The 72,089-nt window shown below is 45.6% G+C and overlaps 1 protein-coding gene and 1 long non-coding RNA gene across 3 annotated transcripts; one reads left to right on the top strand and one right to left on the bottom strand.

Moving 5' to 3' along the window:
* Positions 1 to 14,759: 14,759 nt before the first annotated feature.
* On the bottom strand, positions 14,760 to 71,082 carry LOC128783014 (ubiquitin-associated protein 1-like). The gene is made up of 7 exons (XM_053933588.1): positions 71,041 to 71,082; positions 38,043 to 38,167; positions 28,508 to 29,434; positions 19,829 to 19,864; positions 19,214 to 19,411; positions 17,668 to 17,769; positions 14,760 to 15,229 (listed from the first exon to the last, which is right to left on the bottom strand). Exons 1-7 carry the CDS (start codon positions 71,072 to 71,074, stop codon positions 15,089 to 15,091), a joined length of 1,563 nt encoding a protein of 520 aa, XP_053789563.1. The 5' UTR covers positions 71,075 to 71,082; the 3' UTR covers positions 14,760 to 15,088.
* On the top strand, positions 43,295 to 45,456 carry LOC128783016 (uncharacterized). Of its 2 annotated transcripts, none has more exons than XR_008428956.1 (3): positions 43,295 to 43,423; positions 43,537 to 43,706; positions 45,168 to 45,456. It is a non-coding gene; the product is annotated as an uncharacterized LOC128783016 (long non-coding RNA). The 2 variants fall into 2 exon arrangements; XR_008428957.1 differs by lacking the exon at positions 45,168 to 45,456 and adding an exon at positions 44,350 to 44,450.
* Positions 71,083 to 72,089: the final 1,007 nt, after the last annotated feature.

Below are 72,089 nucleotides of genomic sequence, written 5' to 3'. Positions count from 1 at the left end.
AGAGCCACTCTTGAAGGTACAGAATATAATATCCAGCATAAACAGACCATACGATTGGGGATACAAGCATCATAATGCCACCCTAGGACAAATGCTCTGTCCAGGGGGAGGAGCCAAGCATTGCTACCTGGATATAATCTGAGATTTGGAGCACCACAGGTAGCCTTTTCCCACTGGATTCCCAGAGGAAGACCAGGCCCATCTACACCATCACTGGATCTCTAGAGGAAAAACTACACCCTTCTACAAGATCACTGCTTCAGCAGAATCACATCTGTCATTCCAGGAGGACTGCAGCCACCATTTAATTGGACTGCTACCAACACCCTGACCAACAGGGTGTCAGGTAATAATCTGACTCTGTCAGTGTTGTTTTGTATTACTGCATTTTTATTTTATTTTCATTTTCTTCCCTAATAAAGAACTGTTATTCCTACTGCCATATCTTTGCCTGAGATCCCCTTAATTTCAAAATTATAATAATTCAGAGGGAGGGGGTTTACATTTTTCATTTCAGGGGAGGCTCCTGCCTTCCTTAGCAGACACCTGTCTTTTCAACCCAAGACAAACTGAAAAACATAAGTAGCGCCAAGTAAAAAAAATCAGGTACATAAATCAATCTGATCCAAGAACCTGAGTGTTGTAGATGTCGGCGAACCCAATGGGAAGAATGATGATGTCTGACTTAGTTCAGAGGGTGAATGATTTCTTTATTATAATTATGCTATAATACATTAATATACTATATAAAAGAGGATACTGAAAACTACATGCTACTTTCTCTAACTATCATATCTAACTACTAACAGCTTGTGACCCTGTTCGCCACAGTCCAGACACAGGTGGATCCGATTGGCCATCAGGCCCAAACAATCCACCATGATCCAACCAAGCAATCACTCTAGGTAAACAATTCTCCAAACACATTCCACAAGAGAAAAACAAGGAGCATGACGCTGTTGAGCAGGGCGGGAACAGAGAACTCCAGATCAGAAGGCTAAGAAAATGAACTCTCTCTTTATTTCAAATGTACCGCTCTATATATAGACAACATTGAGAAGACTAATTTCAGTGGTCTTAGAGTAAAAACATGTCACACCACTGGTGTGCAGTGAATGACGCACAGTAGCAGAACATATCTATAAACAATGTGAATAACAAGATAGATTAGAGAATTATTTACATTCTTTCCCAACTGTTTCCCAGGCTCTTGCCTGGTTAGAAAACCTTTGTCTTTCTCTCTGACTGAGCTGAGAATACCCACAGCAGCAGAAATAGAAATTGTTTTCTCTTTCGTTTCTCTCAGTGTACCTTTATGAAAAATCCTGAGAGAGAGAGAAATATGCTTGCCACACCTGAGGAAAAGCCCTAAGCCCTCAAGTGTCACTGGGGATGCAGTCATGATCTGTGATTCTGTGATCTCACGAGCTAGCAGCAGGGCAGAGTCCAGCCTCACAGCAGTTATCAGCAGGACCTCCCCACATCAAGGCTGAATTTTGTTCATAACTGGACAGGAGAGAACAATAGTACCCAAGTAACTAACAATGCATAGTGCCCAAAACAACATTCAAGTCTCATTACATTGTGTCATTTGTTACATGTTTCTTCAGAACTGCCTCTCCCCTAAGCCACCAGGTTAATTTTCTCCAAGCTGCTCTATCATTGCCCCTCTTCAATGGAACAGGGCAGGAGAAAATACAACAGAAGTCTCAAGGGAATAAATAAGGACTGTGAGATCACTCAGCAATTACTGTCACAGGCAAAACAGACTTGACTTGAAGAGATTGTTTAATTTATTGCCAATCAAATCAGAGTAGACTAGTGAGAAATAAAAAACAACCCTTAAAACACCCTATCCTTCTTCTCAGGCTCAACTTCACTCTCAAATTCTCTACCTCCTCCCCTCCAATCAGCTCAGGGAGGATGGGGGTTCATCACGTCATCTCTGCTGCTCCTTTCTCCTCAGTCTTCCCCTGCTCCAGCATAGGGTCCCTCTCATGGGAGACAGTCCTCCACAAACTTCTCCACCATGGGTCCTTTCCACAGGGTGTAGTCCTTCAGGAATAGGCTGCTTCATCCTGGGTCCCGCATAGGGTCAAAATCCTGCCAGAAAACCTGCTCCAGTGTGAACTCCTCTCCACAGGGCCACAGGTCCTGCCAGGAGCCAGCTCCAGCTTGGGCTTCCCACAGGGTCTCAGCCTCCTTGGGGCACCTGCTCTGGCATGGGATCTTCCACAGGCTGCAGGGTGGATATCTCCTTCACTGTGGCTGAATGGGGACAACCTGCTTCACCATGGTCTTCACCACAGGCTGCAGCAGGATCTCTGCTCCAGTCCCTAGTAGACCTCTGTTGCGGTGTGCCTTCATGGTTTACCTCCGAACCCTAGTTCCGTCCCGGAAGATGTCCTCCCAGGTGTGTCAATCACTCCTCCTTTCCCCACCCTGACCCCTGCAGACACTGTCTGTCATTCCTGGCATTCCAGAAGTGCGTTGAATGATTGGGCAGATTCAAAAGATGCCCTCCACCCCCAGGGGGGCATTGGGCCATTCAGGTGTCCTTTGTCCCTTGAGACCTCCTCTCCTGTACCTGGTTGGTGGGCTCCATAGCCCTTCCCCCCTCTGCTCCCCCAGGTAAAAGGAAGGGGAACCACGCGGTCCGGGAGTTCTGGTGGAGCTGTGACTGGATTCAGAGACCTGCGGGCCAGAATAAAAGCTCTGGATTAAAACCCTCCATCAGAACAGGCTCCTTTCCTTCACCATAGCCTTAAAGGCTTCTCCGGCAGAGGGAAACCTGAGGAGCGGACCCTCTGCGAGAGTGTGATAAGTTAGAGAAGACTGTTCATCAAGACAGAAAGGAGAAGCCTTGTGTAGATAACAGAAAATCAAAGAAGAAGCCTTGTGTAAGATAACAGAGAACCAAAGGAGAAGCCTTGTGTAGATAACAGAAAACTGCCAGACAGAAACTAACTAGTATGTTGATTACTTAAGCTGGTTGTGTAATTAGAACTTAGGTACATATAACATATAACCTTATATGGAAAAGACCATTACAGGGCCGTGGACTTTCACCAAGGAAGAAGAGAGGAGCTTCCCTCAAACGACCACCAGAGAGTAGAAGACGCCCCCCCTAGCAACAGAGGGCGCAAGCGCAGAGTACACCCAGAGATACCACAGACACGGAAGAAAGAGAGTATAAAAAGACTGCGGGAAGGGGGAAACAGGGTGGGCCGTTTGCGGAGCGGGGACTCCCCGGCTCCACCCAACGCTGTTTGCTTGCCATCGCTTGCTGTAATCAATAAATTTCTGATTGACTCTTGAAAGGCTGAACAAATTATTCGCCTCTATTTATAACAAGAGGAAGCTCCATCCCGCCACCACCTGAGCTCCGGCATGCCTGGACTTTTCTCCATGAGCCCAGCTGCAACATCCGGTTATCCAGAAGTGTCTCTGGGGTGAAACACCACAGTTGCCGCTATTTGGTCCAGCAGCGGGGGCCAGACAAGCCAAGGCACGTCCCGTTCACAATATTTGTAACACCAATATTTTGGCGGCCAACAGTGGAGCTCTTGAAGCCTCACAAGACCACGGAGAGGCTTTAAGGCAGCTTGGCGTCCACTGGCAGAGCTGTGAGGACATAGCTCTCCAGCAGAGACTTTAGGATTTATCCCACAGAAGACTCGTGGACATTCTGCGACTCTGGGAAGCGCTGCTCCTTTTTGGTGAACCAGATCTTCTGAGAGGGAGAATAGGGTAGCTCCTCCTGCCCTGAGGAGCTCTATTCAGGTGAAGAGAAGACCCCGCCGGACCAGGACACCGACCGCACCGAGTTGGGTGAGTATCCCCACTCCATAGGGGGGTGGGAAGCTCAAAAACAGTCCTTGATGAGGGACTTGTTCTTTTTCGCTCTTATTTAGAGCACGGAAAGGCTGCACAGCCCCGCGGAGTCGGGAGCGATAGCCTTCTGTATACCCACAGGCGGCGCCGGCTCAGAGGGAGCAGGGGGGCCCTGCCTGCCCCTCCCCTTCGCAGCGGCGCAGGGCAGCTTTCAGGTTTTCCTGCAGCACTGCGTTGCTGCCTGTTATGAACAGTTTCCAGGTGTTCCCCAGAGACGCGGGCAGGGCCTTCCTAGTTCCCATGGCAACACTAAAAGAAAACTACTAACTCTAGCTAAGTACCGATGTTGAAATGCTAATTAGCTAATTGCTCTGTTTGTTTTCTCTAAACTACCTGGGGACAACCGGCCCCCCACCCCTCCATGCTGCCACTCTGAGACTAACATGCAAATAAAACCCCCTTAGGATCATGGGAGTATTTTTAGGAGGAAAAAAAGAATATAAATCAAAAACTGAACACAGTCGAGGAGTCTAGACAAATGCCCTAGCTGAGGAAGAGGAAAACACATCCCCTGATTGACTTTTAACTGTCGCCATCACCTAAGAAAGAACAGACTATATTAGGCTCTGAGAAGCAGGGCGATAGAGAGACAGAGAGCCCTGGTGCTGCCACCACGGAAGGAGCGGGGACAGCTGTTGTTCGGGACTTCAGCAACAGACTCTGCACACCACGCCTTCTCATCCTCGGGCCACCGGTGTGCCACAAGGAAAGGAGAAAGGACAGCTGCTGCTCGGGATTCCAGTGACCGACTCTGCATGCCGCCTTCCTTCCGGCTGCCTGGGAAAGCTACAACCGCGGGGGCGAGTTCTGCGTCGAGCCCCCTGCCCAGCTGATCTTTTTAATAAAGAGCTGAACATTAATAAAGGCATTAGCCCTGTTCATTTCACTGCCGGTGGCAGTTTTAAAAGCCACACAGGCTGCTGCCGCTGTGCAGGGCTAAAATCTGTGTGTTTTCGCTTCTTAACTGTGGTTTTTGGCTTGGTTTTGGTCGGTGTGAAGTTGTGCTGTGCCTTTTACATCTAAAATGGGGGCTAAGCTAAGCACGGCACAGAAAGGAGTATATTATCAGATTATAGGAATTTTAGTTAGTGGAAATGTAGCCTTTTCTAAGGGAAAATTGAAACAGTTTTGACGGTGGCTTTTTCTACACTTCCCGCAGGTTTCTCCTGAACAAGTCCACAATATCCACTTTTGAGACACGGTGGGGAAGGTCTGGGGACACATCTTCAGCTAAATTTGTGTTTTGGAGTTTGCAAGTTCGATCAGCTTTACTCAAGCAAAGGGAAGTGAAGGAAAAGCCAAATAACAAGGAATATACCTCTGCTCTTCCTAATTCTCCCCACCCCAGTTCTGAACCCTCTACCCCAAAATTCGGTATTTTAAGGGGAGCCGACTCTGCTCATGCCCAGGGAAGCCGGCTCCCTGAGCATCTTAAAGTGCCTGAGTCCCACTGTCCACAAAATCCTGGCCAGACCGTGTGGAATTCTCCCCACCCTGTCTCCCCAGCTCAGAAACCCCGAGCATGTGTTGTGTTAGTTTTTTAGAGAGCAGTGACGACCAAAATGGCTCCCAGTCCACAGAGAGCCAAGAAAATGGAGAATGCCACGTGGCACCGTGCCCTACCTGGTCTCCTTCTTCCCATGAGTCCCCTCAGCATCCCAAAAATCTTTTCTTCCCCCTCACCCCGCCCCCCCCGATCCTCGTGATGCCTTCCCTCCCCCCCACCTTACCTGCCACTCCCTCAGCTCCGCCCCCCTATCCCCCCCAGGGGGCATCTGCCGACGTGATGTCACCAGGCATCCCCGCCCCCCCTTCCCATGGTGTACCCGCCCCCTCCCCAGGTTCCCACGGTGGGGGCACGCCCACTGCTTGTCCCTATAGCCACACCAGTGATCCCAATGCTTCCCATTCAAGAGATAAGGAGCAGGGAACCGCAGACCCAATACAAGGTCCCAATTTCTCACTTGCCCCTGTCACATATCAGCATGCAGGGCAAGGGGGAGGAGCCACAACTGCTAATTGGAAAGCTTTTCCACAACAAATAATGAAAGAGGTCTGCAAAACACACAAAGAGTATGGCCTACATAGCCCATACTTCTGTGGCCTTTTAAAGGCCAAACTGGGTAGGACTGTAGTAGTCCCATAATGCAGCCTAGGGTCCCAGGGGTCCATCCGGCCTCCCGGGCCGTAGGTGTCCCGGATAGCACTGTGCTGATCAGGCTCAGCCTGTCTGGGTCCTTCAGGCTAGCTCCCAGCCACAGGCAACTTAGCGAGCAACTCTGGAGTGATTTCAGCTCTAGTGAATTCAGCTCTTAGTGATTTCACTCTTTGCTCGCAAGTGCCTTGGCAGACACAGGGCTAGAGAGAGGAGAAGTCTGTATGGAGTTCCGCAGCGGTGTCTTTTATTAGCAGCTCCTGGGAAGGTTTCCAGTGACAGCTCTTCTGCCAAACTGGGCAGAGATGGGGGTTGATATAGGGTACCGGGGTGTTGGAAATTGTCCAGTGGCCAGGGTTGAGGAGAATACGACCTATAGCCTTACAGAAAGATAACAAGGGTCCAAGGGCGGAAGAGGGGCTACTTTGGTCCACTCATCATGACTATGCATTTCTTATCTTAGGCGAGTGACTGCCAGAGAGGCCTTGCAGGGCCTCTGCCTGCTACAGTCCCACATGATTTAAAAGGGCTTTTTTGTGCCTCATGACCTCTACAGAATTCAAACTATAGGAATTGGCATGGAAACAACTGCTGAAAGAGGATCTCCCAGACTTGCATGCTGATCCAAACACAGCAAAGGATGCCAATGGAATGTCAATTACCATTGAGCATCTCTCCAGTGAAGGCCAGTAGTCTCTGGCCCCAGTTCAAGCTGCAGTAATCCCTGTGATAGTCCTTGAGCAAGTCAAAGATGTGGCTGAAAAAGCCTTCTTCACCCTTCAACCTGATGGCCCTCTTGAGCCATATAGTAAGATCAAACAGCTACCATCAGAGCCTTTTTTAAAATTTGTGGAAAGGTTAACTAGAGCTATTGAAATCCAAGCTAAGAAAGAGAATACAAGGGAAGAGGTTTTAGAGGAAATGGCATTTGCAAATGCGAATGAGCAGTGTCGAGTCGAACTGCAGTTTTAAGCTTACCTTTAGAACCCCCCCTACACTAAAAGATATGCTTCTAGTTTGTAACAGGAAAGTGCCTCTGATGAGTGTGGCTCAGGACACCAGACCAAAGCTGCTGCCAAGACCACCACAGAGTTGCTGTTGCCACCCCAGCGCCCATTCCATCAGCACAGCGGCACACTGGGCAGCAGTGAAGGCCAGCAATGGTTGACCCCACAAAGCCATGCCTGCTTTGTAAGAACCTTGGGCACTGGGTTAACCAGTGTCCCCTGAAAAAGCAATTTGATGAATTTAAAAATAGCAGGGGAGGAGAACTACAAGCGCTCCCAGGGGGTCAACAACAACAAAAAAACTCAATGGGGAGCGCCGGCCTGCCAGGCGCGCAGACACAAAAAGAGCAGGCCAAGGGAATGAGGGAAGCAAAAAAGACCAAGCGCACAGTAACATCCCAATTTTTCTAAGTGAAGCAGATGCTTCAAAGACCACTTCTGCTGGTCCACCACCTTATGTGACACCAAATAACCTTTGCTATGACTTAGGCAACCCTATTCTAACCACAACTTCTATCAATGAGCCTTTCAGGTTACAGCTGACAGAACCACTCCACCTGAAAGACACTGACTGGCATTTTGTCTCCGTGGACCCACAACAGCAGGGTACTTGGCACCAAATGCAATGTAAGTACATTGTCATTGGGGACACCAAACACACACCACAAGAGATCAAAATTGCTCCAGGAATGATAACATCAGATCCTGAGCAATTTGTTCTCTGGCTGCACTGCTTCCACCCACCCCTGTTTCTTCCCAAAGGACAAATCGTAGCACAAGCTATCCCTGTGCCGAGTCTACCTGAAGGCACCAAAAAGCAAGGGCCTACAGTCGCCCAGGTCCAAGCTATTGGGAAGGACAAACCCAAAATCTGGTGTAATGTCAGAGGGAGGGGGGAGTCAAAACGCATTGAGATGCTCATAGACACGGGTGTGGACTGCACAGTAATCCCAGCACAGGAATGGCCAGCACATTGGCCTTTGCAAAACTTGGCTGGTCACGTTTGAGGTATAGGGGGCATGCAATTGGCAAGACAATCTAGGAGCGTCATCCAAATCGAGGGGCCAAACGGACAATTGGCAAATCTACGTCCGTTTGTGTTAGATTATCCAGAGCCCTTGTTGGGGAGAGACCAAATGGCCCAATGGGGAGTCACAATTGACATTCCAGACTCTCCACAGGATTTGTGGGCAGCGGTCACTGAGAAGCGCCCTACCCAAAAACTGAATTGGAAGACAGATACACCAGTCTGGGTAGAACAGTGGCCGCTCAGTAAACAAAAACTGAAGGTGCTCGAGGAGCTAGTGGAACAACAGCTGAAAAAAGGTCACATTGTGGAGACCACGTCTCCGTGGAACTCTCCAGTGTTTGTCATCCAGATGGCTGACAAAAAGAGATGGCGGCTCCTCCATGACCTCCGACAAACTAATAATGTCATTGAAGATATGGGCTCTCTCCAACCTGGTATGCCATCCCCAGCGATGCTCCCCCAAAATTGGAATTTGGCTGTCATTGGTGTAAAAGATTGTTTTTTCCAAATTCCCCTACACCCTGACGATACACCGCGTTTCACATTCTCGGTCCCCACCATCAGCAGGGAAGCCCCGAGGAAGAGGTACCATTGGAAAGTTCTTCCTCAAGGACTAAAAGCTTTGCCATCGATCTGCCAGTGGTATGTCTCTTCCTTACTGTCCCTGGTGCATGAAGCTGCAGAAAAGGCCATCATCTATCATTATATGGATGATATCCTTGAGTGTGCCCCCAATGATGACTTACTCACCCACGCACTTGACCTAACGATCGATGCATTGATTGTTGCAGGGTTTGCGCTCCAAGAAAAGAAAATTCAAAAGATACCACCTTGGAAGTATTTGGGCTTAGAGATTGGAAAGAGGACCATTGTTCCTCAAAAATTAGAAATCAAAGCGAGGATCGAGACCCTTGTGGATGTCCAGAAGTTGTGTGGGTCTTTAAATTGGGTAAGGCCCTGGCTGGGTCTGACCAGCAAAGACCTTGCCCCTCTTTTCAATTTATTGAAAGGAGGAGAGGACCCAAGTTCTCCTAGGGCTATTACCCCAGAGGCACAGAAAGCTCTAGAAAAAGTTCAGACAGCAATGTCCACAAGACAGGCCAACCGATGTCAGCCTGGCCTGCCATTCAAATTTATCATCTCAGGTAAGTTGCCACAACTCCATGGAATCATTTTCCAGTGGGAGCAGAAACAAACACCTAAGGCAAAAGAAATACCTAAAAAGGGCCAGAACCAGAGGGACCCTCTCTTGATCATAGAGTGGGTTTCCTCAGTCACCAAAGGTCCAAGAGAATGACAAAGCCCTAAGAGCTGGTAGAAGAACTGATCCGGAAAGCTAGGACCCGGATCAGGGAGCTGGCAGGATGTGATTTTGAGTGCATTCACATTCCAATCGGGTTAAAATCGGGCCAAATTACTAAGGCAATGTTGGAACATTTCCTTCAGGAAAATGAGGTGTTGCAGTTTGCTCTGGATTCCTACTCAGGACAAATTTCTATCCATCAGCCTGCCCACAAAATTTTTGAACAAGAAGTTCAATTCAGCCTGAAATTCGGAAGCGTTCAAAGTAGGAGACCTTTCAAAAAGGCTCTGACCGTCTTTATAGATGCGTCCAGGAGATCCCACAAGTCCGTTATGACTTGGAAGGATCCTCAAACTCGGCAGTGGGAGATGGACATTGCTGAGGTGGAAGGTTCACCTCAGGTTGCTGAGTTGGCTGCAGTTATTAGGGCCTTTGAAAAGTTCTTGGAACCATTCAATTTGATTACAGACTCTGCCTACGTGGCAGGAGTAGTATCCAGGGCAGATCAGGCAATACTGCAAGAAGTGTCTAACATTGCACTTTTTGAATTGCTCTCAAAACTTGTAAAGTTAGTCTCTCACCGAGAGCAACCATTTTATGTGATGCATGTCAGGTCACACACCGACTTGCTAGGTTTTATCGCTGAAGGCAGCAGAAGGGCAGATGCTCTTGCTGCGCCTGCAGGGATGGCCCCTCTCCCAAACGTTTTTGAACAGGCAAAAATCAGCCACCAGCTTTTTCACCAAAATGCACCTGGCCTAGTTCGTCAGCTTCACATCACTCGAGAACAGGCCAGAGTGATTGTGACCACATGCCCCAATTGCCAACAACATGCACTCCCTACGATGAGCGCAGGAGCAAACCCAAGGGGGTTGAACAGTTGTGAACTGTGGCAAACAGATGTAACATACATACAATCATTTGGATGGCAGAAATATGTGCATGTCAGTGTAGATACCTTTTCTGGAGCGGTCTATGCCTCTGCCCACACGGAAGAATAATCCTCTGATACCATGAAGCACCTTCTACAGGCTTTCTCTTTCATGGGCATCCCCAAGGAGTTGAAAACTGATAACGGGCTCACTTACAAATCCAAGGAATTCAGGAGTTTCCTGCAGCAATGGGGAGTAGAGCACAAAAAAGGCATCCTCTACTCCCCTACAGGTCAAGCCGTGGTGGAAAGGACTCACCGTGATATCAAAAGAGTCCTGAACCAGCAACATCAGGTCTTGAAAGTGGAACCTCCCCACATCTGGTTGTCCAGAGCACTGTTCACAATTAATTTTCTGAACTGTTCTTTTGACAACCTGAGTCTGCCCATTGTACGCCACTTTGGGGGGAACAGTCAGATGTCAGTGAAAGAAAAGCCTCCAGTCTCAGTAAAGGACCCTGAGACTTGGAAGACAGTGGGACCTTACAAATTAGTTACATGGGGACGTGGATACGCCTGCATGTTCACCCCCTCTGGTTTAAAGTGGGTTCCATCCCAATGGGTAAGGCCCTACATCCCCAAGGTCTCAGGGAAGCCTACAGAAGCGCCCCAGGTTGCTAGTGCTGCCCGGAGGAGGAGACGCCGTGCGTGTTCCCTGGAAGAAATTCCATTTACACCTCCTATCTGGAATAGCTTGTAATATATTTCTATCTTAAGTTTCCGTTTACCGGTTTAGATCCCGCGGTTTGTGTGCAGTCTCGAGACACCATGAGAGACTGAGTCTGCTCCTCGTCCTACTCGCGATCATTCCACCAGCGATCTTCTGGATAGTCCCTCAGTCCAAAGCAAATGTATGGAGCATGGGCAGGCCTTCCCCCCTCGTCTGCTCAGAGGTCCACGCACCTTTGGCAAGCTGAGCCTGTTTACCCCAAATCGAACAAATCTAATGCAATGGCAAATAAAAAATAATACGCATAAATTGGCTGTCCAAAAAAGGGACCTAAGGCAATTAGACACAGACTGTAATTCGGACATTGTTCACTGGTCAAGATTTAAGGCCACTGCAATTACAGTCCTTCTGCCATGGATCTCAGCAGCAAAAAGCATGGGAGAATTAGGCCGATTGGAAGGTTGGGTTGCAAAACAGGCAAATCTCACTTCTACTGCCCTGAGTGACCTCTTATCAGACGAGGAAATTACCAGGCAAGCCACCATTCAAAACAGGGTGGCCATAGACTATCTGCTCCTCCTGCACAACCATCGCTGTGAAGAATTTGAAGGTCTCTGCTGCCTCAACTTGTCATCGAAAGCAGAGAACGTCCATGCCACAATCGACAATATGAAAACCATGGTGAACGGCATCAAGAGAGAAAGACAACTGGCTGAGTGGACTGTTCAAGGACTGGGGACTCTTGGGCTGGTTGGGATCTATTCTGAAAACTGTGGTTTTAGTGCTGTTTATTCTACATATTGTTATTGTACTTGCTAGCATTGTTTTTGGGCTAATAAAGCACATGGTTTACAAGTTAATTTCAAGCTCATCTTCCCCTCCTGAAGTATACCATTTGGAAGCCCCTAGTGCTCCAATGGATGACCTGGAAGCCTCAGTTGAAAATACTGACCATCCTGAAGGAGAGGAACCAACTTACCAACCATGGTTTGGCAAGCATTCTGCCCCCCAAACCCAGTTCTCTTCATTTTAAACAAAACAAGGGTGAGATGTTGCGGTGTGCCTTCATGGTTTACCTCCGAACCCTGGTTCCTCCCCTGAAGATGTCCTCCCAGGTGTGTCAATCATTCCTCCTTTCCCCACCCTGACCCCTGCCAGCACTGTCACTCCTGGCATTCCAGAAGTGCGTGGAGTGATTGGGCAGATTCAAAAGATGCCCTCCATCCCCAGGGGGGCATTGGGCCATTCAGGTGTCCTTTGTCCCTTGAGACCTCCTCTCCTGTACCTGGTTGGTGGGCTCCATAGCCCTTCCCCCCTCCCCTCCCCCAGGTAAAAGAAAGGGGAACCACACGGTCCGGGAGTTCTGGTGGAGCTGTGACTGGATTCAGAGACCTGCGGGCCAGAATAAAAGCTCTGGATTAAAACCCTCCATCAGAACAGGCTCCTATCCTTCACCATAGCCTTAAAGGCTTCTCCGGCAGAGGGAAACCTGAGGAGCGGACCCTCTGCGAAAGGAAGCTCCATCCCGCCACCACCTGAGCTCCGGCATGCCTGGATTTTTCTTCATGCGCCCAGCTGCAACATCCAGCTATCCAGAAGTGTCTCTGGGGTGAAACACCACAGTTGCCACTATTTGGTCCAGCAGCAGGGCCAGACAAGCCAAGGCACGTCCCGTTCTCAATATTAGTAACACCAATAGACCTCCTCCCCCTCCTTCTTTACTGACCTTGGTGTCTGCAGAGTTTGCACAAATATTCTCAACTCTTTTTTGGATGCTCTTCCAGTTTTTTCCCCTTTCCAAATATGCTATCACAGAAGTTATCACCATTCCAAATTGACTCAGCTTTGGACAGCAATGGGCACATCTTGGAACCAGCTGGCATTGGCTCTATGGGACATGAGGTAAGATTTTGGCATCTTCTTACAGAAGCCATGCCTGTAGCCCCTCTTCTACCAAAACCTGGCCATGCAAACTTAATACAGATGTAAATCCAAAAACCTCACTGACAAAGCAAGAGCAGTGTCATCAGGGAAGACACAGAGGGATACATCTTTTTGGAAGGAGACCACCAGCTTTACAGGTATCAGTTTCCATCTTCACCTCTGCTCTCACCTCTACAACAGTCTCCATAAGCAGAGTGGTTACTGTAGTGGGGAGACCAGAAAAACAACACGCATTAACACAACTGAAGAGATGATTTTATTCAGAAGTTTGGTCTAAATAGTTGTTTCTTTGCTGGCAAGACTTCTTGCCTTTTCAAGATTGTCTAGTACCAGACAGATTTGTTTGGATATTAACTGTGAGAAAACTGAAACAAGTAACACAACTGAATGCTCTCAGCAGTGACAGTAAAGCAGTTCAAGTTTTGTTTTCCAGCTTTTCTGATTAATCAGGAACCCCATTTCTTCACTTCCAACTGTCACATTTCTCACCTGGGAAGGAAAGCTGGACAACTGCTTTACCTGTACCCACAGAGGCAGCAGCTGCTGATCCACCAGCTGCTAAATGTCCTTCTTAGATAAGTCTTAATTTCAGTCCCCCTAATAGAAGCTGGTGAAGCTCAATACTATGGGATATGTGCAAGGCAGTTTGTCCTGGTCCTATTCATCATTCATATCTCCACACTTCCTAGATGTGGAGGTACATATTTTCTCAGTATCATTTTGTTTTAAGGAAAGGTAATTAATGTAGTTGAGAACCTCACAGACAACTCCAGGAGTTAACACTGGACCCAAATTACATGTTTTGGTCATATAAAGTTAACAACATAATAGAGACACATGTCATCTCCTTCAGGGTCCTGATGAGCTAAAACCTCCTACTGAAAAACTTAAACTGAGGAAATGAGCCAAATCATTTTTCCCTGTCTAAGTTCTCAATGCTCCCAGCTCCATGCCGTAACACTAGTTTGGATCCCTAGGTGTGGCTTTTGCACCACTGCAGCCGTCTGCCTGAAGACCTCTGGTTGTTCTGCCCAACACACAGTGTGCACGTGTGCCTATAGGAGCAGGCAGAATCCAGCAAGTTGTTCATTTGTTGAAGCCAAAGAGCATGAGAGATGAGAACCATGACACTGGGAGTTATATTGAGGATTTTGTTCGTTTTTCTTTGGCAGAATCAAAATATTTAGTGAATTACTTTAAAGATTCCTCAAGACTGTTGATATTTTAAGTACTTAGAACTTCAACTATCAAAACCAACCCAAAAGCTGATTTCTAGTACTAGATGCTATTATGCAATTCTATAGCAGTGTGAGAAATGGAACTAATACAGTGAGTATATCTCTTTTAAAGTGCTTGAAAAGGAACCTCCTGCATCACACTGAGTATCATTTAAAACAAAAATAGAACTGATTTCCTAGCAGACCATTGTCTTCAATATCCTACAAACCTGGGGGGTTAAGAATACTAATCTCCAGCTCTCTGCCTTCAGGTTCAAAAAACAACATAAGTTGCAGGTCCAGATAGAATTCACAACTTACCTGTTTCAAGGGAATTTACAGATCACTCAGCATTGAACGCTCATGTCTGGCAGAAGTGTTGGATGCATGGGTAAAAAAACCCAAGAGGAATAGGCTCTCTCTTTATGCATAGCAACAGTTTCTGAAACAGTGTTTTACTAAGTTGCAGACTAATTTTCCCCCCAAAAAATAAAACTCCATTGCACTAAAGGTCAAATTTAACCAGTTAATCTGGACTATGATACAATCAAGTAATTCAGTACAAGCAGACACCATGAAAGCAGCTTCAAAGAACCAAAGCATCCTAATTTCAGAGCTAACAATGTTCTGTTCAACTCCAGTGCAAAGGTGAGTGGGAGAAACCACCCCATCTCTACCTATGTACAATTCCAGTAGAGACTGGACAGTGTAAACTCTCTGTGGCCAAACTGGAAACAAGGAAACTTAGGAAAGGACACTTTAAAATTTAATTTAAAAAAGAAAGTTGAGTCTCAGTGGAAAGAGAAATGCTGGAGTGATGCACATGGATGGGCTTGCTCAGACATTCTCCCTTATATGCAAAAAAGCCAAACTCCTTGCTGAGATTAGGTCACCCTGGTCTTGCTCTGTTGCATGATGAGAATCCAGGACTGTGTTTTCAGCTGGCTCCTGCACGGGCCATCAAATCTTCCAAAGCCTTCTGTTGGTCATTGTTATGTAGTAATAAGACCTCCTTAATGTCTTTTAGTTCAAAGCCCATTTCTTTAAATTGACTCATTAGTTGGAGAAGCTCTGTCATCTGAAAGACACAGATAGTCCATTATTTGCAAGAGAAAAGAGCATCGGTGCTCAGTGGAGGTTTAGCACACAGCCAGTCTTCAGTGACTGGGCACCCCATAGAGTGGATTTCTACACCCCAAGTACAGCCCATTCCAATGGTTGGAGAAAGTCTGCTCACACCACAGTTGGCAGAGCTCTGGGTGCAGTAGCCCACAGAGCCTCACCTTCAGTCCCCTGGGTTTGCAGGCCTGCATTTCCAAAATCCTCTTCATCAAAGGGCACCAAAACTCGGTCTGCAGGGGTGTCTCTCCCAGTAGGAAATTTATCAGCCTGGCTTAACAGACTGATTAATGTCACCTTGATCTCCCACATCTACTAACTACTGTTGCATCTGAATTTTTTTAAAGTTACATTGACTTTGGGAACAGCACAGTAGCCCTTGTTATCAAATGGCTATTCAGATCTAGGACAAACTTGTGGGATTAGCACAAATCCTATTGGACACACTGTTTACAATACTACCAACATAAACAACAAATCCTCCCCGAATTTTAAAAAAAATAAAGTAACAAGAAGTGAATGACTGATCAGACTTTTATGAATCCTCTGCAATTTACAGGACCTCTGCTCCGCTTTGGGGGAAGGGATGCCAAATGATGACAAAATCAAACCAAAATCAAATTGGTTGAGATGGACAATCAGGAGATTAGCCGTTTCCAGTTTTGGGGTTAAGCCAGTAGCAAATTCATTTACTGAACTACATCACTGCTCCCATCTTCACACTGTCGTTCTTCTGTTTGCAAGCTCATCACAAAGTCCAAGAAAGGCAAGAAGGCATATATATGACGTCAGTAGTGGCTGACATCATCTACCTGGACTTGTGCAAAGCATTTGACACTGTCCCACATGACATCCTTGTCTCTAAACTGGAGAGATATGGATTTAAAGGGTGCACCACACAGTGCATAAGGAATTGGCTGGACGGTCACACTCAAAGAGTTGCAGTCAAGGGCTCAATGTCCAAGTGGAGACCAGTGATGAGTGGTGTTCTTCAGGGGTTGGTATTGGGACCGGTGCTGTTTAACATCTTTGTTGGTGGCATGGACAGGGATTGAGCACACCCTCAGTAGATGAGACCAAGCTGTGTGGTGCAGTTGACACACTGGAGGGAAGGGATGCCATCCAGAGGGACCTTGACAGGTGGGCCCATACAAACCTCATGAAGTTCAACAAGTCTAAGTGCAAGGTCCTGAACCTGGGTCAGGGCAAACACTGGGATCAATCCAGGCTGGGGGATAAATATATTGAGAGCAGCTCTGCTGAGAAGGACTTGGGGGTGCTAGTATATGAGAGGCTGGACATAACCCAGCAATGTGCACTTGCACCTCAGAAAGCCAAGTGTATCCTGGGTTGCATCAAAAGCAGTGTGAGCAGCAGGTCAAGGGAGGTGATTGTCCCCCTCTGCTCTGGTGAGACTCCATCTGGAGTACTGCATCCAGATCTAGGGTCCCAAGCACAAGAAAGATGTGGACCTGTTGGAATGAGTCCAGAGGAGGCCATGAAAATAATCAGAGGGGTGGAGCATCTCTCCTATGAAGACAGGCTGAGAGAGTTGAGATTGCTCAGCCTTGAAAAGACAAGGCTCTGGGGAGATTTTGTCGCAGCCTTCAAGTACCTAAAGGGGCTACAAGAGAGCTGGAAAAGGATTATTTACAAGGGCATGGAGTGATAGGACAAGGGGGGATGGCTTTCAGCTGAAAGAGGGTAGGTTTGTGCTAGATATTAGGAAGAAATGTTTTACTGTGAAGGTGGTCAGACACTGTAACAGGTTGCCAAGAAAAGTTGGGGCTTTGAGCACCTTCCAGGTGTCCCTACCTATGGGGGAAGGGGGAGTGGTTTGAACTAGATGATCTTTATGGTCCCTTCCAACCCAAACCATTCTATTATTCTGCATCTGGGGGGTTGGGTTGCACCTCTAAAGATTTCATAAAATAACTGGGCACACAACAGACAACCAAACTTTAAAAGATCCTGCTGTCTTCTGAGCTGGCTACTTGCTCCTGTCTCTGCACTTTTGGTGCTTGTAAAACAGCCAAACAATTAAAAAAATTCACAGGCAGGGGAGGCTGGCAGGTTTTGAAAGATAATTTGCTGCTTCTGAAATTAACTGTTTCTGTACCAAGCACCTCACCCACAAGAGAAATCTGGGTTCAAAATATTGCAACCAGAATAAGCAGGGTCTTGAAAAAATCCTGTCTCCATAAAAATGCACGCAAGTGAGAATGATAAAGGAACATGGTATAATTCTAATGCTTTAACACATAGTCATTTTATCACAACAGGAATGCCCTTCAGCAGTCAGTTTTGGAAACAAGGTGGCATTACCACAAAAGCCAGAATTACATCAGCCAGAGGAACTGCACATTCTGTCTATTCCTGCACGCATTGTGTCCTCACCTTCTCCTCTGAACACTGGTACATTTCCAAAGCTGCTTCAACAAGAAGTGGATCAAAGCCCTTCTCACAAAGCTGTCCATGTACAAACAGGTAATCCAAAACCTGTGGGGAATGAAGAAAAGAAACTAAGCTTGCAGAGCAGCATCTGCAGCACATGGCTGAATACCGTCTTTGTACATGCAGAGGGGCTCAGCATGACTTTACCCCAGGCTTCACCAGGGACTCAGATAAAATTCTTCCTAGTAGATCTGAGACAGTCTTTATGCAAGAACTTGTTCAGAGAAAGCAGATGAGCCCTTTTGTCCTCCTGTGTTCTCCCACCAGCTCTGAACATCATTTGCTCTAGTCAGAACAGTCTCACAAGCCAATTTTTAGAAGTTTAACTGTGCTTTTTATACTACAAGTTTTTTAAGATGAAACTGTAGATTCAACAGTCAAGATGTCTCAGCTTTTAGCTTCCTCTCAGCCAGTCACAAGAGCTAATGCAATCTGAAAGCATTCAGCCTTTAAAGATCAACTCAGCATACTAGTGAGTGAGCTGCAAATCCCAGCTCACATGCACAGAAACCACTGCCAAATTTCTTATCTGTCCTCAATTTTGAGAGGTGGGGGAAATGTCTGATAGGTAATGCTAGGTCCACAAAAGAACACAGCTTGCAAATACAGCAGGATTTAAAACCACCATCCTAAGAGGCATTTTATTCATTTGATACTACAGTTCACTCCAGCACACAGCTTAAATCACTCTCAATATGTAGGTAGTGGGCAAGCAGATCAGTTCCGAGAGGAGTCACTGGGACGCTCCTCCCCCCCAGGCAACAGGCACAGTCCTGCCAGGCAATGCTTTGCACACAGTTCACCAAGGGTTTCCCACACAGAAAGTTTGGCCACACTCTTCCTGCTTTAAAATGTTTGAAGAGGATCCAAGACACAGAGCCACACTTCACTCTGCAGCATTTAATGTTCAATGACCTGGTTTTAGCAAGTGCTTGAGGCAACACATGAGGCAGGAAGCAACACAGCACACAAAAGAAAGTTGGTCAGTGGTGTCTTGCAAGAGGCTTTCAGGGATGTTGTAAGCCTGCAGGGGCAAAATCTCTCTACAAGTAGAGACATCAGCATTGCAACCCATGCTCAGAACAAGGGAAGTTGGCTGGTTTTTTGTCACATGGCACTAAGCATGTCATAGAGCCATGCTAAGCTTACTTTGTATGGTTTTGTGGCTTCTGGGAAGGCCCAGTACCTCTCCCAGCTTGACATGGAGCTAAGGGCCCATCCCAAGCTCAATGCAGCTCCTACCCAGCACCCACAGGTGTGGCTGACTCAGTTTCTCATCAGAAACAAGTGTGGACACTCTTTTCTTTGGTTTTGGGAGCCTTTATTACCAGCTGACAACTTCTCTAGTGGTTAACATCACAGCAGTTACAGGCTGCAACCCCTTGCTAGAATAAATATATTCCCCCTATACATTTTGCAAACCTAGGTTTGTTTCTCAGCAGAATCAGTATCCAATCAAGGGTTTCTTCCCCACTGCACAAGCTCTTACCTGGTCTATGTTCTGCCCCTTCTTCTTCATGGCTTTCAGGACGTCCTCAGGCGCATATCCCATGTTGACAACTGCCTCTATGCACTGCCTCTCACTAGCAGAGAGGGCCTGCTGTAGTTCAGAAGTGGGGTCACCTGACTGCTTTGTGCAGCTGATATTATTGGGCACTTTAGACACTGGGAAATTTTGGTGTGTTACCTAAAGGGGAAAATCCAGAGGCTGAGGTGATGATCATTTGCATCCCCTCATCCTGTTTCTGGCTAGTGCAGAACCAGGATACCCCATATAATTAATCCAAGAGGCTTTCTAGACTGCCCTTGGGAAGTTACTCACTGTTCGGATGAATCCAAGCAGTGCACAGTCTGATTCCCACCATACTTTTTTAACCGTCAAAACAGCAACCAACAACTCAGAATCTTTCCAATATATCCTCTCCCACCAGTGGATGAAAACCTTTCAGTGCCCAACTATATGATATAGTCAAACCCTGTACCTCAGCAGAAGCATGCAGATTGCTTCCTTTACCCTCAGTTTACTCATCACCTATGGAATACTACTTCTGGAGATTTTCAGAAACATGATCCAATGCAAGCACACAGGTATTTGGGAACTTACCGTAAGTATTTTTGTTTCCTTGTAGTCTAGGTGCACCTGTTGGACAACACACAAATAAGATGACTATAAACATTATGCACCAGTGAACAGAATTTACTACAGCTGGGGAGGAAGGGTTTTATGGGAGAGATCTGGGAAGAAGTCTACTATACTAGGGAGACTTGTGGTCTGATCAGGTTTCCACATGTGAGATGCAGACATTACACAGTTATGTGAAGTTATAGAATAGACACCATAAGGATAATTTCTTCTTTCAGCACTCTATAAAAACAGATTATATGGCAAGAAGGATGTGTCCTCTCTCATAATAGTTGTAAGCTTTTTTATTCTGTCACTGTGACTTCTGTGTGTTCACAAAGCTCAGTGTAACATGCTGGCTGAATGATAGTGATAATTTAAAAATCATTGCCTAGAGATTTCCCTTAATTTTTTTTTTTTTTTTTTGACCATGAGGAGTAAGAGAAACACATACCTCTTTTCTACTCTCAAAGCACTTCATTTCATACACCTGTGATGGATGCACTCAACCCCCTTAACTAAACCTGCAGTAGTTTGATACAGGCTCCAAAGGAGGTAAAGGTCTGAGCTGTAGTTCTATGAAAAACAAAGGAGCAGAGAGCACTGATGCATATGAGCTTGGAATATGATTGTGCAATTAACACATGAATTGTGTGTGATTTTTCCAAGATGCATTTATCAAGGACCAAAGAAAGTTGTGGGTTTAAGGAGTTTCATGCGTACTTTCCCCATCATATGCAATTTGACAACAAGCCAACCCACTTTATCCCATAAATATGACAAAGTGAGCCACCTTTGAGCTCTCCCTGCTAGGCAGCGTGGCTGCAGGGCAGTCGTCTCCTCTTGAGCTGGGACACCTCTCAAGGTTGCTCCTGGAGGCAAAGACACTTTTTATCAACAACAGATCTTTGGATGAGTCCAATTTGAGTTCTCTCTAAATTGCAACTGGACTGCACACCAGTAACTCTCCCCTTGAGCTGGGATGTCTCTCAGTTTTTGAGATTCTTTACCTGAGGTGGAGATACCCTTTATTTCACAACAGATCCTTGGTAAGTGACTGATAGTATGCTGAATTAATACTAATGAAATCTATGTAGCTAATTCCATTAGACATAAACCATTTTCCAAACCTGATACTAAAATTGGACCTAGTTGCACCTAAGCTCTGTCAGGAGTTTAGAAACCAAGGGGGTCCACTATGAACCTTGTGACTCAACAGGAGGGTCTCTCTTACCCTTTTGCATCTTCGGTCTCTGTGTAAATGATTCTAAATCAATTCTAACTTGATTTTCTTTTGTATGTTTCATCCATGTAGTAAGTAATAGAGTGAACCTTGCCATCAAACTTTGTTAAATCACACTTTTATAAATTCATATTAAAACCACTTTTGCTAATACTTTTGATGGTGATTCTTTAAGTGACCTAAATCACTTATCCATACCACCACCATATATGAGCAAAATGGCACACTGGCTAAAAAGAGCATGCAATTTTTCTACCAGTGCCCAAAACTTGGTCCCATTCTCAGTACACCAACAAGGCTGGATAATGTTCCTTGCTGTACACCTGCTCCATTTCTGCAGAACCAGGCTGCCAGAGGGCAGAACCAACCCTCCACTTTATATTACTTTACCCAAGACAACAGCAGTGCAAAGTCAGAACTCTGCCCTTTTCAATTTATCAATTTCAAAGTCTTCCTGCATTTTAAATCAAATTTTAAAAGACTGCAAGAAATTACTTTGGACCAAGGGCCTATGTTTATTGCCTTTCTTTAATATCTTTTTAAGCCAACATAGATTGCTTGAAAGCTTGTCTACATCTTTCAGAAAAGCCTTCTTTGGGCCCAAACTGAAAAAATCAAACAAACAAACAAAAAACCCAAACAAACAAAAAACCACAACAACAACAACAAAAAAAAACCTATTCATAGAAAAACAATTTTGAGACTATATGTTAGGATTTTGGTAAATTCCATCTATTGGGGGATGGAAGAAAAGTGGGGGGGGGGGGGGGGGAAGACCTTGTTCTGAATTTCTACCCATTTTTATCTCCAGGGTAATAATTTCTCTTCTAGGACACAAAGCCCAAGAAATCACATTTGGTCTGATGGACTGGTTTGTGCAAGAACCTCTCCTCATGGTAGTAGAGAGGTTCAAAGCTCTTCACACACCCCCTTCCTCCAGACACTTTTGCCAAAGCAAAAAGCACTGGAATATGGGATACACTGAAGTGTGGCTCTAGAGTAGCCCTGAAATCAGCTGGTTATCAAACTGAAGGATGATGCTTTGTTATCAATGCTGCATCCAGGAAAACCAAGACTGCTTCTTAGACTAGACATTCAAGAGTCCAGGACCAACTCCTCTTTCTCAACGTATTTGAGCTTAACAACCTGTCTTTGAAGTCAGTGATTTCCAGTGGAGGAGGGAAACAGCTAAAGGAATTTCGGGGGACAAAGCTAGGACTGGTCATTCAGCAGTCATGCCCCCTTACATCTCAAACTTGCATTTCAGTGCCTTTCAAAAAGCAAACATACATTGCTTTCACTATGTACTTGTACACTGTGCCTACTTTTAGGGGCTTTATAGGCCAGGAGCCCTGTCTGCGGCTGGTGTGCCTGCATATATCATGCTACTGCAGCAATATATATTCTGAATGGTCTACCAGGAGCGCTCCATTCTCCAGCAACCAGATTTCTTTAAATGCATCATACTAATCAGGTCTCTGATCAGCTTTGTTTAATTCCAACCTGCTGACTTCACTAATCATTTCTCCCCTCTGCCATTGCTGCAAAAAGCAAACTAGTGAGCTTCAAAAAAAAAAAAAAAAACCAAACAAAACCAAACAACCAAGACAAAAAAAAAAAAAAAAAAAAAAACACCATAAGCACAGTGAGGAGAGGGGACTACCCATAACAGAATCAATGCAGTCTCAGAGAAATCACAAGTTTATTTCCATCCAAAGAAACCTAGATTAAATTCACTGGTAAAGCATAAACTCCAGTGGAAACTCCAAATCCAAAGTTACAATGTCTAGTCTTCTGAGAAAAAAAATTCTATATAAAAACCACTGTGAAATACACTGGGACATATAATTGTTCTGAGGCTTTCTAAAAAGGACAGGCTTATTCTTGTGTAACCTTGAAGGGAGACATGCCCCTTCTGCTCCCAGTCACAGAGATGACTGTGACTTCCTTCTATCATTTTCACATTCTGAGGACTTCTGTTACATTTACTTCAATTACAATTTCAAAATTTTGTTGCATTTACAAATCATGTCCAAGGAAGAACTGGACATGGCACTCAGTGCTCTGGTCTAGTTGACAAGGTGGTGATTGGTGAAAGGTTGGACTCAATGATCTTAAAGGTCTTTTCCAACCTAAATGATTCTGTGATTCAATTTCTTGCAACTCAGCTGTCCTTTTCCAGACACTGGGACCATATTGTGGAAATATGAAACAAGTACATTCTGAAGTCTAGTTCTGTTGGCATACCTATTTCTTGGTTTGCTACTTTCAAAGTAGAAACAGTTTCAAATGAAGATCTTTATTACTTCTCCTAATAAGACTATTTTTGTTTGTTTATCAGTTTGTATCTTTCCTTACAGCATTCTTGAGAATATACCTTCACTCTTACTCTTTAATAAGTTCTAATCCAGCATAGCGATTTGAATAGTCAAGAGTGAAAATATGGTCATCTAGTCGTAAGTGATTTTCATATTAACCCCTAGAGACGTGTCATACTTCAAGTTTTTACCTCTGAGCTACATACGATGATAGTCACCTCTCAAACCTGTGATCTGTAACAGTGAGCAGTTGCTCAGCATGCTGCTGTTTCTGCCAAAGTTTACTGTATTAAATTTGTTCTAGTGATCAATAAACAGCTGTTCTCCTGTGCTGAAAAATACACTAGTTGTCAGAATACTGTAATTCACAATCAATAATGCATTTACTTAAGTCTGAAAAGAGATGAGAGGAGAGCAGAAGTGTCACTTGTTTCAGAGAACATAGTGTCACAAAACCCTGTAGTATGTCAGTAAGGCACAGAACCACTGAAACATCATTTATATTGGACAGAAGCAACCAGATTATTTTAGAGCCAGCTAGAGGATTTGACCATACAGCTTTCACTAGGCTTCATGAGTACTGGTGTTCAGATCTTAGGTTCTTTGGGGGAAAAAAATAACAAGCTTACTGATGTGCTGGTTTTGGCTGGAGTTCTTAGCTTTCTTCACAGTACCTAGTATAAGGTTGTGTGCTGGAAAGACTGTTGATAACATAGAGGGAGTTTTTATTATTATTGTTGAGCAGGGTTTGGACAGTGTCAAGGCCTTTTCTGCTTCTTGTACTACCCTGCCAGTGAGGAGGATGGGGATGGACAAGAAGTTGTGAAGAAGCACAGCTAGGACATCTGACCACAACCAACAAAAGGGATATTCCATACCCTATGACATCATGCTCAGTATATAAAGACAGGAGAAGAAGGAGAAAAGGGGGAGACATTTGGAGTGATGGCATTTATATTCCCAAGTAATTGTTATGTGGCATTTCACAGCTGTAAAATAGCTGAACACCTGCCTGCCCATGGGAAGTAGTGAATTAATTCCTTGTGTTGCTTGGCTTGTGCACACAGCTTTTGCTTTCCCTAGTAAACTGTCTATCTCAACTCACAAGTTTTCTAGCTTTTACCCTTCCAATTCTCCCCACAATCCTGCTGGCAGGGGAATGAGCAAACGGCTGTGTGGGGCTTGGTTACTGGTTGGGGTTAAACCACAGCAGTCCTTTTTGGCACTCAACATGGGGATCAAAGGGTTCAAGATAACAGATTTGATTGGAATGTGCTAGGACAAATTTATAGCTGTTAGTGCTGTTTATTAATTGCCAGGCTCCTGTGCTTGCCATGGGCTTGCTTACCTGACTATATTAGAGTCTAGTGCTCACTAGTGGCTGGTTTTTGATTCCACTGCTTGCTGTAGTGCTGTGTGGCTCATCACCTCACTGTATTGTGCCTGGGAATGTTTAGATAACAGTAATGGTGATGTGCCAGAGCACTGCTGCTGTAATGGACAAGCTAGAACTCCAGTGTGAACTCGAGTTGAAGGGACTGTGACCTATGGATGAGTCCACACAGGAACAGAGGTCCACCTGCAGCCTGTGGAGGAGCCTCACACAGGAGTATGTGGATACCCAAAGGAGACTGTGATCCCGTGAGAAGCCAGCACTGGAGCAGGCTCCTGGCAGAACCTGTGGGGAGAAGAGCCCATACTGGAGCAGGTTTGCTGGCAGGATTTGTGAGCCCATGAGGGACCCACACTGGAGCAGTTTGTGAAGAACTGCAGCTCATGGGAAGGACGCATATTGGAGAAGTTTGTGGAGGACTGTCTCCCATGGGAGGGACCCCATGCTGGAGCAGGGGAAACAAGGATTCCTTGCAGTCCATGGTGAAGACCATGGTGAGGAAGCTGTCCCCCTGCAGCCATGGAGGACTATGATGGGGACTAATAATGGTGGACTCTAGCAGGAAACCCCTTGTTGCAGCCAGGCTGGAAACAAGGGGAGTTCATTGCAATGTTAAACGCTATAACCTGGCCCAAAAGGACCAGGGGTGGAGATATACCTTTAAATTTTTGCTAGACATTATTTGAGTTGTATGTTACAGGAATTGCTATAACGGTGTCATGGTTTAAGCCCAGCTGGAAATTAAACACCATGCAGCCACTCGCCCGAGCCCCCTCTCTCCCATTCGGCCCCAGTGGAATGGGGAAAAGAATCAAAGTAAAACTTGTAAGTTGAGAAAAGAACAGTTTAATTATTGAAAATAAAGCAAAATACAGCAACAATGGCAAATGATGATAATGATGATAAAAAGGGAAAAAACAAGTGATGCAAAATGCAATTACTTAACACCTGCTGACCGATGCCAGACACCCCCCCCCCCGCTTCCTTCCTGAACCCAGATTGGCCGCCTTTCTGGGTAACACCCCACAGTTTATATACTGATCATGACATTCTAAGGTTTGGAATATCCCTTTGGTCAGTTTGAGTTACCTGTCCCAGCTATGCTCCCTCCCAGTTTCTTTTGCAAATCTCCTTACTGGCAGAGCATGAGACAAGGAAAAAAGAAGTCCTTGACTAAGGATAAACATGACTTAGCAATAAACTAAAACACTGCTGTGTTATGAACACCAATCTCATTCTGAATCCAAAACACAGCACTGTAACAGCTACTGAGAAGAAATTAACTCTACTCCAGCTGAAACCAGGACAAACAGGAACCACATGAACCAATGGAGGAGAGAAGCCTTAAAAGCAGCAGTGTACTGACCTGCAGACTAAGGGAATGATATCTCTGTATTATATCAAAGAATGGGAAGGAGTGGGATGGTTAATGAGCTTGTATTGGATAGTGTAGGACCCTGCACATTATGTAAATACTGTGGAATTGTCTTAGGACAGAAATATAAGATGTGGCTGGGGGTGTGTATTCTATTGCCATCTGTTAGAGGTGGGGCAGTTATCTTCTGTTAATTGGACCACCTGTTAAAACCAGGTGGGGCAGTTTTCTTTATCTCTTCCACAACCAATCCTTCCTCCAGAAAATATCTTCTCTTAATGGGCCATTGAGTCTCACTGCATGACTGATAAAATTACATCATCCCATTATAAGATGCTCTGTCCAGGTGGAGCCAAGCATTGCTACCTGGATATAATCTGAGATTTGGAGCACCACAGGTAGCCTTTTCCCACTGGAATCCCAGAGGAAGACGAGGCCCATCTGCACCACCACTGGATCTCCAGAGGAAAACTACACCCTTCTACAAGATCGTGGCTTCAACAGAACCACATCTGTCATTCCAGGAGGACTGCAGCCACCATTTAACTGGACTGCTACCGACACCCTGACCAACAGGGTGTCAGGTCATAATCTGACTCTGTCAGTGTTGTTTTGTATTACTGCATTTTTATTTTATTTTTATTTTCTTCCCTAATAAAGAACTGTTATTCCTACTCCCATATCTGCCTAAGATTGTTGCATCCTGGGTTTTGGGTTCAGATTTGGGGTTCTGGTCTTTGTTAGCTTACCGGTTCCATGTATCCTCGTGCATCCCCCGTGTTATCCCCTCCCACAGAAGTTAGCCCCAGGCTGCCGGCCATTGGGTCTTCTCCCCTGCCACTCCTGTGACCACTCCCCCACCCGGTCCCCGGCAGTTCCATGCTCGTCACCTCATTCTCGCGGTCCCACTGGCCCTGAACCCCCGTGTCCGCCCCCGTCGTGTCCCCATTGGCCGTTGTGGCAACGTCACCGCCACGGCGTCTGTGTTCATTGGGTGGAGAGTTCCCGTCCTCCCCTGTCCCACCCCTATATCCCTCCGCGGCACCCCAGCCTCGGGGCCAGATTTGCCCAAGCGAGGCTGGGAGCGGCCGCAGCTTCTCCATTGTGGCTCCTGCGACCAATAAAGCGTCCAGCCGCGACGCGGACGGATTTGGACAATTCCCTGCCTCTTCGTTTCCTTCCCTCGTGCCGACGACAAAGCGCGGCCAGCCCACCCCGGGGCACAGCCGCAGAAGCGCCCGGAAGTAGCGGCGGCATCGACCCTGATGAGGAGCCAAAGCGCCAAGCCGCGTTCTCGGGAGCCGGTCAGGGCGGGATAAGTGACGCGCCGCCGGATAAGATCCCCTTAATTTCAAAATTATAATAATTCAGAGGGAGGGGGTTTACATTCTCTATTTCAAGGGAGTCTCCTGCCTTCCTGAACAGACACCCGTCTTTTCAAACCAAAACAGGAATAGGGGGTGGAATGGGCTGGTTTTGACTGGGATAGAGTTAAACTCAAATTTCTGCTCTTATTCCTAGACAATAACTTGCGTGAAGTTAAGTGTCCCCAAAATAATTTTGGAACTTGCTACAAGTTTGAAGAAATGAAACATCAAATTCCTGTCTCAGAGCTGTACAGCAATCAACTGTAACATTAGTGATCCAAGATAATCCTCCGGACTGCTTTTAGTATTCAGAAAGCAATCCTTGTCCCCTCCTTTACAAGGAAAATGGTAGATTTAAAAAAGTATCTCACAAAGAAAATAAATAAATTAAACCTTAAAAAAAAAGACCATTCTTTCACTCCAGGTTAACTGCAAGCACTTTTTCTCCCAAGTGACAAAGCACATGTGTTTTTTAATTTGTGATTGCTTCTATTCCTTGAAAAGCTGTCATTTCCATTATTTCCAGGAAATATATAAGCAAAGCGAGGAACAAATCTAGAAGAGATTTAATTCAAAACCTAAGAGCAGTTCAGAATCTTATATATCTCAGTTGGATAAGACAAAACACAAGACTGTACAAAGATCTCATATGCTTAGTTCAATGGTGTGCAACTATGAACAAGTACCAAAAAGCTGAAAGCAAAATCACCAGAACTGGTCTAAAAATATCAGATTTAGGGGAACGTGTGAAGTAATAATCTGAGGTTCAGAACTGCCAGCATGAAGACCTATTTAATTGATCAATTTGCAACATAAATTCAGAGGAACTACCACACATGATCTACACATCTCTCCCATTAAATGAACCTAAAACCACAGGACATTTTAGAAGCAACATCTGTCTCTGCACCTTCACAGCTCCACATCTCCCCAGCAACCCCAACTCTAATCCACTGTGTGTTTACCATAATTGCTGTGCTTTGAGATGATTCTTCTGTACAAACTGTTGATGCAGCCAGGGAAGGCAGTTTGGATGAAGAGGATAATGTTGATGTCTCCATGCCACTGTCCTCATTTAGAGCAGAAAGACCCACCATATGGTGTCCATTCAGTTCACTGGTTTTACTCTGAGCACAGGTCTGCAAAGAGCTGAGCAAAGTGTCGTTGCGGAGACAGGTAGTGCTGTGGAAAGTGCTCATAAGCTTTGATGATTTTTGATCACTCTCATCGGAGTCAAGTTTAGGAAAGGACAGGGTTTTGATGTTGCTCACTGAAGTGATAGGGGACAGGGACATCTTGGAAGACAAGGACATCTTTTCACAGTTTCCCAACTGTGGTAAAGTGATAAAGCCATTTGGTTTGTGAAGGGGTTTGAAGTCCAATGTAGCCCTTTCTATGGATGTCAGAAATTTCTCATCTTGCAACACGGACTCAGACTCTACTTTGGGCAAAGTATTATCTAATAGCTGGGCAACAATTGGCCTAGTAGTACCAACATGAATTTCAAGGATACTTTTTAATTCTTCCTTATCATTGATAGTTTTTAATTCCAGTTTGTCAAAAGGGTCTTCTTCGCATTCAAAATCAGCTGGGTTGAAGTCTGCTTTTGGATGAGGTGGACTGATAACCTTTTGCTTCACAGCACTGCTGTTGGCTGGTGTGGGAGTAAGAATATTATTGTGCTGCAGGCTAGCAAGGATGGGGTTAATAGGAGGAGGCATGACTTTAGGGCAAGGTCCCTCTGAGAACCCCATTTTGGTGATGTCCTCTGAATCTGCTTTTGATTTTGCTAGTGCTTCTTCTCCCTTTTGTTCAGCTTCTCTCTGGGCAGCTTCAATTTTTTTGATATCTTCAGCCCATTCAATTGTTTTCTTTTCTAGTGAGAAGTCATACTGGCCAGGGGTGGAGGGGAAAGGAAAGAAGAAAAAAGATAAATTATATCAGGATCATAGCCACTACTTCTAACAGCAACATAAGTAACAGAATAAGAGCTACATGAATTACCATGGACAGGCATAAATTTTTCCCAGCACCTCTTATTTACCAGCATATCTTGTCTGTAGGTTTACAGACTGACAAAACTAAAAGACCTCAGAAATAGTTAATTTTGTCTCTAGCACTAAAACCTGTCTATAGTCTAGATTAAAGTATCATATTTTGCCTCCTTCCTACACTTAGTTTTGCTATAGAGCTACTGATCATCTGTTGGAGGTTAGAATTTTTTTGGTTTTTTTTTCCTTTCTCTCAGGGAATTTTCTCCCATCTGTTGCCTAAGAGAAAATAATGACTGGTACTTAAGAGAGACAAAATAAATGGCCAAGGTGGGGGCAAGGGGTGCAGCTGGCTGCAGCCTCTTAGATGAGGGGCTTTCTTTTGGAAAGGCAGAGATACCAGGAGATTTTGGCTGGGGGGTGAGGGGCTGGGCTCAGCTCTTCTCTCTCTCTTGCTCTTGGGATTGGAGGGGAATGGTCAAGTTGCTCCTACCGCAGGAAGAATTAGCTGCCACCAGAGTCCAGCTAATCACTGCTTTGTCTTTACCGTGTGTGAGTCTCTGCTCGTAAGACCATGTGGTGAATTGGGACCTTAGTAATGCCCGATCTGACTGGAAAGGACCCTCACCATATATTCAGGTGCCTCAGGGGAAAACCTGGGATCCCGATCCCCTCCCCCTTCCCAAAGGATATGTTACCCAGCTGCGTGTGGCAGCTGCTATGGACAAGCCTGGCTGCAGCTGCCAAGCCCTGCAGCTTTTATGCCATTGCCAAGCCCCACTGCTTTCTGCCTCTGCCTCGGACTTTTCCACTACACTCTAACCCAGCACCCCGTGTCCATCCGACCACCACATCTCCTGTTAAGGCTGTGGAGTTTTCTATTACATTTTGCTTGCCACCCTGGGGTATGCCTGCCTCTGCCATTCCAGCCGCTCCTCCGAGGTTCCTGCTACAGCTCCTTTCTCTATCTGGAGGGGCACCGGGCCCGTCGTGAGTTTGTAAAGGAAGCCCCTTTTCTAGCTCTCCCGCCTCCACGTCCGCCATTGCCCACATGGAGAGAGGCGGCTGAGCTCATGCCACAGCAAACCCTGGAGCTGTGGGGGAATCATCCCACCTGACCTGCCCAGCTGGGAGCCACCAGAGCCCCTTCTGGCTATGACCGTAACTGCACTGAAGGGGAACTGCCTGCAGCCAAGATAAGGCTGTTACTGCAGTTGTTTTTATTTGTTGTTGCTGATATTGTGGTTGTTTGTTTGCCTTATTATACAGATATATAGAGAGTCCAGGAAGTTTTTAGAGTGTGTGGAGGATAACTTTTTGCCACAGCTGGTGAGTGAGCCTGTCAGAACCCAAGGTGTCCCTCAGACACTCTTGGATGTTCCGGGTCCAGGTCAGAAGCCTCTGAGACCCTGGCAAGCAGTCGGAAACCCCTGTGATTTTGAATTTGACCCATGGAGCAATTTACCAACTTTGCAGGAAGAACAAGAAATCACAGAAGTTTAGATATTATAATAGAAGTAGTCACAAAGTGAAAGGTAGGATTTTTGAGTGCTGTACAGGGGGGTTTTAGGCCTTGTACAGAGGGGTCTGAGTTTTGTACATGGGGGTTAGAAGTTCTAAGATGGAGGGATTTGGGCGTGCCCTGTCCTCCTTCTTTCTCCTTCCTATCCTCCATGTTCTTGGTGATGTTGGCACTCACAGATTGGTTTAGAGTAGAAAGTCACTGTTCAATACAGGTGATAGGCATTGGGGAAAAACTATAAACATTTAATACATAATGTGTGATATAAAAGATGGCACCAGCCCCTTGGGCGAGGGAGACGGAGAGAGACGCAGAGGGAGAAGGAGTCAGAGAGAATGCCAGGGAGTCTGTGTGCCTTGAGATAAAATGCAATAAACTGCCTTGAGACCAGACGACTGAAGACTACTGAGTCTTTCTTTGAAGGCACGGGTTGGAGGAGAGACTTTACCACCACCCGGGGTCACCCCAATCTGGGGGTGATTCCGACATGAGCCCACCAGGGGAGGGACTATGCTAGACCTGTTGTTTGCAAATAGAGATGGACTGGTGGGAGATGTGGTGGTTGGAGGCCGCTTGGGGCATAGTGATCATGCAATTATAGAGTTCTGGATATTTGGTGAAATCAGGAGGAACATTAATAAGACTTTTACATTAGACTTCCGAAGGGCAGACTTTGGCCTGTTTAGGAGACTTATTCAGAGAGTTCCTTGGGAAGTAGTCCTTAAAAACAAAGGAGTCCAGGAAAGGTGGGCATGCTTCAAAACAGAGATGTTGAGGGCATAGGAACAGACTGTCCCTGTGTGCCGAAAGATGAGTCGACAAGGCAAACATCCAGCCTGGATGGGCAACGAGGTTTCAAAGGAACTAAGGAGTAAAAAGAGGATGTATCATCTTTGGAAAGAGGGTCAGGTGTCTCAGGAAGTATTTAAGGGGGTTGCTAGGGCATGTAGGAAAAAAATTAGGGAGGCCAAAGCTCAGTTTGAACTTAATTTGGCAATTTTTGTGAAGGACAATAAAAAATATTTTTACAAATATATTAATGGTAAAAGGAAGGGTAAGACCAACCTTTGTTTTCTACTGGATGCAGGAGGGAACTTAGTAACTGCAGATGAGGAAAAGGATGGAGTGCTTAACTCCTTCTTTGCCTCAGTCTTTAGTGGGAAGACAGCTTGTCCTCAGGACAACTGTCCTCCTGGGTTGGTAGATAGTGTCAGGGAGCAGAATGGTTCCCCTGTTATCCAGGAGGAGGCAGTAAGAGAACTGCTGAGCCACTTGGATGTTCATAAATCTATGGGACCAGATGGGATCCATCCTAGGGTGATGAGGGAGCTGGCAGATGAGCTTGCAAAGCTGCTCTCCATCATTTACCAACAGTCCTGGCTCATTGGTGAGGTTCCAGATGACTGGAAGCTGGCCAATGTGACGCTCATTCACAAAAAGGGTGGGAAGGAGGATCCCATAATTATAGGCCAGTTAGCCTGACCTCAGTACCCGGTAAGGTACAGTTTGTATTGAGTGTCATCACACATCACTTACAGGATGGCCAGGGTATCAGACCCATCCAGCATGGGTTTAGGAGGGGTAGGTCGTGTTTGACCAACCTGGTCTCCTTTTATGACCAGGTGACCTACCTGGTGGATGCGGGAAAGGCTATGTATGTTATCTATTTGGACTTCAGCAAGACCTTTGACTCCTTCTCCCACAGCATATTCCTGGAAAAGCTGGCAGCCCACAGCTTGGACAGGAGCACTGTTTGCTGGGTTAAGAACTGGCTGGATGGCCAGGCCCAGAGAGTGGTGGTGAACGGTGCTGCATCTATTTGGTGGCCAGTCACTAGTGGTGTCCCTCAGGGATCTGTGCTGGGGCCAGTTCTGTTCAATATTTTTATTGACAACATGGATGATGGTATTGAGTCATTCATTAGTAAATTTGCAGACAGCACTAAGCTGGAAGCATGTGTCAATCTGTTGGAAGGTAGAAGGGCTCTGCAGAGAGACCTGGAATGGTTGGATGAATGAGTGGAATCCAATAAGATGACGTTTAATAAGTCCAAGTGCCGAGTCCTGCATTTTGGCCACAATAACCCCCTGCAATGTTATAGGCTGGGGACGGTGTGGCTGGACAGTGCCCAGGTGGAAAGGGACCTGGGGGTACTGGTTGACAGCCGGCTGAACATGAGCCAACAGTGTACCCTGGTGGCCAAGAAGGCTAACGGCATCCTGGTCTGTATCAGGAATAGTGTGGCCAGCAGGAGCAGGGAGGTCATTCTTCCCCTGTACTTGACACTGGTGAGGCCGCACCTTGAGTACTGTGTCCAGTTCTGGGCCCCCCACTTTAGGAAGGTGTTGAGATGCTTGAGCGCATGCAGAGGAGGGCAATGAGGCTGGTGAGGGGCTTGGAACACAAGCCCTATGAGGAACGACTGAAGGAGCTGGGGTTGTTTAGCCTGGAGAAAAGGAGACTCAGAGGTGACCTTATCACTCTCTACAACTTCCTGAAAGGTGGTTGTAGTCAGGTGAGGGTTGGTCTCTTTCTCCAGGCAGCAACTGACAGAATGAGAGGACACAGTCTTAAGCTGTGCCAAGGGAAATTTAGGTTGGATATTAGGAATAAGTTTTTTACAGAAAGGGTGATAAAGTACTGGAATGGTATGCCTGGGGATGTGGTGGAGTCACCATCCCTGGAAGTGTTTTAAAAAAGACTGTGGCACTCGGTGCCATGGTTTAGTTGAGGTGTTAGGGCTGGGTTGGACTTGATGATCTTGAAGGTCTCTTCCAACCTAGTGATTCTGTGTGTGATTCTGTGTATGACATGCTAGTAAAAAACTGTATTCCTTTTCCCATCTCTTTGTCTGAAAGTCCCATAATTTCAAAGTTATAATAATTTGGAGGGGAGGGTAGGATGACACATTTTCCAATCCAAGGGAGGCTCCCGCCTTCCTTGGCAGACACCTGTCCTTTAAACCAGGACATCATCCCAAGATCAGTTTCACAGCTTTCCCACCCTCTGCCCCCAAGACAACAGATGTAGCAAGCCTACTAGATAGCCATACCCAGATTTAGCATCACTGAACTACCTCCTGTCTACAAGTTCCACAAGTCATTCAAGAGTACAGCAGAGTATTTTTTTTCATCCAAAGACCAATGCAGTATTACTCAGTTCCCCGTAATATATTTCCAAGGGACTTGATATTATAGTTTTATAACCACTAGTTTAAGAGGCATTGGTATTAGTTCAGTGCCAGTGGCTCACCAGCAAAGGGCATATACTGGCTACACCAATGATGACAACTACCTGCAGTAGCAAATTTTGATGCAGTTACTGCCATGACAAGATCTCACAAGCTTTTCTCATTTAACATCATCTCCTTCAGGGCCAGGTTAGCACAGGAAGGCATTTATAAGCTACTCACTATCAGTTTACTGGTTATAGTAGTGGCCTGGTTGAAAGGACAACATTCTGAACAGACTAAATTTACCTAAAGCTTTAATATCTTAGTAAGAATGAACAACCTCAAATGGTCTTTAAATAACCAAAAGAATGTTCAGAAAACACAGCCTACAAGTTAAGTCCAGGATATAACCTGTGACTCACAAGAAGTTATAAGATACCCTTGACAGGATAATGGCACATAACTGGAGTGCTCTTGGCATGGGACTGCTAGGTCATATAAATTCCTGTCTCTAAAGAGCAGCAAACCAACAAGGCTTGCTCGGCTTCTACTAAGCTTTTCTAGGACTTGCTATGTGTTGCACCACATCCTATCCTATAGCAAGCTCCAGTGAGATCCTGGAGACCTGTTGTCTTAACTGCATAACAGTTTTCCATTCCCTTAGCTCTAAGACTCCAAGAGACGTGATACACAATTTATCAGCAAGGCAACTTTGAAAAACAAATCACTGGCAGAAGTACTGAGCACTAATCATTATACATTCTTTGATATCTGAGAAGAGCTATCAGGGTTGTTTGTTTTTTTTTTTTTTTTTGTGTGTGTGTGTGGGGGTGTGTGTGTGTATGTATGACTATATACATGGACAAAAACTGACCACATTTTTTTTTTTATATTAAAAAGGGGGTATTTATATAAAAATATATAGCTTTGGGCAATTTTGCTTCCTTGCAGTTTTATTTTTTTAATAGCTCTCACTACAGCTGTAAAAAAAGTCAAATTGCACTGCAATATGCATATTCTACATAGTTGCATCCTATTATGCAGGGTACATCAATCCAATTGGACATATTATACTTGAACCTCAGCATGGCAGGAAAATGGAAACATAGCACAATGAAGCCAGCAATATGACATTAGTTACCTTTAGCTCTTCCACACCACTTTAACTGGGTGGAAATATGTGTGAAAAATGCATATTATATAATTGGCTTTTCACAAATGTTAAAATGAATACTATATGTGTTATGCTGGAAAGTTATGCTGTATTAATCTCTTTTAAGTAGTGTGGTAAATATCGTTTTTAAGCTATAGCATAATATTAAAATAGAAACTATGTGATGTAAGACACTTTTTGTAACTAGCGTAAGGAATGTAAAGGATAATCAAGAAATTCTTCACATTATCCTCTCTGGATAGAGATAACAGCAACAGACACCAAGATCCTAATAAAAGAATTATTGCCTCCGTATCAGGAAAGCTCAGACTTTGAGGAACCAAGAAAACTGATTTACAAGATGAGGGGGGGAAGCTGAAATTAAGCAGAAACACCCTGGTTTGAAAAGAATGTTTGAATCATGTATGAGATATATGAATATGCAATAGGTCATTGTTTTTAAGGGGTAATCCTTTGTTAGCAAGGTGTGCTTTGTGGCAGAGTGCAAGGCACCTGGATGTCCATAATTCTTTGCTTTTTATTGTCTCTTATTGTCCTAATTTTTATTACTATTTTCATTACTATTAAACTTCTAAAATTTTAACACAAGTGAATGGCGTTTTTCACATATGCATATTAGGACAATCAGGTAATCATTTAATGGTTATAATGAAAAAGCCATGATGCAGGGTAATTGAGATAGTCGGCTCTCCAGTGGATGAGTTGCAGGGCAGAAAAAACAAATTTAAAAAAGAAAAAAGGGAAGAATAAAAGCAGAACTATCTGTCACAACTGAAATGAAAACAATCATCAGTTTGGACTGCCAAGGAAAATCATGTATCCAAAATGAGAAAATATAGTTCAATTAGACTTCTTGTATCATAACTTGCATTTGGAGATTAGATTTTCAACATTTACTTTAAAGCCATTGATTTTATGCTACTATGAGTTTATAGTAAGAGAGACCTGCTTCTCAAAGACCTGGAAGCCATCTGTGTACCATGCTGTAACCTGTTTACCCTACAGCTGGAAAAGAATTCCCACTCAGAACTGCACAGAAAACAAGAACTGAAAATTTATTTCTTCATCCCACAATTGTGAGAACACATAAAATATGGTTATATAAACACTTGTTACCCTCAAACAAGATTCTGCAAGTATACCATAGCATAGATGTATCAGTTCTTAGCATTTGCTCTTAAAAATGCTATTCAAATTTAGTCAGGGTAACATTTAGACCTATAACCTCCTGTTTCTTTTTTTTACTTTTCTTTCTTTCAGGAAATTTTCTTCCCATTTGTTGCCCAGAGATGATGAATTAATGGTATTTAAGAGACAAAAGACCTAGCTGGACATCTTGGAATGACATTGAAATGGTCCTGGGGGAGGAAGGGGTGCAGTTGTTGCAGTCTCTTAGGTGGGGAGTGACCTCTCTGGCTGGGGGGTTTCTCTTGGGAAGTGCAGAGATACTGCAAGAGGTCTGGGAGGGGCTAATCGAAACTTGGCCAGGGGTCAGAGGCTGGGCTCAGCCCCTGCTCTCTCGACGATCGGAGGGGAGAGCATGTGGTACGGGGGAGTGGGCATCTCTCTTTCCCTAGATGGGGCTGTGTTGTGGTTTGCTGCCGGAGTCTGGGGGGTTTTGTTGCTGTTTGTAATGGCTGCTGACATTGACTGCTGCCCGATCAGACCTGCCTGCCCCCTGCTGCTCTGGGATTTTTGCTACACTTGAGCTCGACCTCCCCCCCACAGATTCGCCCAGCCCCCACTGTTCCTGCCGCCGCGACAGGGTTATTGCTACACTTTGATTTGCTGCCCCGGGTCTGCTTGCCTCTGCTATTCCAGCCCGCTGCTCCAAGGCTAGTGCTCCAGTTCAGCTCACCACCCAGAGGGGTACTGAGACTGACTACTCCCCGTGAGTTTTGTAAGGGGAGCCATCTCCCGTCTACCCCCTTGCCCAAGCTGCCATTGCCATGAGGAGAGTCCTCTGCGCTCGTGCCACAGCGCCCCCTGCAGCCGTGGGGCAATTACTGCATCTGTCCTGCCTCACCAGGACCCAGTAGCGCACTCTGCTGGCTGCAAGAGAGTCACTGAAGCCGTCACCTCGCCAGGGCCCACCAGCGCTCCTGCTGGTTGTGGTCGTAACTACACCAAAGAGGAAATTGCTTGATGGGTGAGGGAAGGCTGTTATTTGGTTTCTGGTTTTGTTCGTTGTTGCTGCTGTTGTTTGTTTATCTTGTTAAATATAGTCTAGTAAAGAAATGTTATTCCTTTTCACATATCCTTGCCTGAAAGTGATGTAATTTTAAAGTTGTAATAATTTGGAAGGAAGTGAGTCATATTTTCCATTCCAGGAAGGTTCCCACCTTCCTTGGCAAACACCTGTCTTTTAAAACAGAACTCCACAACAAAAACACTGTACTTTTTTGAAGTAGATACACTAAAATAAATGTTATTAGGTATTTTTAAAAGTAGAAGCTTTTTGCACAGCCTATCATATTTTAATTTTTCTATACATTCTAACAGATCTTCTGCAACTACTGCCTGGCATACAAAATGACACTACAGGACTAAGACTAACATTTGAATACATGTGTAAACTGTGACTACATGCAGTTTACAGCACCAGGGGGAAGAGAGCAGAAAGACAGAACGCATCACTTACCTGGGATTCTCTGACAAGCTGAGAAGAATCAGGCAGGCTGAAACCAATGGGTAATCCAACCTTTGCTGGGATTTTGAATTTGTCTCCTATCTTAAATGGGACATCATCAAGATAACTGAAAGGACCTAAGATCAAAAGTAGAAATTGTATTAAAAAAACCTTACAAGCTTAATGCATTCAATTAAGACACACATTTCTGTATTTGGGAGCTATTTATCTCTGATGCCCAAACTATACCAGGTGACTCAATACAAAGGAAGTTGCTTGATCAGAAACACATTGAATCTGTTTGGACTTCATTGCCTCAGTTTTGTTTTTTTGGTGGTGTTTTGGTTTGGTTTTTTTTAATGTTTTAGCTCATAACTACTAAAAAAAAAACCCCAAACACACAACAATCCAACAACTGAATAGATTTTCAAGTCAATACACCCAATGTTTTAGCTTTCCTTGTGACAAGACTATCCCTACACAATTGGAAGTTGAATCTCTTTCCTGAACACTGTATTCTGTTATGTCTCTAAAAAGATCCATCTTTTTTATCATATTCAAAACATGTTTTAAAATAGCCCAGCTTTAGAGCAGCTAAGCTAAAGTAAAATCCAAGTATTGGCATACAAGTGGGAAGTCACATTTCTACAGAAGTGGTCACAAGGGCAAAGTGGCCTAAAGTCTAGACACTCCACTTGAACCAAAACAGTGAAATAGCTCAAGACTATTTAGCATAGCAAGTCTGATTTTTGAAACAAGGCACTATAACTTAATTAGCTGTCTGATTTGTGATCACTCCAATGAGAAGCCTCAGACTTATTTCGTGGTCCTCCATCTGTTCTTTATATTTGTCACTCAGGTGGTATTCAAAAAGTATTTTAGGATTAAACTCTTTCTTCAGGCATCCAGCAAACTCAAAAGGCAGAATTACTTAAAGCTCAACCACTTCGAAGCAGCCAGACTACAGGTTTGCTTTCCTTGAGCTGCTGTGAAGAAGTATTAGAAAACACAATATAAATTGCACTCACTTTCTTGGATCTCTGGTCTAAGTTTTTGGAATTACAAGCAAGGTTTCCAGCTGTGTATAACAATCTGAAGCATTCCTCTAACACTCATTTGTAACTTTGCTTTGAGTGATGCAGATCCAAAGAGACATGAGTGGCATCACTAAGATGGTGTTTAGTGACTAACCTCTTGTTCAGTGAGCTGTGATTCACCATTTTTACCTGACTGTAACAAGGCATCTCACTCCCCATATGAGCTTATCTATTGTTTGTTAACCAGTCAGATAACTCAAACAGGACAAGCTGTCTTGTAGTGAGTTATTTTGGCACCATGGCGTTAACACTGGTCTGACATCTCCCAACTGCTGATAAGCATCTTACTTTTGAAGTGAGGTTTGACAAGATAAGTTGAATTTCTGACTGACAGACACTCACTTTACAACTGTAAAAGCCACACCAAACTTCAACAAAGAAGAAATGTTCTATACATTTTCCTGGAAATGCATGCAGTTTCTCCCATGAGTGGGGACACCTATTTCGTGGTTACTTTCCAAGGGATTAAGTGAAGGCATCTGTGTACATTATTGTCATTTCAGTGGTGTGAAAAAATGTTTTTGTTATTCGTGTCAATTGGCAATGGAATCAGCAAATGCTTGTATCTGCTGTGTCAAAAGTGGATGCGTTCCCTGGGATAACTACAAAGAATGGTTTTGAAACTTTCTGACCGAATAAGCAAATAAAGCATCGAAATAGAAGTATAGTAGAGTCAAGAGATAAGGTGGCAAAAATGACTGATGCTTAGAATAAAATAGAGGAAGTTGTGGTAAAGCTAAAGGGATATTGCAACAAAGCGACTAAATGCTTATGTATAATATAAAGCTTGATGCACTTGACAAAAATCATGTAGCAGACACCGGTAAGGCCTCCCTCCAGATGACCACAAGAAGGACAGGAAGCCAACGACTACCTGGAAAGATTATGAAATTGCTGATCCCAGCTTATTGATATTTGCTGATTCGGACTAACACAAGCACACTGGAAAATGCTTTGTAGGCTTAAAAACAGTATATATACTCTGGTGAACTTGTAGTGGTGTGTGCCATTAGTGGAGTGGTGACTCCCTGGCCACCCAGCACTGCTTGCTTGCTTTCTTTAAAATAAATTTTTAGAAATGAAATTCGGTTTGGCTATCGAAATTTTATATCAAGTGGTAAGTTATGTTCAACTCCTAATCAATACTACTTATTTTGCTAGTTTTAATATAAGTACTCTTGATATAGTGCACTATTTTATGTTATACTATAATCTACTAGTAGTTCTTTTAGTTTTATACTGTGTAGTAATTCTGATTAAAATCTTTCATCAGTTATCTTTTGTCTGTTCATTTGTCTTAATAAATAATTCAGTTTTATACAAATATATCTGATTTGCCATCATTAGAACTATCAGAAAAAAGTTGCAAAACACAAACTGTTGATAGTCTGAGGCTAAGATGCCATGCTCAGGTGTGGTAGTCTGTTATTTTACAGTTCGTTCTTCTGTAGTAGGTTTTAAATATTCCTTGTTATAAGTTTGTAATGGTTCATTCCATGTACTCCATTTGGCTTCCCTAATGGTTCAGTCCTGAGTTGTTTACCCCAAGATTTTCCCGCCAAGTGTATGTCAATCCCCCTGTCAGTCTCCTTGTACCTCCCTTGTTCCCTTCTGGAATGTTCCTTGTCCTTCATCCCTTCCTCGAAGCAAGATTGTATTACAAGGTTTTCTCCTTCCCCTTGTTGGCTTCTACTGGATAGCCCTTACCCTGCACTCTTCCTCTAATGCCTTCCTATTGGTAAAAGGTTGTGTCCTCCACTTATTCCCGCCCCTCCTTAAAAGCAGGTTTTTCTGCCCTCAGCTGTCGTCACTTGTCCCTGGCTCCTCTACTTGTCCCTGGCTCCTCTGGGGAAATAAACCTTCCTTGGAACTCAAACAAGTGATCCCTCTCTACTCCTTCGCCTTGGTCCCTCGTATTGGGTTGCTGCTGTGTCACCCACGCCACAGCCATCTGCTGCAGGGAGCTGCGAGCCCCTGTATGCACCACCACCCGGGAGGGTCTCAGTAGAGATCCAGGGGCGGCCGCTCTCATGACTGCCCATCAGTCTTGGGGAGTGAGCTGGCTGGAGAACATCTTCCCTGTGACCGCAGCATGCAGTTACACTCAGGCTCCTCTCTCTGAGGAGTTTTGAAAGCAAGGGGGTCTCCTTGGCATGTCGTGACTCAGTGGCAGGGCTTCTTTAATAAACTTTGTCTGAAGCTTCCATTCCACTCATGACACTGACCCATTTTCATACTCAGATGACAGTTAAGGTACTGTTTGTATTCCTTCACTATTGACAAGGCAGTCACAGGCTCCAAAAGGATAAGAAGCTGTTGAAATGAGGAACATCCCATTAATTTGGAATTCAGAGAATCATAGAATAATTCCCTGAGTTGGAAGGAACCCACAAGGATCATCAAAGTCCAACTTCTGGCTTGGCACAGGACAGCCCCAAGAATCCCACCATGTGCCTGAGAGTATTGTCCAACCACTTACTGAAGTCTGTCAGGCTTGGTGCTGTGACCACTTCCCTGGGGAGCCTGTTCCAATGCCCAACCACCATCTGGGGGAAAAACCTTTTTCTAATATCCAACCTAAACCTTCCCTGACACAACTTCAGGCCATTCCCTCGGCTCCTGTCACTGGGCACCAGAGAGATCAGTGTCTGCCCTTCTTCTTCCCCTCACAAGGAAGTTGTAGACTGCAATGAGGTCTCCCCTCAGTCTCTTCCAGGCTGAACAGACCAAGTGACCTTGGCCACTCCTCAGTTTCCCCTCAAGGCCCTTCACCATCTTCACAGCGCTCCTTTGGATGCTCTCTGTAGAAGGACTTGCGGTCTGCCACAGAACTTATCTGTTCTGCCTATCAGCTGGTGCATAACGCAGGGCATTTTCCCCCTCACATGAATTGGTGAGATAACCTAGGCCGGACATCTGTCTGGTAGCAAGTTATCTCTGGAGTTATCCAGGGAGGTGAGATCCCGACCTGTTGCACCGCACCGACCTAACAATAAACATTTCACCTTGAGAGCAAGATTGTCTTAGGTTACAATGTAAGATGTAACCAAAAGTATGTATTCTATCACCATCTTCATAAGCTGTTAAAAACAGGTGGGGCAGTGTTCTTTATTTCTTCCATGACTTATCCCTGATAACATCCTCCAGGGTATTACGGCATAAGATGGACTGTATGCCTCATAAGAGGAGGAGGAGTTTGGCTACAGAGAGTCAGTCCCTGATATGAATGCAAGCAGGTAGCTATTGGTCAATAGCTGGGTGGTAACCAATCAGACTCGAACGTGGAGTCTTCTGAATAGCCTATAAAAAGGGCTGTGTGCACCAATAACGTCTCCCTGCTGCATGAAAACCCCGATGTGCGTCATCTCTCCGTCCTCACACACCGCGACAATTGGTGAGCCTGTGTGAGGAAAGGAACTAAGCCATGAGAAAAGGAATGAGACAAAACAGCAGAGAGCCACAGCTGAGAGCTATGAGAAAATGCAACCAGAGCTAGCAACAGCCAGAGCTGTGAGAAAAGGACAGCCAAAGAGCTGTGTAAAACAAAAGCCAGAAAAGCCGGTAAAGCTAGAAATCGAGATGGCGTAAGAGCCAAAGAAACAAAAAATCTGAAAAATAGAAGGAAAACCCCACCAAAGAAACAGGTGGACTTATCTCTGTAAAAGAACAACCAGTCATTAAGGTATGAACTTTTCTCTTACTTCAACGAGGAGTAAAGTATGAGCAATAAGCTCTGAAAGCCACTATGGACATTTTAAAACTCTTAATGTTTATCTCAAACTGCCTGAGGCAGTTAGAAGCCGAACGGGACGCAGAAACAGCAGGAGAGATGCTGCCCATACCACGGCTGAAAAAGCCATCTTTAGGCTCCACGCCCTGTACCACCGGTAATGCACCGTGGTCATAAGCCCACAGAAAAACCCCAACATGGCGGATGCCATGCGCTTTGGATGCAGATCACCCAAGATGGTGGTCAGCACATGGCACGTGAGTCACTCACCCAAGATGGCCGTCGCCACGTGATGCAGGAACTGCCAGCCAAATAATCTCAAAATAGCAGAGCACAGAAAGCATCCCGTGGGAAAAGAGATATTGCACTGAACACGTGGAGGCAGCAGCCAGGATCACCTCTGTCATGGCGTCCAGCAATCCACCCCGTGCATCCACCAGACCCCAGAAGCATCACAGCGCTAGAAACTGAAAGAGAAGCTGGCAGCCCCACCACTGGAAAACCCTGTCGCCTGGCAACCACAGCGCTGGCCGTGTGGATGCCTTCTGCACCATCAGTGGACAACCGTGAGTTCACCGGGACTAGGGGAGGAAGGCCAGGGGGTGGCCCTGGTCCTCCAATGCAGGGGGCTCCCTCCTAACACTGTGTTTCCCCCTCTGCCTGCCCTCTGCGAAAGCAGAGCAGCAGTGACAGGCGGCAGGGGGACGGAGCGTACAAAGCCGCGGGAGGCTGCAAAGCAGAGCGAGACGGCAGCAAAAGCAGCAAGAGATGGAACCTGCGGAACTGCTGCAGCGAGATCCCAGTACCAAGCGCATGGCTGCGACCACATGGCCACACCGCAGGACAATGGTGAGCGGCAAGCCACTTTCTCAGCAGGTCCAGAGGCACCAGCAGCCCCAGCAGTGACCCAAAAACCCCAGAGCCCAACACAATGCCCTGAACCAACCCTGACTGTACCGAAAGTCGCCACCCACACTGGGGGGAGGGGGGTCTCCCAGGCACCCTTCTCCTACCCTGGGGACAGGGATCAGGGCATGGAAAAAGCCCATATGGGCTGAAAGCAGCAGCGAGGGTGGGGGGAGGAGGCGTGCAAGGGAGCGGTGCCATGAGGGCGGCCATGATGCATGCCGCTCCTGCCGTTCCTGCAACAGCCCGAGCTCCATCTGCTGCAGACCCTCGTAAACTAACACTAAAACCTAGCTGGACAGGTAGCCACTTCCCTAATATAGAGAAGGTTACCACTGACATAAAAAACCTAACCCTCTCTCATCCTAAAGCAAAACACTAAGAATGCATAAACTCTTCTGTTAAACATGTTGTCCTTAAAATATAATAACCTAAAAGTCTTCATGAACTCCACAGCTTTAAATTAACAAGTTTCAGTTGCAGAGTTTTCTAAGTACTTGTGTCTTGTCACTTCTGCTTACAATGTCTATAAAATCATTTTTCAAGCTAAAAATCACTAACTACTACCTTTCATATTTGTGCATAGATAAATCATTCATACCAACTCACGTTGAAACTAATAGCAAGTTTCTAAATATACCAAGTCTGTCACTGCTATCACCAACTCACCACAACCAGACATACTAATACAGGTAAAGTGTGCCTTTGACAGAGAGGGAGGGATGCATATATTTCCACAAATGCCAGTATTCAATGGGTAACAACCCTCTCCACCAGCTAGAAACTTTTGGAATAACAACTCACCTGTGATTTCACCTAGACCTCAAAAATCAGACACTTCAAAAACATTAAATACTACCCCTAACAGTTTTTAATGTTACTTCTGATAGCTTTTAAGTTTTGTTTGCAATGTTCAAGTTATAAGTTTCAAGCAATTAACCTGCAGTGTGCCACCTAGTAACACTGTACTTTAATAGCTCCTAGACATGATAGTAAAAAACTGATGGAACACACCAATAGCTAGAAAGATTGAGTTTAGTAAAATTTTTATATTTTAAAACAGAAAAGGCGAAATTATCACGGCATAAGATGGACTGTATGCCTCATAAGAGGAGGAGGGGTTTGGCTTCAGAGAGCCAGTCCCAGATATGAACACAAGCAGGTAGCTGTTGGTCAATAGCTGGGTGGTAACCAATCAGAGTCAAATTCAGAGTCTTTTGAATAGCCTATAAAAAGGGCTGTGTACACCAAAAAAGTCTCTCTGCTACATGAAAACCCCAATGTGCGTCATCTCTCTGTCCCCACGCACCGCGACACCAGGGGATATCTTCTGCTAATGGACCATCAAGTCTCACTGCATGACTGATAAAATTATATCACCCCATTGTGAAATGCTCCACCCAGGGGGAGGAACCAAGCATTCCTACCTAGGTATAATCTGACGTTTGGAACACCACAAGCAGCCTTATCCACAGGATTCCCAGAGGAGAAGAGCTCCATAACCACCACTGAACCTTCAGAGGAAGATCAGACCCTTCTACAGTATCACTGCTTCAACAGAACTACATCTATCACTTCAACAGGACTGCTATTACCACCCTGACCAATAGGGTGTCAGGTTGTATCCTGACTGTCAGTTTAAGCCAGTGTTCTTTGTCTTTATTTTAATTTTCCTAATAAATTGCAGTTCTGACTTGGAATCCTCTGCTGGTTTGTTTTCAAACTAGTACAAAGATGTAGGAAGATAAGCTGCTGGTGAATCATGATTTTAAAGGGTTAAGATTTTAGCTGAGGGTGAGAACCAATTCATATTGAAATTAGATACACCAATGATAGGTTAATGATTATTAGATGCTTAAGCTAAAGCTAATTGTTGTATTATGAGCTTATTTGTAGAAGGAAGTGGAGCAAGTGAACCATTATAAGAACATACTGAAACAAGTAGAACAATGCCCAGCATTGTAGCAGGTAGAGACCTTGCAAGGCCTCCATGGTGATCGCTCACCTAAGATAAGAAATGCAGAGTCATGATGAGTGGACCAAAGCAGCCCCTCTTCTGCCCTCTGACCCTTGTTGTCTCTCTGTAAGGCTATAGGTTGTATTCTCCTCAAACCCTGGCCATTGGACAATTCCTAACACCTCAGAACCCTATATAAACCCTCACCTCTGCCCAGTTCGGCAGAAGACCTGTCACTGGAACCCTTTGCAAGAGCTGCCAATAAAGACACCGCTGCAGAAACCCATACAGACTTCTCCTTTCTCCATCCCTGCGTCTGCCAAGGCACATAGCGAGCAAGGAGCTGAAATCACTAAGAGCTGAATTCACTAGAGCTGAAATCACTCCAGAACTGCTCGCTAAAGTTGCCTGTGGCTGGGAGCTAGCCTCAGACAGGCTGAGCTGATTAAGCACAGTGCTATCCGGGACACCTATGGCGGCAGCTCCCTGGGGGGCCGGACGGACCCCTGGGACCCCAGGCCATGATACGTGGCCGCCCGAACGGGAGAACTGGCATCCTGGTACTCCTGAGAGCAGCATTCCTCGTGGATCGTTACTGCCTCGGGCCTGACACGACCCTCTGACGTTAAATTCTCCGTTATAGAAGAAGTTATCTGGAAGAGGTGTCCAACGAACCTGAATATCACCATCTGGGACCAGCTCCTCAGGAGTTGGACAAAGCCGACCACCCACTCAGCAGCCTTGGACCCACTCTCAGCTGAACAAAGTGTAAGTTTAAAACAGCCTTTCTGCACGCTTTTAATCTTGGGTCTCTTTCTGGTTTTTTTTCTTTTTTTTTTCTCCTTTTCACTGCTGGGAGGGGCAAGGGAACTTATAGCAATGGGATCAAAATTCAGTAAATTAAAACGATTCCAGAACGAGAGAGATTTATATTTACAAATCCTAGAAATCCTAACTGCTAACAGCTTCTCTTTCTCTAAAGGCAATCTTTCAAAAACTAACTTGAAAAAATTTATAACATGGATCCTTTCTCAGTTTCCAGACAGTAACACAAACATGATTGGTTCAGACTCTTTTTGGGACTCAGTAGGGACAAGAATATATGCTTTCCAAACTAAAGAAGACTTTTCTGTTACCAAATTCTTGCCTCTGTTTCACTCTATCACTAAAGCAGTGGAAAAAACCAACCCAAGCAGCTTAACAGCATCTGAGAAAATTCCACCCTTATCTCCTATACCACTCCCTTCAAATACTAATTTGCCAGATAACAGTCCTCTCTCAGTTGGCTTGCTCCTTCCTGGGAGGGGGAACAGGGGAATCGTGCCACCCCCACCCACCCTTCCTGCACCCGCGGGGTCCACGGAGCCCGCCCATCCCTCCGCCCACGCCCCGGAAGCGGCAACCACGGATTCAGCTCCCTCAGTTACGCAATGCACGGCACGGTGTGCGCATTGCCCCCCCCCCCCCCCCCCCCATGCTCGGGTATAATCGCATAGGTCTCAATCAGGTCTGCCCCGCCATGCTCCAACACCGCCGTGCAGCCCGCCACATCTCCTCCTACCCCCGTAGCCGTGCCTCTCCCCCCCGCTGCCGTGCCTCTCACCCCTGCTGTGACCCTCCCCACCCCCATTACCACCCCTGCCTGCCTGCCTGACACAGCCCCAGCGAATCTCTCTGCACCCCCCGTAATGCCCGCAGCAGCAGGTCCCCCCAACCCCACCGCCTCCTCTCCCCCGCTTCTCCCTTGCCTGCATTCCCAAGCACTGCATCCACGCACCCAACCTCAATGCCCCCCTAACGTCATCTCCGAGACCCCCCACGGTGGCACCCCACTCCTCCATGTGCCGCAGCCCTGCGCAGGCTGTGCCACATGTGGCGCTGCCATTACCCCCCCACTGCTGCCTCCCTCTAGCCAAGCCCAGCCAGCTGCCCCCCACACTCTGTCCAGTCCCCCACACCCCTGCAAAATGCCGCTCCAACACACCCAAAAAACCATAGAGCACCTCCTGACCACACCTCATCAGAGGATAGTGAGTCTGAATCTGACATAGACGAAATTGATCCATGGGCTTTAATTAAAATGGAAGTGACTCGGGCAGGGGATTGGGAACTAGCTCAGAGAATTACTGCCTTCCCAGTAAATTATATAAAGGGGAAAAGAGGGGGGACCACTAGAACAACGTGGGAACCTAACACAAATAAAGAACTGATACAATTATGAAATATAGCCAAAGAACATGGTAGAAGTTCACATATTTTCATAAATTTCCTCGAAACACTTTTTTCATCGCATGTCCTTGTCCCTCATGACCTTAAAAACATTGCCAACTGCCTTCTTTCCCCGGCAGAATATACGCTATGGGAAAGACAGTGGAAAAGGCAAATAAAAACACTATCAGACACCTATGCTCAAGATGCAAATAAGCCAGATTTTACAGTCCAACAGCTGGCCAGAGAAGGGGATTTACAGAAACCCTCTGACCAAGCTGAAACCTTACCTAAGGCATCACTACAAGACTTGGCTACTGCAGCAAAAACCTCCTTGCTTCTTACCTCAGATGACTCTATCCCTACCCAACACTTCTCTAGTATTAAACAAGGAATAGATGAAAGCTTTATCAAGTTTGTAGACAGAATTAAAGATCCTCTGGAAAAACAGATAGAGAGCATAGAAGCAAGAAAAGAACTGTTGTGCAAGCTTGCCTTGTCAAATGCAAACGAACAATGTAAAACAATTCTGAGGGCTTTACCCTTGGATACAGAACCTACCATAGAGCAAATGGTGGAAAGCTGACCACGTCATCTGTCCACTGAAAACACAGTGGCCCAAGCAGTCGCTAAGGGTATTGCAGAAGGAGTTTCTGGTGCGTATGCAGTAGTAACTTCCAAAGACCAGGCCCGCTGCTATTACCGTGGGGAATTTGGACATTTCATGAAGGACTGTCCAGACAGGTCACCTAGCCGAAACCCTCGTAACACCTACCGAAGACCCCAGAACCAGCAGTGATACCAACAGCGTTCGGGAAACTTCCAGCGGAGCACGGCCAGGCCCCGCGCAAAGACAACAAATCAAAAGTCATCCAGATCCAGTCACGCGTCATCCCAGCAGATTCCAGGCCACATGGAGAAGATCCAACCCACAGAGAGATACAGATGGGAACATGGTGCCAGTTGGTAACTGCTTTATCCATTGACTTGAATAATAAGGATGTCTATCGTGTTCCCACAGGCAAGCATGGGCCAAAAGCTGGTCCTTTTAACTTTTTAATTATAGGGGACACTCTCCATGGCCCAGAGGAAATCATTGTCATTCCAGAGGTACAAACAGTGCACCCAGGACAAGAAATCTCTGTGCAGCTGTGCTGCACGGACTTACCATTTTTTCTTTCAAAGGGAACTCCTATCGCACAAGCCTTTCTACTCCCAAAGAATCACAGGGAACAGCTTCCTCTCAACCAGACAGTAATGTGGGCACAAGTTGTGGGACCAAGTAAGCCTACCATCGAGTGCGGTCTATCCTACAGAGGAGAAAAGTTCCACCTTCCAGGGATGCTGGACACCGGTGTGGACGTGACCATCATTGTGCACTCAGAATGGCCAGCACACTGGGAACTACAACTGGTAGCAGGAATGATTTCAGGGATCGGTGGAGCCACAGTGTCCATGCGAAGCAAGCACAACATCCTCGTTGAAGGGCCTGAAGGCAAGCTGGCAACCATCCACCCATTCGTGGTAAGAGCCCCCATCACCCTTTGGGGCAGGGACGTTCTGTCCCAGTGGGGAGCTTCCCTACGTATTCCCAGTCAGGATTTCTGACTGGGGCCACTGAGGAGCACGTACTACCAGATACCCCTTGGCTCACCTGGAAACGCCAAGACCCGATCTGGATCGACCAGTGGCCCCTCTCTAAAGTAAAACTGCACGCACTACAAGCCCTTGTGGAATAACAGCTTGCCAAAGGTCACATTGTCGAGACCACCAGCCCTTGGAATTCTCCAGTCTTCATACTGCAAAAACCTGGGACGGACAGGTGGAGGCTCCTCCACGACCTTCGCAAAATCAATGAGGTCGTCGAGGACATGGGTGCCCCCTCCAGCCTGGCCTGCCTTTGCCATCGATGCTGCCTCGAGACTGGACTCTTGCCATCATAGAGATTTCTTCAGCATTCCGCTGCACCCCCAGGATGCTCCACGGTTCGCTTTCTCCGTTCCCTCTCTTAACAGAGAGGGTCCACTCAAAAGATACCATTGGTTGTATCTCCCCCAAGGACTAAAAGTCTCACCCACTATATGCCAGTGGTATGTCCCTCACATCCTGTCTCCTGTTCTGAACTTATTTCCAGATGCAATCATCTACCACTATATGGATGATATCCTGGTCTGTGCATCAGAAAAAACTTACTTAGAAAAAGCAGTTAAAGGGACAATCGAAACCATAGAAAAAGCAGGGTTTGAGATCTGTGAGGACAAAATACAATACACCAACCCATGGACTTATCTTGGATTCCTGATCCAAGAAAGGACAATTGTACCCCAGCAGCTTGCTATCCAAGATGACCCAAAAACCCGGAGAGACTTACACAGTCTGTGCGGATCCATCAACTGGGTACGTCCCCTGCTAGGAATTAGAACAGAGGACCTTGCTCCCCTGTTCAACCTTCTCCGTGGCAACGAAGACCTAGACTCTCCACGCACGCTCACAACAGAAGCCCGAGACACCATCACCAAGGTCCAAGAAGCCTTGTCTTCACACCAAGCCCATCGCTTCGAGCCCAAGCTGCCTTTCCAGTTCGTCATCCTCGGAAAAGCACCTCGGTTCTATGGACTGATTTTCCAATGGGATCTTCAACTCCGAGACCCTTTATTGATACTGGAATGGATCTTTACAAATAACCAACCTTCAAAGACAATTATCACCTTCCAAGAAATCATGGGACATTTAATAAAAAAAGCCAGAACTCGCCTCCGCTCCCTTTCTGGGATGTGAGTTCACATGCATATACTTGCCACTAACCACTGGGGATCTGGAACATTTGCTTCAGACCAATGAAAACCTCCAATTTGCCCTAGACAGCTATAAAGGCCAAATTTCCATTCATATCCCAAAACATAAACTTTTTAATGCAGTCTTAAATCTGACCCCAAAATTAGTCCAAAGTAAAACACCACTCAAAGCTCTAACAATTTTTACAGACGGCTCAGGGTCCTCCCACAAATCTGTAATGACTTGGAAGGACCCTAAGACTCAAAATTGGGAATCTGACATCCAAATAGTGGAGGGATCTCCACAGATTGCAGAATTAGCAGCTGTTGTCAAAGCCTTTGAGAAATTCAAAGACAAACCCTTTAATCTGGTCACAGATTCTGCATATGTCGCAGGTATAGCTATGAGAGCAGAACACGCTCTTCTCAAGGAGGTTTCCAATCCAGAGTTACACCAATTGATTTCGGCATTAACACGCTTAATCTCTTGTCACTGTTGAGCAGGACGGGAACGAAAGATTCCAAGTTAGAAGGCAAAGAGAATGAACTCCGATTTATTTCAAATGTACCGCTCTATTTATAGGGAACACTGTGCAGACTAATTTCTTTGGTCTTAGAGTAAAACATCTCACACCACTGGTGTGCAGTGAATGATGCACGGTGGTAGAACATATCTATAAACAATGTGAACAACAAGATAGATTAGAGAATTATTTACATTCTTTCCCAACTGCTTCCCAGGCTCTCGCCTGGTTAGAAAACCTTTCTCTTTCTCTCTGACTGAGCTGAGAATATCCACAATCTCTCACAGAAAGAAACCTTACCATATAATGCATGTGAGGTCGCACACTGATCTCCCAGGTTTCATCACAGAAGGGAATAGGAAAGTGGACACATTGGCCATACTCTAAACTTCATATTAAGTGTTAGTAAATTCTCTTCACAGGGTAGTTAGACAAAACAATCCTTTTCCAGCTTGAGAACAAAGGACAACCGTTACAGCCTCAGGCACAAAAGGATAAACAACGGCAAATTGAAGAGAGCAAACCAGGAAGATGGGACTTCATAACCTGAAGCTGTAATTGGACAATTAACCCCAATATGTAAATGGACCAAAACTTATAAAAGTGTGAAAACTCGTGACCCTTCATCCATCTTGTGACCATCTTGGGTCCATCTTGGGTGTAGCCCTGGCCAGGCTCTTGTACTGCCCAAGGTGTATCTTTTAAGGCCTTTTGATAAATACTTACCTTATTGTTTTAACTCTTTCTAGTCTCTGTTCTAGGTCAGCCTCTTTAGGCACCATACCAACATAGTTATTTGCAACATGGCATCCAAATTGTATTTGAACTGTCAGTTTGAGAACCTGGATATGCCAAAGCATTTGCTTATGTAGAAATAGCAACTGTGACAGCCTTTGCACTGAGAGTGATAAATCATGGCCAGGTCAGAGACCACTATATCTCTCAAGTGCTCGGAGTCTGGTGTGACTGCTGCTACTGTGCCCTGCTTAGTCTCACTGGCACAAGTCATGCTCTAAGCAGGATGATTCAAGTGAAGCAGGATCACCTCTATGCACCGATCTCACAGCCCAAATTACTCAAGAGTTGCAAATACTCATCTTATTAGGCCTACTGACATACTAAGTGGTGTTGCTCAAAACAACACCTCCTCTTATAAGACACCTCCCCTTGTAGAGACTTCTTGTTTGTCTGAAACTGATACTAGCCACTGAGAATACAAACACACATTGTGGTACTTACATAGCAACACTCTGGTTTGGTACAGGAAAAAAAAAAAAAAAACAAGCAACAAAACCCACTTCGTTTCTTCCTAGTATGCTTTTTAAAAAAAAAAAAATGACCAGTGATATAACCTCATCTTGAATACAACTTTGCTACAAAACCCACAAGCACACATTAAGAAACACACCAAGTATTTTGGGACATTTAAAAACTAAAAGTCCTTCTGAAGCAAAACATGGATGGACATAGTATTCACTTTTTTCTAGCACAATCAGAACAGTATATTGGGTTTGCATGCCAAGCTTTGGTAGCTGGGGGGCTGCAGGGGTGGCTTCTGAGAGAAGCTGCCAGAAGCTTCCACCATGTCCGGCAGAGCCAATCCCTGGCAGCTTCAAAGATTAATGCACCCCTGGTCAAGGCTGGGCCAATTAGAAATGATGGTAAGGCCTCTGTGATAACATGTTTAAGAAGAAAGAAAAAAAGTGATTGTGCAGTTGTAATTGCAGACAAAGAAGAGGTGGAGGTGAGAACATGTGAGAAGAACAACTCTGCAGACACCAAGGTCAGTGGAGAAGAGCGGAAGGAGCTGCTCCAGGTGCCAGAGCTGGGATTTCTCTGCAGCCCATGGTGAAGACCACGGTGAAGCAGCTGTCCCCCTGCAGCCCATGGAGATCCATGGGGATGAAGAGATCCACCTGCAGCCCCTGGAGGAGCCCCATGACAAAGCAGGAGGATGCCTGAGAGGAGGCTGTGACCCTGTGGGAGGCCTGTGGATAGAGGGGCCCATGATGGAGCAGCCTGTCCTTGAAGGGCTGCACCTCATGGAAGAGTGACCCACATTGCAGCAGTTTGAGGAGGACTGTTGCCCATAGGATAGACTCACTGTCATGGTTTGACACTGGCGCAATGCTAGCACTTCCATGAAAATGCACTTTTCTTAAATAAATGCTGTGAGATGTTATCAGGGACAGAGCAGAGCAGGCTCAAGCTTAATAACAAAGGAAAAAAAAAACTTTATTAAACTACTACTAATACAGAAAACACATAAACTAAATCTAGGATGAAGACTTTTTAAAACTACCCCTCTTCTTCCTAATTCTAAACACACTTAGCTATGAAACATTACCCGGGATTCTTGATTAAATTACTACCTTTTAGGTAATCTATGCTTAAACTATCAAGGGAGAGAGAAGTCTTTCTTGTACTACAGACCCCCCAGGAAACACAGCTGCCTCCCTGTGTTTCCTTGTCACACATGACAACTGCCTGGAAGAAAAATCTGCTAGTGTGACACTCTCTTTTCTATGTTACAGTGCTCTCACTACTGTGCATGGACAGACTGCTCATAGGGCTCCTTTAAGGATGCTTTGCCACGGACTCAAAGATATAACAGTTCAGTTTCTCATCCTGGGACTACAGTCCCCCCCATTTCCTCCTGGGGCCGAGGGGTCTAAAAACAGGACTCATCTTCTTCCCGAAGACAGAGGGTATCACCATTCTTTCTTCAGCTCTCTTCGTTTCTCGCCATTCTTGTGCTGTTCGAAGCTGAAACAGGTCTCCCTGGGTCACCACTGCATCCCTCTAAAATGCAGTCTCTATTGCAGGAGATTTTGGTTCAGTCCATGGCTAACAAGAAAAGTCCAGCTAAAAAGCTACTTCATCATCTCTTCCTACCTAAATATTTCTTCTTCTAACATCTCAGGTCCCGGACTATCTCTCTTCCACTATAAATCAAGGAGGAGTAATACTTTCAAAAAGCTCTCATTCTCTCGAAAGGGTTAAAAGTTCAGACTCTCTGGACGGCTGATATCTCAGTCCGGCATTCCGCCTCTTACGCTGGGCATTTCCCCCCCCCCCCTTCTCTTTTTCTTTTGCCGGCAGATTTCCAGGTGCCGCCAGGCTCTCCGTCTCTTTTTCTCACATGAGGGGGGCAAAGGCATCTCTGCTTCTCTCCACCTTTCTGTCTACAAGAGCTAGCTGGGTTCCAGACCCTCAGCCCCCTCGGCTTACTTAGACAAGGCTACGTAGCTTCCCCTCCCCCACCCAGCCTAAGGCTGGGCAGGGGGGGAGTCTGCACTCTCTGACGACCGGAACTAAAAGAGACAGTTCTCCTGGGAGTTCTTGCTTTTAACTCCCTGTGTTCTCAGAAGCGTGTCCATACTTTCAGTGGTCACTCCAAGTACCAATATTTAAACCTGACCACTGATTGGTTTGACCCAACTTCCTAGAAAAAATTTACTTCTATGTCAAACCACGACACTCACATTGCAGCAGTTCACAGAAAGCTGTTGCTCATGAGATGGACTCACACTGGGGAAGTTTGCAGAGAACTGTCTCCTGTGGGAGGGACCCCACAGTGCAGCAGGGGAATGACTCCTCTGCCTGAGCAGTGGGAGAAACCACAGGTGATAAATGGATCATAAAGCCCATTCCCTGTCTCCTTGCCTGGCTGGGAAGGAGGAAAGGTGGGGGGAAGGTGTTTTTAAGGGCTTGTTTTACTTCTCATTATCCTGCTCTGATTTTGTTAGCAATAAATTCAATTAATATCTTTAATTTTAGTCTGTTTTGCCTGTGACAGTATTTGGGGAGTGATTTCTCCCAGTCTTTATCTCAACCCACAAACCCTTTGTTAAATTTTCTCTCCCCTATGCAGCTGTGTAGGGGAGTGAGCAAGCGGCTTTGGTGGGTGCCAGGCATCTGGACTGCATCAACCCACTACATGAAGTTAAAATCTGATCTAGAAAGCCAAGAATCCTTTTATTTTTGTAAACAGATGACCCTTCTGCTTGAACACACTGATGGGTAAGAGCACAAATTGTTTTTAATGATAAATTCTAAAGCAATAAGAAAAACCTATGTAGAGGAAGTATTATACAAGCTACTGTTGTATAGTCACATCTTAAAGTGGAGCAATGAAAGGGTTTTTTTAACTGTTATTTAATATGGCTGTTAGCCACTTCATCTTTCATGTTAGTTTAAAACAGTCTGGGGTTTTTTTAGTGGGCGAGGGAAGCCACAGAGGCAGCTTCTGAGACAGAAGCTGTTCGAAACTTCTACTATGTCCAGCAGAGCCAATCCCTGAAGGCTCTGACAATAGACATGTTGCTGGCCCAATTAGAGAAGTTGGTAAAGCCTCTGTGATGACATATTTAAGAAGGAAAAAAAATGCACACAGTCCTCTTTTTTTTCCAAGGGGTGAGGAGGCGCCACAGCTGGGGCCCTCCTGGTGCCGGAAGCAGCCATGCAGTTGGCACTGGGAGCGGCTGGGGCCATGAGGCCGGTGCCATCTCGGCATGGCCCACAGTGAACTTTGCCTGTTTAGCCACTTCTAGCCAGCTGTGCTGCAAGCAGAAGGGCAGAGGTGGCAGCAGTGGCTTCTCCTTTTCAGCACCCCGCATGAAGAGAGGTGCTGAATGGTGCCAGCACCACCCACGAAGTGCCAGCGGGGACTACGTGGCCAACAGCAAGGGGCATGGCGAGCAATTCCCTGATACAGAGCCCAGACAACATCAACCTTTCAGCACTGCAAAACCCTATAAGAACTTTTCCATTGATAGAACTTGAGAATAGATGAACCTACGGACAACAATTTTCTCCCGAGTCAGAGAAAAGGAAAAGGTGAAGACACGTGAGTAAAAAACCATGGCAACACTAAGGTCAGTGAAAGGAAGGAAGGGGAGGAGGTGCTCCAAACATCGGAGCTCAGATTCTTCTACAAGCCGTGGTGAGGACTATAATACAACAAATTGTTTCCCTGTAATTCATGAAGTGCATGGGGGGATGCAGAGATCCACTCGTAGCCCATGAGAAAAGGTGCTCGTGCTGGAGCGACTGGATGCTGAAAAGCTGTAATCTAGTAGGAAATTGAAAAGAAAGAGAAGACCCTTGCTTCCAGAGATAGAAAAAGAGAGCCCTTCCTTCCATACTAGAGCAGCTTATCCTTAAAAGACTATACCCCATGAACTAAAATGACCCACGCCATGTAGTTTGGGAAGACTATTTTTGCCTGTGGGAGGGACTCACGTTACAGCAGGTTTGGGCAGGACTACTACTCGTGAAAATTAGAACCACACTGGAGAAGTTCAGAGAGAAGGGTCTCCCGTGGGAAGGACCCCACGGCATAGCAGAAGAAACTCCCTCAGAAAACTGATGAAAGATCTCGAGTGAAAAACTGACCAAAACTCTCATGCCCTATCTCCCTGTGCTGTCAGTGGGAAGAAAGGAAGGGCTGGAGGGGAGAAAAAGGTGTTCTAAAGGTTTCTTTTAGTTCTCATTATCCTCTTTTAATTTTGTTAATTTTAATTCTGCTAATAATTTTTTATACCTTTTGAATTTTGAATCACTTTTGCCCTTAAAGTGTTTTCTCCTAATCTTTATATAAACTCATGAGCCCTTCAGTTTTTCTTTCCACCTCTTCTGCTCAACTATAGCAGAGGAGAATGAGTGAATAATTTTTTCGTGAGTGCCTGGTACTTAGCCAGTGTCAAACCTCAACATCCTTCTAGCAGTTAAAAGCATTTTGAGGAAGTTCTGAGAATAGCCCTGGCAAAATTGTACCTGTCAGTCTCATCTCTGACACCATGTGCCATATGATATTCCTGGACAAAGGTTCTACTACAGGAGTAAGATGTGAATATAATATGCTGGCCAACTCATAGAAGTGTCCTCCAGTTTGGTAGCTATGAGAGACTGGAGGAGATTGCTGCCTCGAAACATTTTGGGTGCATGTGTGTGAGGGAAGGGGTAGGTTGGGCCTTGCCTTTGGTAAGGCAATACACTGCCCTGTATACTCCATGCCTCCCTGGGCCTGTATCCCAGCCCCACAGTGGCTGCCAATCACTATCACACCAGAGGCAATGCTCCACACCCCACCCCTGGAGCCCAATGCTGACCCTAGAGTGGCCAGATAACCACAGTTCCCACATGGGGGAATGGTCCAGGAAAGTCAAAGGATATTTAACCTGACACACAAAGCAAGCACATGTCTTCCTTGACCCTACCTCCTCTTGGAATTTCTATTAGCTGAACACCACTGGAACTAGGAGTGGTATCTATGTTTGGTTTTTTCTTTCTTTCTATATTTCTTCTAATTCCCTCTTCTTGGAATTTTGAGTAACTGAAAATTGGATGGGCTTGAAATTAGTTAAGTTGAATGAGCTAAGTTACTGCTTTGTGAAGTGTTTAATGTTGATTGAATGCTGCTACCTTGGTTTGAAAAGACAGGTGTCTACTAAGGAAGGCAGGAGCCTCCCTTGAAATGGAAAATCTAAACCTCCTCCTTCCAAATTATTATAATTTTGAAATTAAGGAGCACTCAGGCAAAGATAGGGGAATAGGAATAACAGTTCCTTATTAGGAAAATTAAAAATACAAATGCAATAGTACAAACAAACAAAAGAAAAAAAAAAAAACCCAACTGACAGAGTCAGAATACAACCTGACACCCTGTTGGTCAGGATGTTGGTAGCAGTCTGATTAAATGGTGGCTGCGGTCCTCCTGGAGTGACAGATGTGGTCCTGTTGAAGCAGTGATCCTGTAGAAGTGTGTAGTTTTCCTCTGAAGGTCTGGTGGGAGTGTAGGTAAGCCTTGTCTTCCTCTGGGAATCCAGTGGAGAAGAAAGCTGCTCCGCTGGGAATCCACTGGGAGAAGGTTGCCTGTGGTGTTCTGAATCTCAGATTATATCCAGGTAAGAATGCTTGGCTCCTCACCATGGGCAGAGCATCTCACAATGGGATGATGCAATGTTTATCAGTCATGCAGTGAGACTCAATGGCTCATTAACAGAAGATATTTCCCAGGAGGGAGGATTGGTTGTAGAAGAGATAAAGAAAACTGCCCAATTAACAGAAGATAACTGCCCCACCTCTAACAGATGGCAACAGAATACACACCCCCAACCACATCTTAGAACCTAAGACATTATCCACCCCTTATTCTATTAATATCTGCATCATACCCAAATCAATAAACTCTACACAATGAAACCTTACACACAGTTCTCACTTAAGACTAGGTTCCCCTGTGGTACACAATGGGCTTCTCCATCTTTCTGCATTACCCACCAAGTGTAACCAGGTCCTTGAGCAAAAACAATCCCACAGGTGGATTTACCTTTGCCTGAGGTGGGACTAATCCAAACAGTCGTTGCTAAAATACCTTTAATGTGTACCACGTGGACTTTATCTCCATCCACTGTGTGCAAGGGTTCATACTAGGCAGGACCAGCTCATTTGATGGACCCTTGGGTGTTGACCATCCAGGTAGCTTTTGCTAAGTTCATTTCCCAATTTCTAAAAGTTCCTCCGCCAAGTGCCTTCACGGTAGTCTTAAGTAGTCTAGTAGTCTGTTGCACTGTTCAACTTTCCTGCCAGCTGGTGCATAAAGGGATATGATATATCCATTCAATACCATATTCTCTGGCCCAGGTGTTTATAAGGCCGTTCTTGAAATGGGTCCTGTTGTCCGACTCAATTTTCTCAGGGGTGCCATGTCTTCACAGGACTTGCTTTTCCAGGCCCAATATGGTGTTCTGGGCAGTAGTGTGAGGCACAGGGTAGGTCCCTAGCCATCCAGTGGTGGCTTCCACCATGGTCAGCATATAGTGCTTGCCTCAGCGTGTGTGGGGCAGTGTGATGTAGTCAATATCCCAGGCCTCCCCATACTTATATTTGGACCACCACCCACCATACCATAGGGACTTCACCCGCTTGACCTGAGGCATCATGGGCCCATCGAGCTAGGAACAACTCTGCCTTATGTTGCCAATCTAAGTCTATCCTTGACACCTCTATCTTTGCAGCCTGATCTACCTGCTCGTTGTTTCGGTGCTCCTCATTAGCCCGACTCTTGGGGACATGGGCATCTACATGATGGACTTTCACAGGTAGTTTCTCTACCCTGGTAGCGATGTCTTTCCACTCTTCAGCAGCCCGGATTGGTTTTCCTCTACGCTGCCAGTTGGCCTTTTTCCACCTTTCCAGCCAGACCCACAGAGCATTGGCTACCATCCATGAATCGGTATAAATGTATAGCTTTGGCCACTTCTCACTTTCAGCAATGTCCAGAGCCAGCGGATGAACGTTGAGTTCAGCAAGTTGACTAGATCCACCTTATCATTCAGTAGCTTGTGCAACCTGTCATGTGGGGCTCCATACGGCTGCTTTCCACTTGCGTTTCATCCGTACAATGTGACAGGAACCGTCAGCGCAAAGAGAGTATTGTGTTTCTTATGCTGGTAGTTGGTTGTACGGTGGAGCTTCTTCAGCCCTTATCACTTGTCCCTGCTCCTCTTCATCAGTGAGACCAAAGTTTTCACTTTCAGGCCAATTTGTAATTATCTCCAAAGTCTCAGGGCAATTCAGTTTTCCAATACAGGCACACTGTGTGATGAGAGCAATCCACTTGCTCCATGTCACATTGGTGGCATGGTGGGTAGAGGGAACCTTTGCTCTGAACATCCACCACACCACCGTTAGTCAGTGTGCCAGTAGGAGTTGTGCTTCCATGCCAAATACCTGCGAGGCGGCTTGAACTCCTTCATAGGCGGCCAAGATTTCCTTCTCTGCGGGAGTGTAGCTGGCTTCGGATCCTCTGTAACTTCGGCTCTAGAATCCCAGTGGTCGGCCTTGAGTCTCCCCAGGCACCTTCTGCCACCGGCTCCAGGACAAGCCATTGTTCCCAGCTGCAGAGTAGAGCACATTCTTCACCTCTGGTCCCGTCCTGACTGGGCCAAGGGCTACTGCATGAGCGATCTCCTGTTTGATCTGGATGAAGGCTTGTTGCTGCTCAGGGCCCCAGTGGAAATCATTCTTCTTGCGGGTAACCAGGCAGAGAGGGCTCACAATCTGGCTGTACTTGGGAATGCGCATTCTCCAAAAACCTATGGTGGCTAGGAAAGCCTGTGTTTCCCTCTTGCTGGTCAGTGGAGACATTGCTGTGATCTTATTGATGACCTCAGTGAGAATCTGACGCCGTCCATCTTGCAACTTTACCCCCAGAAACTATATCTCTCAGGCAGGTCCTTTGACTTTCCTCTTCTTAATGGTGCAGATGGCTTCCAGCAGAATCTGGATGATCCGCTCTCCTTTCTCAAATACTTCCATTGCCGTGTTCCCCCACACAATGATGTCATCGATACACTGCAGATGTTTTGGAGTTTCACCTTTTTCCAGTGTAGTCTGGATCAGTCCATGGCAGATGGTAGGACTGTGCTTCTACCCCTGGGGCAGTCGGTTCCAGGTGCACTGCATGCCCCTCCACGTAAAGGCAAACTGAGGCCTGCATTCTGCTGCCAGAGGAATGGAGAAAAACGCATTGGCAATGTCAGTAGTGGTGTACCACTTTGCTGCCTTGGACTCCAGCTTGTACTGGAGTTCCAGCATTTCCAGCACAGCAGCGCTCAGTGGTGGAGTCACTTCATTCAAGCCACGATAGTCCACAGCCAATCTCCATTCTCCTTCAGATTTGTGCACAGGCCAAATAGGGCTGTTGAGGGGTGAGTGGGCCTTACTGACCACCCTTTGGCTCTCCAGTTCATGGAATATTTTGTGGATGGGGATCATGGCGACTCGATTCATCTGATACTGCTGGCAGTGCACTGTCAAGGTGGGATTTGGTACTCGTTGCTCTTCCACCCTCAGGAGTCCTACTGCAGATGGATTTTCTGATAGTATTCAATTGCTTAATGTCCTCTGCCTCTACAGAAGCTATTCCAAAAGCCCACCTGAGTCCCTTTGGGTCTTTGTAATAGCCATCCTGGAGGAAGTCTATGCCTAGAATACACGGGGCCTCTGGGCCAGTCACAATAGGATGTTTTTTCTACTCCTTCTCAGTCAGGCTCACCTCGGCTTCCACCAGGGTCACTTGCTGCGATCCCCCTGTCACCCCGGCAATGGAAACAGGTTCTGCCCCCACATGTCCCGATGGCATTAGGGTACACTGTGCACCAGTATCAACTAATGCTTCATATTTTTGTGGCTCTGATGTGCCAGGCCATTGGATCCACACCGTTCAAAGATCAGGTTTTCCCATGCCTATTCCTGGCTAGAGGCAGAGCCCCTCTAGCCCTGGTTATTATTTCTTTCCTGGGTGTACATACTAGAGGTTCCTTCGAGGGGATCTGACAGATCATACTCGGCAGCTCGGTCATGGGAGGCTGAGGCTACCTTCACTTTAGTGGAACTCTCTCGGTTAGTGTTTCCCTCCTTGAGTTGACGCACCCATGCTGCCAGGACAGAAGTAGGTTTCCCATCCCACCTTCCTGTGTCGTCCCCATTGTCGCGCAGGAAGAACCACAGGTCAGCTTGTGGGGTGTACCCTCTCTCTCTAGCTGGGGGACGTTGGGCTCTGACTTTGGGGCCTGTGACTCGCACTGGTGCAATATGGGAACTGTGCCTCCTCACCTCCTCCCTCACCACCTCTCACCTCCTCTTTGAGGTCCTTAACCATGGCAGAAACACGAGCCTGCATCGGGCCATTGATCATACTCTCATAATTTCTAAGCTTGTTGGCAACAGAACCCACTGTCTCTCAGTTGTTATTGGCATTAATCGTTGCAATGAAGGTGTTGTATTGAGATGGCCCTAGATTTGCCAGATTCCACAACATTTGCCCTGTGCACCTGACCTTATCAGGGTCATTATCATGCCGTCCATCCCTCCCAAAGAGTACCTCCAATACTGCCACTTGTCTCAACTGTTGGATCCCTTCCTCAAGGGTCTTCCAGTGCATTCTAGGATGGTGCTGCTGCATTCTCTCCCTGTGGACAAACTTTTCTCTAACACTCATTAAAAGCCGCTCCCAGAGGGAAAGGGACCCTGGCTCCCTTACAAAAATCTGATTCATACCTGAGTCCTGGGTCAAGGGTCCCAAATTCCTTGCCTCACCACCATCCACTTGCATGCCTGTACCCATAAGGTCCCAGACCCGGAGTAACCAGGTTGTATAAGCCTCACGTCCCTGTTGTACAGTGTCTTTGTGCAGATTACGGAGACTTTCATACATCGGGGACTCAGTGATGCTCTCAACTGTTGGCTCCCCTGCAGGTTGTGAGGGCCTTCTTGTTATCTTTATCTGGATGCTCTGATTTCATCTTGCACTTCCTCGTTTCCACAGGGGTGACTGCTGCTGGCTGTGACTGCTCTTGCAGTTCAGCTGGAACCTGGATGGTTGTAACATCTGTGGGTTCTACTGCTGCACCATTAGACTCTCCTTCTTTGAAGCAGGGAGAAGGGTTTCTCACCAGCTGGGGAAATGTACTCCTTCACTATGTGGCTCATTTCACGTATCTCCTTGACCAGAACCCCCACCTGATCGAGGTGGTTCATTTCTGAGGTGGGCTGTGGGGCAGGGTCAGGCTCTGGGACAGCAGCATCCCTAGTCCCCAGGGCAATGCCAGGTTCTGGGGCAGCATCCCTGTGTTCTGGGGTAGGTGTCAGGGTGGTTATCCAAGTCAATCTTAGAACAGGCCTATCAGCAACACCAGCTACTGTATGATATCATTAGCATTTAGAGAAGATTTGAACCCTTCAAAAACAGGTGGGGCAGACCCAAAGAGCTGGGTGAAGGGTTGGGAGAAAATTTCACCCGGTGTCATTTCCTCCCAGTAAGTACCATTATTAAAGTAACCTCAAAAACATAGAGTTAGTGTGTGATAGCTCTGAATCCATGTGCCTGCCTTCCAGAGGAAGTTAAAAATCCATGAATTTTTCACCTTATTAATGCATAAAGCAAACTGGATAACAGCCACAGTAGCTTTAGGTATAGGACCCATGTTTAGATAACGGCCAGCAAATGGGAGAAATATAGCCACAACCACATGCAGGAGATTAGGCTTTTCAGCCTTTGCTTTCCTTCTTCTCCTCTGAATCTGTTACATCCCTATTGGAGAATGTTCAGTTTCCCCTGAATGTTAAAGAGATCATCTTTCTGGTATTTAATTTGGTAAGCTTTCTCTATACAGTCTGCAGCTTCTCTAGAATAAGGGCTGAGATTTCTAGAAGGGCTGATGAGACCCCTGATCCAGGAGTAGACCCAGGTGTGAGAAATCCTGAGTGGTGTGGGAAATGGGAGGATATTGGCCAAATCCTAAAGAAATTTTCTGACCCTATAACCTGGGACTTTCCATGTGAACAAATTCAGAACCCAGCTGAGGTGGCAAAGTACCTGAAAGAGAAGTGCCATGATAACCCTAAGGAGAAAAAGATCATTACAGTGAGCTGGGCCCTGGCATATGCTTATCACACCCTGCTGGATACTGTAGGGCAGCAGACAGAGGAAAGGGGGCAGGGAGATAAATCAGCAGCTATCCCAGTCACTCAGGCTGCAGCCAAAAGCCCCAGGCTCGAGGACAGCAGCTAAACCAGACAGTAAGCCTCAACCAATGGCTGTTGCTACTAGCACGAGAAGTGGAAAGTGCACAGACAAGACCGATCGACCAGTGGATGACGATGATGATTATGAGGCAGGAGAAGGACCCTCAACGCCTCCTGACATAAAATCAGGAGTCAAAGCAACTGGTACAAGATCAGAGGCCAATATTGAGTCCTTTTCCCTAAAGGAACTTCGTGGCCTAAGAAAGGATTACACTCGATGACCTGGTGAGTCTATAATTAGTTGGTTGGTCTGTCTTTGGGATGCTGCAGGTGAAGCCACAATTCTGGATGGCACTGAAGCGAGGCATTTGGGATCCCTGTCACATGATCCTGTCATCGACCAAGGAATGATGAGGGGACTAACCCTCACAGCCTCTGGACACGGGTCCTGGAAAGTGTAGCACAAAGGTACCTGTGTGCAGATGATCTTTACATGCAGCAGACCCAGTGGAAGACTATAGAACAAGGGATCCAACACCTGAGAGAAATGGCAGTGGCAGAGATTATCTTCTCCGATGACACCACAACTAGGAATCCAGACTTGGTACCATGTACATCTGCAATGTGGCGAAAACTTGTACGGCTTGGGCCACATGAATACGCTTCTGCTTTTGCAATAATGAAGCAGGATGAGAGAGATGAGACCGTGCTCGATATGGCAAAGAAGCTCCGAGCATGTGCAGATGCTGTACATGGCCCAGCACACGCCAGAATCGCAGCAGTGGAAACGCGTCTGCAGAAATTAGAAGACAAGATAGAGGAGAATCACCAGAAACTCAGGGAGGAGATTAAAGAGGACCTTCTCCAAATCTCGGCAGTACAAATTAGAGGCCCTGGTATCCAACACAGACGTTCCCCAGATGGGGAGAGAAGCTACACCCCACGAGCTGAGCTGTGGTTCTTCCTGTGTGATTGCGGAGAAAACATGAGGATATGGGATGGAAAATCTACTGCTGCTCTGGCACAACGGGTGCATGAATTGAAGGAAGGCAAGACTCAGAGAGGAAGTTCCACCAAAAGGAAAGCAGCTCCAGTTGCCCATAGCCAAGCCGCCAGGTATGATGATGATGATGACATGCCTGATCCCCTTGAAGGAACCTGTAAGACATATTCCCAACCAAAGAAGTATAAACAGGCTTAGAGGGGCCGTGCCTCTAGCCAGGTAGAGGCGAGGGAAAAACGTGTTTTCTGGACTGTGTGGATTCGTTGGCCTGGCACATCTGAACCACAAAAATATAAGGCTTTGGTCGATACTGGTGCGCAATGCACACTAGTCCCATAAAGACATGTGGGGGCAGAATCTGTCTCCATCGCTGGCGTGACAGGGGGATCACAGGACTTTACCTTGGTGGAAGCTGATGTGAGCCTGACTGGAAATGAGTGGAAAAAACACCCTATTCTGACTGACCCAGAGGCCCCATGCATTTTGGGCATAGATTACCTCCGAAGTGTCACCCTGATTTTTTAAGATTTTCTAAAGCCTTCTGAGTTTACATTCTTGTAGAAAACTTTCTCACGCAACTTTCTGTAAACAACCTATTGTTTTGCATTCCATCATAGAGGCGGAGAAAATTCATGTACTGGTAGTTTGTCCAGTGTCGTTGGAGAGGTGGCACGTTCACCCTCCAATCCACTGGCACCTTTTGAGAACTATAAATTATTGGAGTCAGAGGAAATAAATAAGTCTCTTCATCGTGACCATAGCTGAGGTGCGTCGTTTTTCCTTGTGCCATCTGGTGACACCGAAGCGGGTATTTTAAAGACCCAAAAGGACTCAGGTGGGCATGTGGGATAGCAGCTGCAGTGACAGAGGGCATCCAGCAATTGAACACCTTGCCAGGACTAACCGAGAATCCAACTACAGTAGGACTTCTGAAGGGAGAAGAGCAAAAGATACCAATTGCCACTTCAACAGTGCATCGCTGACAGTACAGAACAACTCGAGATGCTGTGGTTCCCATCCATAAGATGATTCAAGAGCTGGAGAGCCAAGGGGTGGTCAGCAAAACCCACTCACCCTTCAACAGCCTCATTTGGCCTGTGCATGAATCTGAAGGAGAATGGAGATTGACAGTGGACTACCGTGCATTGAATGAAGTGACTCCACCACTGAGTGCTGCTGTGCAGGACATGTTAGTGCTCCAGTACAAGCTGGAGTCCAAGGCAGCGAAGTGGTACACCACTACTGACATTGCTAATGCGTTTTTCTCCATTCCTCTGGCAGCAGAATGCAGGCCTCAGTTTGCCTTTACGTGGAGGGGAGTGCAGTATACCTGGAACCGACTGCCCCAGGGATGGAAGCACAGTCCTACCATCTGCCATGGACTGATCCAGACTGCACTAGAAAAGGGTGAGGCTCCAGAACATCTACAGTATATTGATGATATTACTGTGTGGGGGAACACAGCAGCAGAAGTGTTTGAGAAAGAAGAGGAAAACACCCGAATCCTCCTGGAAGCTGGTTTCGCCATCAAGAAGAGTAAAGTTAAGGGACCAGCTTGTGAGATCCAGTTCCTGGGAGTGAAGTGGCAAGATGGACGGCGTCAGATTCCTACAGATGTCATCAACAAGATCACAGCTATGTCCCCACCAACCAACCAAAAGGAAATGCAAGCTTTCTTAGGCGCCATAGGCTTTTGGAGAAGGCACATTCCTGAGTACAGTCAGATCGTGAGCCCTCTTTACCTGGTCACCCGCAAGAAGAATGATTTCCATTGGGGCCCTGAGCAGCAACAAGCTTTTGCCCAGATTAAGCAGGAAATTGCTCATGCAGTAGCCCTTGGCCCAGTCAGGACGGGACCAGATGTGAAGAGCGTGCTCTACTCTGCAGCCGAGAGCCATGGTCTGTCCTGGAGCCTTTGGCAGATGGTGCCTAATGAGACTCCAGGCCGACCATTAGGATTTTGGAGTCGGAGATACAGAGGGTCTGAAGCTAACTACACCCTAACAGAGAAGGAAATCTTGGCTGCCTATGAAGGAGTCCAAGCGGCCTCAGAGGTGATTGGCACAGAAGCAGAACTCCTCCTGGCACCCCGACTACCGGTGCTGGGGTGGGTGTTCAGAGGAAAGGTTCCCTCCACCCACCATGCCACCAGAGCTACATGGAGCAAGTGGATTGCTCTCATTACGCAGCATGCCTGTATTGGTAAACTGAATCGCCCTGGAATTTTGGAAGTAATTACAAATTGGCCCGAATGTGAAAGTTTTGGTGCACAGATGAAGAACAAGAACCAGTGGCACGTGATGAAGAAGCTCCACCATACAACCAACTGCCAGGAGAGGAAACAAGTTACACTCTTCACTGACGGTTCCTCTCGCATCATAGGGATGAATTGGAAGTGGAAAGCAGCTGTATGGAGCCCCACATGAGGGGTCGCAGAGGCCACTGAAGGAGAAGGTGGATCAAGCCAACTTGCGGAACTCAAAGCCGTTCAACTGGCCCTGGACATTGCAGAAAGTGGCCAAAGCTCTACCTCTACACTGATTCATGGATGGTAGCCAATGTTCTGTGGGGATGGCTGGAGAGGTGGAAAAAGGCCAACTGGCAGCATAGAGGAAAACCAATTTGGGCTGCTGAAGAGTGGAAAGACATTGCTACCCGGGTAGAGAAACTACCTGTGAAGGTTCGCCATGTAGATGCCCATGTCCCCAAGAGTCAAGCTAATGAAGAGCAGCAAAACAATCAGCAGGTAGATCAGGCTGCAAAGATAGGGGTGTCAAAGATAGACCCCGATTGGGAACACAAGGGAGAGTTATTCCTAGCTCGATGGGCCCATGATGCCTCAGGCCATCAGGATAGAGATGCCACCTATAAGTGGGCACGAGAACGAGGGGTGGATCTAACCGTGGACAGGATTTCTCAGGTTATCCATGACTGTGAGATGTGTGCTGCCATCAAACAGGCCAAGCGAGTGAAGCCCCTGTGATATGGTGGGCGGTGGTCCAAGTACAGGTATGGGGAGGCCTGGCAGATTGACTACATCACGCTGCCCCAAACACGGAACAGTAAAATGTGGTCCTGTTGAAGCAGTGATCCTGTAGAAGTGTGTAGTTTTCCTCTGAAGGTCTGGTGGTAGTGTAGGTGGGCCTTGTCTTCCTCTGAGAATCCAGTGGAGAAGAAAGCTTTGCCCGAAACCAGGACATACCCGAACCAGGGTAAGCTAGACCACATGGTGATACTTAACGAGGTTTCTATATCAGCACACAAAAATTAGGTTACTCAAGAACTATTATTTCTTTTTCACCCTTTTTCTCTCAATGCCCTCAGGCCTCACGTTGGGCCCCAAAATCTGTCTTAGTTTGAAAAGACTGCTAAGACTGCTAAGGAAGGCAGTAGGCTCCCTTGAAATGGAAAATGTAAACCCCCTCCCTCCGAATTATTATAATTTTGAAATTAAGGTGCTTTCAGGCAAAGCTATGGGAATAGGAATAAGAGTTCTTTATTAGGAAAATTAAAAATAAAAATGTAATAGTACAAAAAAACCCAAAATACTGACAGAGTCAGAATACGACCTGACACCCTGTTGGTCAGGATGTTGGTAGCAGTCTGATTAAATGGTGGTTGCAGTCCTCCTGGAGTGACAGATATTGTTATGTTGAAGCAGTGATCCTGTAGAAGGGCGTAGTTTTCCTCTGAAGGTCCAGTGGTGGTGTAGATGGACCTTGGAATCCATTGGAGAAGAAAGCTGCTCTGCTGGGAATCCAGTGGGAAAAGGATACCTGTGGTGTTCTGAATCTCAGATTATATCCAGGTAGGATTGCTTGGTTTCTCCCCCTGGGCGGAGCATCTCACAATGGGATGATGTAATTTTATCAGTAATGGAATTGGACTCAGTGGCCCATTAAGAGAAGATATTTCCTGGAGGAAGGATTGGTTGTGGAAGAGATAAAGAAATCTGCCCAATTAACAGAAGATAACTGCCCCACCTCTAACAGATGGTAATAGAATACACACCCCCAGCTACATTTTGCAACCTAAGACAGCTGCTCTAAACCTTTTGCCAAGGTTCTCTGATTTTCTGAAGTTGCCAATAAAGTTTTTCTTTTTGTTTTGACCTCTTGATAATATCTTGTTGGTATTTCTCCCATGCCTGTACCTCAGAGTACATGAAAAAATGTAAGCCCTTTTAAGTGTCTCATCAAGCGATGATTTTGTTGTCTTAAAGTAGCAAAATGGAAACATTTCAGATAAAACCAATTACTAGTTATAAATGGGGAACAGTTTTGAAACCAACTGGAACTTAGTTTTTGTGGTCACAAAACACACATCATTCTCAGAAATTGGAATTAGGAGCTTTCAAGTTATATAGTGACAGTGAGCATACAACTTCAATATTAACATACTGCACTTGATATAACAAACCTTTTGTGCAATAGATGAGAGCTGTGTTTCTAGATGGTACTAATTACTGGAACTTAACCTTGAACTTCCAATTATTCAAATGACGAGAGCATTTGAAGTTACACACGTAGGCATAGTTATAAGTATATGCTAAGAATACCTTCCAAAACAGGAAAAGTGTTCCTTCCTCTCCATCCATACCTTATGTTCCCATCTTCATCTCCATCTGAACACAGTCCTGAGTAGGTACTTTAAGTGGCTCTGATTGAGCAGGGTTTTGGACATGACCATCTCCAGAGGTCCCTTCCAACCTCAACCATTCTGTGATTCAACAACAGTCCTCTAACCTCCAATAAGAAGCTGAATAATCAGTACAAGAGATATATCAACTATATTGAGTGATTTTATCAGCCTGCCAGAGACACTGAACTGATAAAAACCAGGTAGCTGTTGGACTAGATGCTTTACAGCAAGCCAAAATTCACTTGGTCAAAATAATTCTTAACAACCCTGGAGAAAACTGAAAAGAATTTCCTTGCTAATTACTTAAGACATAATAAGCCAAGGAAGTTGCTCTACTACTTCTCAGAAACAATACCATGACAGTGTCACTGGTATCATTAGGAACAGAAGGTACACAAAAGAGTAGACAAGTTAAGCAGCCAGCTTACAGCACCATTTGTTTTGATTTTGTTATTTTGAAGCCAGGAGCATGTTCCACCACACCATACTGTTTTGAGAAATATTTAAGACAGATTGAATTCTAGCTCTGAGCAGTATCTTTGTTTGTCTGGTTTAGGAAGCAAATGAGAGAAGTAAAAATAGACTCAAAAGACAAGCAGATCAGAATGTTCATAGATACAAGAGTACAACTGGTAAAAAGCTGGCAGATAGCAAATAAATAAATTCATTATCTTGCAGCAGGATCACTGGGCCACAAAGGAGACCATATAAAAATTAAGTTTTGATTGGTCATTTTTATTAATCCTTAACCACATATTTAAGTGAGGCATTTCTTATTCTGTAGTTCAACTTTTTACTTGCAAGACTGAATAAAAAGCTGAAAGAAAAATGGAATTCCCCAGGGCCCTCTTATCAGAAAGATTACCCAGAAAGATCAATACTGAGTTTCTATAGCATGATAAATTGTGCTAGAAATTTCACATGAACTGCCCTGTACTGCATTGAATGATTGCTGATTTGAAGAAGATACATGACATACAACAAACTGGACTTTAATGTTCCACAGAAATATTAATCCTTAAGAGATAAGCACATATACAAGTAAATAATTTTTATTATACCAATCATCTACATGACACTATGCATCTCAAATGTAGAAGAAGATATTCTCTTCACTTGCCTGCTGAACCAGATTAGTCCAATTTAGGAAAAAAAATCACTGCTGAGCAAAAAGCAAGCATAGTTCTATGATATATTAAAAGCTTCACTTTCAATCCAGCTGTTCACGTGACTTCCATAGAAAGGAGCTACAAATCTAGCGTTCACTTCAGCAAACATCAAATCAGTATCACAACTGCAGTTCAGCTTTGATTTTGAAGGGGGAAGTAGGGGGAAGGGGAAGGTATTATTCTGTCATGAACAAGTAGGAAACAGTCACAGGCTGAATTTCACTTTAACCAGAGAACAGGCATGGCATCAGGAAGTGCCTATGCAAGAAGGAAGACAAGGTACTTAATAAAAAAAAACCAAAAAAAAACCAAAAAAAAAAAAAAAAAAAAAAAACAACCAAAAAAAATCCCAACAACTCAGAGGCTGAACAGATTAGTCTCTATGGACTGTCTAGGCTTGGACATGAGTCAGCAGCAACAGTAGGATTCATCCTATTGAAGAGACAGGGATACCAAATTTTACTTACCATGAGACTCAGATCCCAACTTCTTAGAAGCCATTTAGAACCTGAAAAACATTTTAAAACAGCTTTAACAACATGTACTACAGCATAAGCCTATGCAGTTCTACACTGTCTTATCTCTAGATTAAGGGATACTTACAGACACTTTCTGTTTATCCTGTTCCCTAGACAGATAAGAAAAAATTATTTTATAGCTCTGAGAATTTATTAAGCAAATTACTTAGCCCAGGGTCTGACAACCTAACTGGCAAAATGAAGAAGAAAGGTCAAAACAGCCAAGAAGCAGCTAGGTTGATCAGAAAGGCAGTTTTCCAGACCACAGTGCTCAGAGGTCGCTCTGTCCCAGCACCATAGAGCACACCCTGCCTCCCCTAGCATTAAGACTAGCCCTTCCTACTGGAAATACCACACTTATCCTCTTCAGTTTAATACTCGCTGCTCTAAAAAGGGATACTATCATACTGGGTATGCAGTCAGCCAGCATGGCACTTGTCTTGACACACTGGATAATGCACAATACAGATATACAATAAATGGTACAATTAGGAAGATAATTTTGGATACACACAAGAAAATAATGTTAACAAGAGGCCTCATTCACTGCCCACAGAATTTTATTAGCAACTTAAAATTTGGATGCAAATCCTATATGGCCAAGATGTTAAACACAGAAACGCCTAGCCAGCTTTTAACAGAGCCAGCCTGTCCTGAGAAAGAGCTGATCCAGGATGCTCATGGTGTGTTCAATAACATAATTGGTTCTTTTGCTAGATTAGAAATACATCACAATATCTTTCTTAAGACACCACAGCATAATTCTTCAAATAAATTATTTTTAAAGTCCTCCTTGTGGCATTATACATAACAAAGAATCAGAGTTGCCCTTTGTTTCTGAAGCCCTCCAGCTATATGAAATGTCCAACAGCCATTCTTCCAAAACATGAAGTTATCTGGTTGTTGTGGTTTAACGTAGTTTGGTTTTTACTTAAGGAAAAAATCCACGAGCTACAGAAATGATTCCCTGTAAGGACCTTGGCAGCTTCCTTCAGACC

This window comes from Vidua chalybeata (genome assembly GCF_026979565.1).
Source record: "Vidua chalybeata isolate OUT-0048 chromosome W unlocalized genomic scaffold, bVidCha1 merged haplotype SUPER_W_unloc_7, whole genome shotgun sequence".
Lineage (NCBI taxonomy): Eukaryota > Metazoa > Chordata > Aves > Passeriformes > Viduidae > Vidua > Vidua chalybeata.
The sequence above is the reverse complement of the archived record's forward strand: the minus strand, read 5'-3'. Positions and strand labels throughout refer to the sequence as shown.

What these genes read in the sequence shown, in the direction of transcription:
- LOC128783014 (XM_053933588.1), bottom strand. Translation starts at nt 71,074, where the DNA reads ATGGCTTCTAAGAAGTTGGGATCTGAGTCTCATG. An exon ending in CTCAAAGCACAGCAATTATG is followed by an intron (nt 19,865 to 28,507) that starts GTAAACACACAG and finishes GTTGTCCAACAG; the next exon opens with GTGCACCTAGACTACAAGGA. An exon ending in ACCAGTGTTCAGAGGAGAAG is followed by an intron (nt 15,230 to 17,667) that starts GTGAGGACACAA and finishes TGTGTCTTTCAG; the next exon opens with ATGACAGAGCTTCTCCAACT.